Source organism: Bos indicus x Bos taurus, chromosome X, assembly GCF_003369695.1.
Source record: "Bos indicus x Bos taurus breed Angus x Brahman F1 hybrid chromosome X, Bos_hybrid_MaternalHap_v2.0, whole genome shotgun sequence".
Taxonomy (NCBI): domain Eukaryota; kingdom Metazoa; phylum Chordata; class Mammalia; order Artiodactyla; family Bovidae; genus Bos; species Bos indicus x Bos taurus.
In genome coordinates this window covers 56,723,384-56,794,833 of record NC_040105.1, presented here as the reverse complement: position 1 = coordinate 56,794,833, position 71,450 = coordinate 56,723,384, and the positions used below count along the sequence as shown (strand labels likewise).

The 71,450-nt window shown below is 41.5% G+C and overlaps 1 long non-coding RNA gene across 1 annotated transcript; it reads right to left on the bottom strand.

Moving 5' to 3' along the window:
- Positions 1-12,980: 12,980 nt before the first annotated feature.
- On the bottom strand, positions 12,981-68,149 carry LOC113887587. The gene is made up of 2 exons (XR_003509763.1): positions 67,419-68,149; positions 12,981-13,317 (listed from the first exon to the last, which is right to left on the bottom strand). It is a non-coding gene; the product is annotated as an uncharacterized LOC113887587 (long non-coding RNA).
- Positions 68,150-71,450: the final 3,301 nt, after the last annotated feature.

Genomic DNA, 71,450 nt, shown 5'->3' with positions numbered 1-71,450 from the left:
TTGCAGCCTGTGGGCTTGGTAGTTGTGGCGCGAGGGCTCAGGTGAGGGCTCAGTAGTTGTGGTACACGGGCTTAGTTGCTCCTCAGCTTGTGGGATTTCGGACCAGGGATGGAACCCATGTCTCCTTCATTGGCAGGTAGATTCCTATCCACTGTGCCACCAGGGAAGTCCCTCATTGATTTTTTCTCTCTTATTATTCTGTTTTCTTGATTCATTTTCTGTATTATTGCCTTACGTCAGCTTGGCTTAAGTTTGCCTATTTCTAATTTCATGAGGTGGAAGCTTAGATCATTGATGGGAGGCTTTATTGAGGTTCACGACATGCTACTTCCAAATATGGCATCTTGCCATATTGAATACTTTAAGCTGAAGGACTTTGAGAAAACAGCAGAAGTATGGAAGTAACCCTGACCTCCACACTGCCTTTCTTCATATACCCTCATATAAGAAGTTCGTTCCCTATACCCACAAGAAAGGAGCATCTGAACAAACAGGTCTTGCTAACTTTCCCCAGTTTACTACACTTACCACGTGCTCTCTGATCCTATCATATTTCTGTCTTCGTGTCATCAGACCTAGAATAAAACTACTCAGGTCTGTTTCCTCAGGTCTTCATTTCCTTATGAAGGCTCCCATGTATGTAAAATTCATATTAAATAAATTTGCATACTTTTCTCCTATGAATGTCTTTGTCATTTTAATTTTCAGACCCAGCCAGGGGAGTCTGAGAAGGGTTAGGGGAAGGTCAGGGTTACTTCCTTACTTCTGCTGTTTTCTCAGAGGCCTTCACCTTAAAGTATTCAAAATCCAAGGTGCCATATTTGGAAGTAGCATGTCTGGAACCTCATCAAAGCCTCCCATCAGTGATCTAATCTTCCCCTAAGTGGGTCAAGGGAAACTTTTTCCTCTCCTATAACTGTCTTTTCTAACATAAGCATTTAATGTCATAATTTTTCCTCTAAGCATTGCTTTAGGTGCATACCAAAAATTCTATTATGTTGTGTTTTAATTGTCATTTAATTAAAAATATTTTCTGATTTGCTTTGAGGTACCCATGGGTTATTTATGTGTCTTTAATTTTCAAACATTTGGAAATTTACCAGATATTTTTGTCATTGATTTCTAATATAGCTCCATTACAGCCAGAGAACATACTGTGCATTGTTTCAGTTCTTTTAAATTTGTTAAGATTTTGTTATGACTCAGAATTTGGTCATATGGACTTTGATTTTCCTGCCTCCTCCTTTCATTTATAAGGATCTGTGTGATTACATAGGGGTCATCCAGATAATCCAGGATAATCTTCCCCAGTTTAAGATTCTTAATCACAACTGCCAAGTCCCTTTTGCCATGTAAGGTGACACATTCATAGGTTCTGGGAATTAGAATGTGGACATCTTTGCGGGGGGCCATTGTTCTGTGTATCACACCCTCCTTTCCCATCCCCAAGCCCTTGTGGTGACTGTCACTGTCTCCAAATGGGTCCATAGAGGTAGAGAGATGGGGCTTACCTCTGAGAGTAGCCAGGTCCCCATCCCACAAAGGGGAAAAATACAGCAACAGTAGATGGCCCTAGGAATAATAATAGTGACAATGTTGATCTTAAGAGTCATTGTTTGCATTGGGCTTGCCGTGTGCCAGTGCTTTCCATGAATAATAGCTGCCATTGTCTCCATTTTACAAGTGAGAGTCTGAGGCCCAACAAAGTTCTATGATCTGCTCAGTGTCATGCAGACAGGAATAGTGGAGGAGCCAGGGTTAGAACACCAGCCTTCTCCATAGCCTGTGCCCTTAGCCACTGTCTCAAGTTATGACTATGACCACCAGAGGTCAGGGGAGGCCTCCTTAGAATGGATCGTTAATGGACCTAGAATTTTAGGATGAATTTTAGGGTTTGCTAGTGGCCAAATCAGGGCTTCCCAGGCGGCCCTAGTGGTAAAGAACCCACCTGCCAATGCAGGAGACTAAGAGATGTGGGTTCAATCTCTAGGTCCAGAAGACCCTCTGGAGGAGGGCATGCCAACCCATTCCAGTATTCTTGCCTGGAGAATGCCTTGGACAAAGAAGCCTTGCAGGCTACTGTCCATGAGGGTTCAAAAGAGTCAGATGCTACTGAAGCGATTTAGCATGCCTGCAGGCAGTGGCTAAATCACTACCTTTTATGAATCTCCAGAGAAGCTATTTGGTTCCACCTTTCTCTGTGTCTCTGACTCTGATTCTCTATGTCTTTGTCTGTCTGTCTCTTACACACACACACACACACACACACACACACACACACACACACTTGTGGCTTAATCTACAGAATTAAGGGGTTATGTATCTATAAAACTCAGGGGATGATGATCCTCAGCACACATGGGGCATGCCTTACACAAAGCTCTGCAGCCCCGTCCCCCATTAAAATGGCCTTGTTGAGAATGAGGGGGAGGCAGCCAGGGAGAGTGACAGTCTCCTGTGGGCATCTGGAGGGAGGTCAGTGCAGGGGTCTAGACCAGGACTTAAGGACACCTCAACACATCTGTTCCCAAACCTCCCTTTGCCTGCCACCAGGCCTCCCCTCCCAGCCAGGGCCTCTTTAGCCCCTCCCCCAGCCCTGCTCACAGGGCCTCAGTTACACCCTCAGCCCATTTGTGGCCTTTCACCCAGCACCTGTGCTGCCTCAGAGGATCCCCTCAGGACCCTGCCTGCTCCCTACATTCTACAGGACACCTCTCTCCTGCCCACACACAGGGTCTGTCATAAAGTCCTGGTGAGGGAGGAACTGAAAAATCTCTCCAGGATCCAGAGAAAATCCAGGCCCAGACCAGGCGTCCAAGGCACTTCCCTCAGGGCTGGGGGGAAAGGGAGGGGGTCTCTGAGAGGAGCTGGGCTCAGTGTCCCGTGGGAGGTGGGATGACACAGGGCAGGGCTGGGTCTGTGAGGACAGGGAACAGCCCTGGGAGGACCCGGGGCAGCGGGAATGCGAGGATGGCCCCAACTGCTGTCCTCATGGGCTTTGGCACCTGGCCAGGCTCTGTTCTACTGGAGCTGGACAACGGAGTTTGTTAAGTGCCTTCTCTGGGCCTGAGTGTCTTTGCTGACAGGGGCAACAGGGTTTTCTTCAAGGGCCTTGGTGAGGATGAAGTGAGGTGGCACTTAACAGATTCTTGGGATCAGCCATAAAAAAGAATGAGATTTTGCCATTTGCAACAACATGAATGACCTTGGAGTGCATTATGCTAAGTGAAATAAGTCAGACAGAGAAAGACAAAGACTGAGTAATCTCATTTATGAATAGGTGGAATCTAAAAAAGACACAAATTAATAGAAACACAGATCGGTGGTTGTCAGAGGTAGGGTGAGGGTAGAGTGGGTGGGGTGGGGGCTGGGGAATGGTTGAGTCAGAAGGTACAAACTACCAGTTATAAGATAAATAAACCCTGGGGATCCAGTGTACAGCATGGTGACTATAGTTAACAATACTGTATTGTGTATTTGAAGTCACTAAGAGAATAGATCTTAAAAGTTATGATCACAAGAAAACAAATTGTAACTATGTGAAGTGATGGATGTTAACTAAACTGATTGTGGTGATTATATATGGACATATCAAATCATTATGTTGTACACCTGAAACTTATACAATGGTATATAACAATTATATCTCACTAAAGTTGGGAAAAAGAAGTGCTTAGAACACTACAAATCAGACAGATCAGTGATTACCGAAAACAAAATTCTTATTTAAATTTAAAATTTAAAGTTTTGGAATTTTTTTTTTTTACCATAGCTCATTAACTCTCAGATGCTATAGACAGCGTGTCACATCATTATTTTAAATAATCAGTATTCTTGCCTGGAGAATTTCATGGATAGAGGAATCTGGTGGACTTACATGGGCTTGCAAAGGGTCGGACACGACTGAGCGACCAACACAGACTAACACACAAGAAAGAAGGTGTGGCGAATTAAACTGTGCCCCACAGCCTTCTCATCTCAGTGACTGTAAGATGCATTCTCTATTTCTGATATGTTGAAATATTTAAAAAAAGGCATTTAGAATGATAAGATATGGTATTTTTCATTGTTTATTTTTACAGTTACCTTCTGTGGTAATACATTGCTTCTGATTTTGTGTAGTGATATAGCCTTTTCTATTTCATTTAAAACAAAAAATGATTCAATCTTACAGAAAATTTGAGACAATTGTACTAGTCAGAATGGGCTCATGGCCCTTGAGCCACTCCCAGCTGCCCAGAAGGATCTTCCTGGGGTGAGGTGCACAGAAGCTCATTCCCCTAGATGCCCACACTGAGAGCACTCCGGATGCCTACTCCAGGGTGGAAGGGGGAGGAGTTAACCCATCAAGTCAGCATCTGCTGAGGGATGCCCACACAATGTCAAGGACATCCTGGCTGCTGGGAAGCCGGCAATCCCACAGGCATCATGCAAACCTTCAGGAGTCACATAGTCTGGTGAAGAAGGCTCACACATGCTCTCTCTCTCACACACACAAGCACAAAAAGAAAATGATAAGGCACTGCGGTATGTGGTTATAAGGATGGAACTCTGGATCCAATGGCCTTGGTTCAAATTCTGGCTCCTTGATTTCCCAGCTGTGTGACCTCTGGCAGGTTTCTAAACTTGTTTCCCAGGTGCTTCATTTGTAAAAAAAAAAAAAAGGGGGAAAACAAAACTTCCTACCTCATTAGGTTGTTGTGAGAAGTATTATGTGAGTTAATATTTCAGAAGAATTTGAAACACTTTCTGGTATATAGTAACTATTTCATAAGTGCTTGCTAATGAAACCCTTTTAAAACATTGAATTAGAAGTGCAGCCCATGGAAGTTCAAGAAGAGACACAGGGGAAGAAGGCATAAAGGTCTTTTCACATGTAAAGTGGAGGTGATAACAGCATTATCCTCCCAAATTTATTGTGCCTATTTTGTTACATCTTTCTTAAAGTGTTCATGTCACTTTAAGAAAGCCCTAGCCTTAGTCCTAGGACTAAGTCTCCATTCCTTAGCAGGATGGACCACACTCCTGTTACAGTGGCTCCAAGATTTCCGGGTGGGTCCCAAAGGTCCCTTCCCGAAGCAACACGGATCCCCCTTTCCCTGCAATGCAAGGGCCCAATTGGGTGTTAGGGCCTTATTCTGGGCCCTGTTGAAGGTCACTCCAGGGGCCTGACTACCCAGAGACAGCTAGAATCTGGGGATTCCTGTCCTTCCATTGTCAGTCTGGATAAGCTTCTTGCTTCATCCAAGTCCTAAAGATTACTGGCAGCCCACTGCATTTGTGAATAAACGAATGACATTCAGAATGGCTCACTCCCAGGCTCCTAAGCCAGCCCTCCCCAAGCTCCTCCTCTGAGAAAGCCCTGTGGTGAACAAAGCCTGGTCCCCGTTCCTCCTCCAGGGATCGGGCACTAGCCTCATGGGGTCAGACACTTTTCTCTGCAACACATGTATTCCACTTGCTGTTCTTTGTTAACTGCATGTTCTGGAGAATGCACTCCCCTTTGTTCCTGTAAGCACACACAGGTCCCACTCATTTTGTATCATACCCAGCAGGTGCTGTGTGGTATAACATGAACCCTAGTCATTAATTTTACTCTGTAAGCTATTGGCTATAAATGGTTATTTAGGGTCCACCCCACCTTCTCTGTTAGTTTCCTTTATCAGCCTTGTGCACACATCTGTGTGCACATGTGTGTGTTTCTTCAGCAGTCTTAGAAGTGAACTGCTTAGTCAAAGGGGTCAGTCAGTCAACAACCCAAGTGCCTACTCTGTGCCATATAGTGCTCAAGGCGTTGGGGTGACTCGAGGAACTAGAAAGCCACATGTTCTTACTTTCGTGGAGTTGACATTACAGTGGAGGATATTTCCAGTTTTTATTTTAAAATAGATGCTGCCACACTGCTATCCAAATTACTGACATCCTCAGCCTACTTCCAGGGCAGCAGCTTTAAGGAGGGAGGGTGTACTCCTTTGCCTTCGCTTTCTGCAGGGCCTTTAGGGTCAGGGCCTGGGACGGTCCATTTGGGGACATGGGTTAGAGACAGGGATGGAAGGGTCCAGGGAGTGGGTGGAAGGAGGCTAAGGAAGGAACAGTTCACAGGGCATCTGTATGGAAACCTCCTTCATCACACCACTAGAGGGCGTACGGGACTCAGGGATGAGAAGTTGGCAAGAGAACAATACCCTCAGGTAAGATAAAGTCGCTCAGTCGTGTCCGACTCTTTGCGACCCCATGGACTATATCGTCCATGGAATTTTCCAGGCCAGTACCAGAATACTGAAGTGGGTAGCCTTTCCCTTCTCCAGGGGATCTTCTCAACCTAAGGATCGAACCGAGGTTTCCTACATTGCCCGCGGATTCTTTACCAACTGAGCTATGAGGAAAGTGAGCCTCAGGTGAGGAATTTGCCTGCTAATGCAGGAGACTCAAAAGATGCGGGTTCCATCCAGGAGTTAGGAAGATCCCCTGGAGGAGGAAATGACGACCCACTCCAGTATTCTTGCCTGGGAAATTCCATGGGCAGAGGAGCCTGGCGGGCTGCGCAATGAGTCAGACACGACTGAGCACACACGCACGCACTCAGGTTATTCCACTGCGTGAGGCACAGATGGAATAGTCAGTTCTGAGAGGTACCACTGGGTAGGTGGCATCTATTTTGGAACAAACCACTGCGAAGGACACTAAGGGCCGCTACCACCCCCAGGTAGGGGGTTTCCACAGAAGCTCCGGATGGAGGCAGGAATGTACTTTGACCGTCCGCACACCGCACCCATCTTCCCTATTCCTATCCGAGTCCCTGGAAAGCACCCTCTATTGGACTGAGACTTTCACATTGCCGAGGCTTCCCTCGCAGCTTCTCGGTCTCCGCCCTTCAAGTGTTTTACCTTTGAATCAGTGGTTTGAACATGATGGAGAAAGAGATTGTATCAACGGAAAGGCATTTGAAAAGACCCTGATGCTGGGAAAGATTGAAGGCGCGAGAAGAAAGGGACGACAGAGGATGAGATGGTTGGATGGCATCATCGACTCAATGGACATGAGTTTGAGTAAACTCCAGGAGTTGGTGATGGACAGGGAGGACTGGCTTGCTGCAGTCCACGGGGTCGCAAAGAGTCGGACACGACTGAGCGATTGAACTGAACTGAGGGGCGGGGGCGGGTTTCAAAGCTCTTTTTGGGATCTGATTGGTCAATGTGGGGTTTTACCAATCCGGAGCTTTTTCTGAGTGCACAGGGCCCCCGCCCCCCGGCGAGCGCCAAACTCCAATTGCTTGCTGATTTGGCGCAGGCGCGGTGGTTGCTTGGGCAGAGTTCTGAGCTGTGGAGGCGGGGCTTTCCGGATTGAGGGCGCGTTCAAATGTCTGCTTGCCTGTTTCTTCACTTGTCAAAGGTGGTGAAGCTTCTCCTGTAGCACAATTTTAAACTATATCTTTGAGTGCAGGGTGATGGGGGTTGACCTCGAGTGAACAACTGCAGTCTCTTGTTCCCCATTCGTCCCTAAGCCAGTCACAAGTCCAGCTGCTGCTGCTGCTGCGTCGCTTCAGTCGTGTCTGACTCTGTGTGACCCCATAGACGGCAGCCCATCAGGCTCCCCCATCCCTGGGATTCTCCAGGCAAGAACACTGGAGTGGGTTGCCATTTCCTTCTCCAATGCATGAAAGTGAAGAGTGAAAGTGAAGTCGCTCAGTCGTGTCCGACTCTTAGCGACCCCATGGACTGCAGCCTACCAGGCTCCTCGGTCCATGGGATTTTCCAGGCAAGAACACTGGAGTGGGTTGCCATTTCCTTCTCCAATGCATGAAAGTGAAGAGTGAAAGTGAAGTCGCTCAGTCGTGTCCGACTCTTAGCGACCCCATGGACTGCAGCCTACCAGGCTCCTCGGTCCATGGGATTTTCCAGGCAAGAGTACTGGAGTGGGGTGCCACTGCCTTCTCCACACAAGTCCAGCGGGCACCTTTATTTTACCTCCTTGCATTCATCATTCATTCTCTCCATTGCTAAAATTGCATCGTCGGATTTGAGATTTAGGGAAATTTCACAAAATCCTGCCCTGGTGGAGGGCCCATGAACCCAGGACCACAGAGCAGGGCTGCTTGGAGAACCCACTTGCCAGCAGTTGGTGCTTTGGCAATGAAATATTTTCCCATGTGGGTTTTGTTTTTTGCTGTTAATTCCAGAAATACATTAAGCCTCAAACCAGGTTTATTTTGAAACCATACTGCAATTTAATTTTAAAACACAACAGAAATCTTTATCTAAAGGCAACAACACACACTTGTGTTAGCTGCATATATTTCCAAGATTTTCTCTTCTGATACATAGGAAAGTGGGGAAAGCTACATAGTCAAAAAGTAAAACTGTGATAGTATGGGAGGAAAAACAAGCTCTAAAAATGAATACAAGCATACAGAAATGAACCTCACTCTTTAAAAAAAAACTTAGCTATTTTTTTTTTAACTCTTATTTTGTATTGGGACTTCCAAGGTGGCTCATTGGTAAAGTATCTGCCTGCCAAGCAGGAGATGCAGGTTTGATCGCTAGGTCAGAAAGATCCCCTGGAGAAAGAAATGGCACGCACTTCAGTATTCTTGCCTGGGAAATCCCATGAATGGGGGAGTGTGATGGGTTACAGTCCCTGGGGTTGCAAAGAGTCAGACATGACTTAGCAACTAAACCACCACCACCATTGAATATAGTTCCCTGGGCTATACAGTGGGACCTTGTTATTGATTCATTTTATATATAATAGCTTACACCTAACTCCAAATTCTCACTCCATTCTTCCCCCAACCCCCTCTTGTCTTGGCAACCACAAGTATGTTCTCTGTGTTTGTGAGTCTGTTTCTGTTTTGTAGATTGGTTCATTAATGTCATATTTTAAAAAGGTTTTATGTATAAGTGATATCATATGGTATTTGTCTTTCTCTTTCTGACTGACTTCTAGTTGCATCCATGTTATTGCAAATGGCGTTATTTTGTTCTTTTTTTTGTGGCTGAGTAGTATTTCACTGTATATACGTACCACATCTTCTTTATCCATTCTTCTGTCGATGGACATTTAGGTTGTTTCCATATCTTGGCTATTGTGAATAGTGCTACTGTGAACATAGGGGTCTATGTATTTTTTTGAATTATAGTTTGGTCTGGATATATGCCCAGGAGCAGGATTAATGGATCATGTGGTAGTTCTATTTTTAGTTTTTTGAGGAACCTCCATACTGTTTTCCATAGTGGCTGCACCAATTTACATTCCCACCAATACTGTAGGAGGATAAATGAACTTCACACTTGATCTAATTGATAACCCATAGAGAAAAATAGTCTTCTAGATAACTTTTGCTGACTGTGTCAGTAGGGCTCTAGTATTCAATTCAAGACAGTCTTCAGTATTCAATTGATTGTCTTTTCTCTTTGTCAAGATTTGTGAATGATTTCTATTTGTTTTAATCAGAATGGTGTCATTTATCTGAAGCCCATTTCTCCAAGACAAAGGCAGACTGGATAAACAGCCTGTTTAAAAAATATTTATTTATTTATCAGTTATGTTGGGTCTTTGTTTCTGAGTGTGGGCTTTCTCTAGTTGCAGTGAGCAGGGGCTACTCTCTGTTGTGATGCATGATCTTCTCATTGCAGTGGCTTCTCTCTTGTTTTGGAGCACAGGGCTTCAGTAGTTGTGGTGCATGGGCTTAGTTGCTCCACTGCATGGGGATCTTCCTGGACCAGGGATTGAACCTGTGTCCTGCACATTGGCAGGCAGATTCTTAACCACTAGACCACTAGGGAAGTCCCAACAGTCTGTTTAAATCAGTTACTTGTCTGGAATTGCCTCGGAATACAAGACTCAGACTGGGTAAGCAGGTGACTTGAGTAGTCTCACTTTCCTCCCTGATCCCTTCACCATTTCTCCAGCCCCTGGAGTATCCCAGGTAACTCTAGCTGCTAAGGGCCATAACCCAGTGTGGTGCTTATTATTAACCCTCTCTTAGATCTCACTCTGATCTTTCTCTGTCTTTCCATGTCAAAGCAGCTGCTGAGAAGCCACAATTGGTGGTTGCCTCTACTTATGACAGTCTGCATTACTGGGCCCAACATGGCTTTAAAATCCCTGCATTATAATCCTCTTCTGGAAAAAGCAAGGAGGGGACTGTTTACATTGCTATTAGTACATATTAGTAGTCTGGTTGATCCAGATTAATGACTTCTTTACTTCACACTTGTATATCAGGATGTTGTTGTTGTTCAGTCACTTAGTCATGTCCGACTCTTTGCAACCCCATGGACTGTAGCATGCCAGGCCTCCCTGTCCTTCACCATCTCCCAGAGCTTACTCAAGCTCATGTCCAGGACTCGGTGATGCAATCCAACCATCTTGTCCTCTATCGTCCCCTTCTCCTCCTGCCTTCAATCTTTCCCAGCATCAGGGTCTTTTCCAATGAGTCAGTTCTTCACATCAGGTGGCCAAAGCGATTGGAGTTTCAGCTTCAGCATCAGTCCTTCCAATGAATACTCAGGGCTGATTTCCTTTAGAATCAAATGGTTTGATCTCTGTGCTGTCCAAGGACTCTCAAGAGTCTTCTCCAACACAGTTAGAAGGCATCACTTCCTCGGCACTCAGCTTTCTTTATGGTCCAACTCTCACATCCATACATGACTACTGGAAAAACCATAGCTTTGACTAAATGGACTTTTGCAGGCAAAGTAATGTCTTTGCTTTTTAATATGCTGTCTCTAGGGTTTGTCATAGTTTTTCTTCCAAGGAACAAGTGTCTTTTAATTTCATGGCTGTAGTCACCATCTGCAGTGATTTTGGAGCCCCCCAAAATAAAGCCTGTCACTGTTTCCATTGTTTCCCATCTATTTGCCATGATGTGATAGGACCAGATGCCATGATCCTAGGTTTTTGAATGTAGAGTTTTAAGCCAGCTTTTTGGCTTTCCTCTTTCACCTTCATCAAGAAGCTCTTTAGTTTCTCTTAGCTTTCTTCCACTAGGGTGGTTTCATCTGCATATCTGAGGTTATTGATATTTCTCCCAGCAATCTTGACTCCAGCTTGTGCTTTCCAGCCTGGCATTTCACATGATGTTCTCTGCATATAAGTTAAATAAGCAGGGTGACAATACACAGCCTCAATGCACTACTTTCCCAATTTGGAACTAGTCTGTTGTTCCATGTCCCATTCTAACTGTTGCTTCTTGACCTGCCTACAGATTTCTCAGGAGGCAGGTAAGGTGGTCTGATATTCCCATCTCTTTAAGAATTTTCCACAGTTTGTTGTGATCTACACAGTCAAAGGCTTTAGTGTAATCAATGAAGCAGAAGTAGATTTTTTTTTTCTGGAATTCTCTTGCTTTTTCTATGATCCAATGGATATTGGCAATTTGATCTCTGATTCTTCTGCCTTTTCTAAATCCACTTTGAACATCTGCAAGTTCTTGGTTCATGTACTGTTGAATCCTGGCTTGGAGAATTTTGAGCATTACTTTGCTAGCATGTGAAATGAGTGCAATTGTGTGGTAGTTTGAACATTCTTTGGCATTGCTCTTCTTTGGGATTGGAATGACAACTGACATTTTCCAGGCCTGTGGCCACTACTGAGTTTTCAAAATTTGCTGGCATATTGAGTGCAGCACTTTCACAGCATCATCTTTTAGGATTTGAAACAGCTCAGCTGAAATTCCATCACTTCCATTACCTTTGTTCGTAGTGATGCTTCCTAAGGCCCACTTGACTTCACACTCTAGGATGTGTGGCTCTAGGTGAGTGATCCACACCATTGTGGTTGTCTGAGTCATTAAGATCTTTTTTTGTATAGTTCTTCTGTGTATTCTTGCCACCTCTTCTTAATATCTTCTGCTTCTGTTAGGTCCATACTGTTTCTGTCCTTTATTGAGCCCATCTTTGCATGAAATGTTCCCTTGGTATCTCTAATGTTCTTGCTAGTCTTTCCCATTCTATTGTTTTCCTCTATTTCTTTGCATTGTTCACTTAGAAAGACTTTCTTATCGCTCCTTGCTATTCTCTGAAACTCTGCATTCAGATGGATATATCTTTTATTCTCTCCTTTGCCTTTCACTTTCCCACAGGGATGATGAAGAATGGGTCACAGTGGGCAGAAGAGTTTGATGAAGGACAAGTTCCTGGAGGTTTGCTTGGAACCCAGATAACAGTGATCATTCACATGATAAATGGGGGAGAATGAGGGATGCAGAGAGGGTTCTCAAAGAGAAAAGTGAAGACCGTGAAGGAACATAACATGTTTTACAATGCTATGAGAAGTGTTCCTTTCCCTTTCCTGTTTTAAAAAATGTATCTTAATTAATTAATTAATTAGTCTGTGCTGGGTCTTAGTTGTGGCATGCATACCCAGGTTCCCTGAATTAGGAGCATGGAGTCTTAACCACTGGGCAGCCAGGGAACTCCCTCCCTTTATTTTCTTTAGTGTAGCTCCCTCTCTATACCAGTCTCCATGTGTTCCCAAGGAGAGGAACCCAGAAAAAAAGTTTTGCTTGAGATGATATTAAAAACATTAATTGACCTCACACAGCTCTTAATAAAGAACTACTTCTTTGTTCCATCCAGGAGTTTGCACTTGTAACACTCCTATACTGCCTGTGAAATTTCTGTTAAAGTACAATTTTCAAAAAGTTACAAACATGCTGCTGCTGCTGCTAAGTCGCTTCAGTCGTGTCTGACTTTGTGCGACCCCATAGACAGCAGCCTACAAGGCTCCCTGGTCCCTGGGATTCTCCAGGCAAGAACACTGGAGTGGGTTGCCATTTCCTTCTCCAATGCATGAAAGTGAAAAGTGAAAGTGAAGTCGCTGAGTCATGTCCGACTCCTAGCGACCCCATGGACTGCAGCGCACCAGGCTCCTCCATCCATGGGATTTTCCAGGCAAGAGTACTGGAGTGGGATGCCATCGCATTCTCCGTACAAACATGACTCTGATACAAATAGAATGAACACAGATGTCACATGTTGTATTTTCCCCAGACAGTTGGGAGCAAGATATTTATTAAGGACCAACACCTGTAAAAGAGAGATAGAAGTGGAAATGGGCAGAGGGAGAAGTAGAACTATGACTGAGAGCCTGACAAAGCCTTGGCCAGGCAATCTGGGAGGGAACCCTGGAGTAAGTGTCTTCATCTATTTGGGCTGCTACAACAAATTACCATAGACCTGGGGGCTTCAGCAACGATGTTTGTTTCTCACAGTTCTGGAGGCTTAAAGTCTGAGATCAGGGTGCCGGAATGATCAGGTTCTCCTGAAAACCTCCTCTGGGTCACATGCTGCTGACTTCTCATTGTATCCTTACCTGGAAGAAAAAGAACCAATAGGTATCTGGTCTGTTTTACAAAAGCACTAATTCAGCTTGAGGGTTCCACCTTCATGACTATTTACCTCCCCCAGCTCATTTCCAAATACTATCACATTGGGATGTTTCAATACATGAATTTGTGTGTGGCAGAGGGGACACAAACATTCAATCCATTGCAGTAAGCATTGCTCATCAGAGTGTCCTGTGGTGGGCAGAGCTGGCGGGCCTTTATCCCTCCTGCCTCCCTCAGTCACTGCTTGTGCACAGTCCTGGCTGGTTTTCTGAAGCTGAGGCAGACACCAAAGGAGCTTGAAGCAGGCCTGGGAGGCTCATGTTTGTGTCTACACAGACCACCCCTTGTGTCACATGGATCTACTTCTGCACATATGATCAGGTGCTACTCCTCCAAAGTTCTGGTGGACCTATGTTCCTGAGGGGTAACTTAGAAAAAGGAGATTAGTGGGATGAACTAGAACCCCTGCAACTGCAACTGATCTTGGACAACTACACTGGGGAAGGGAAATATCCATATTTCTTAAGGACTGTTGGACATACGGTCTGAGTTGACATTGATATCTGGAAACTGTGTCATCATGGCCTCACTGTCAGAGGGAGGGTGTATAAGGACCAGGTAATAAACAGAGTCCTGACCCAAGTCCAGTGAGACTTTGTCTAGCGTACAGTGGGGGCACTGAGTCCATGGTCCCAACCTGTGGTCATTTTGCCAGACTTTGCATGTATAATTGAGATTGACACAGGCAGTTGGTGCAACTCCTAAATTGGTCCCTTGGCCTGTAGGGTAAGAGCTGTGATAGTATGGAAGGCTAACTGGAAACCTGTTAGCCTGTACCACAAACTGGCTGGTTTAAATAATAGGAATTTATCATCTCACAGTTCTGAAAGCCAGAATTTCAAAATCAAGGTGTTGGCAGGGTAGGTTCCTTCTAAGGTTGTGAGAGAGAATCTATTTGTGCCTCTTCCTAGCTTCTGGTGGTTTGCTGGCAATCTTTGGTGCCCTTTGGCTTCTGCAGCATCACCCTCATCTCTGCTTTCATCTTCACATCTCATTTTCCCTTTGTGTGTATGTCTCCAAATCTCCCCTTTCATAAGGGCACTGATTATATTGTATTAGGGGCCCCTCTTGCTCCAGTATGACATCATCTTACCCAATTACATCTGCAACAACCCCATTTCCAGATAAGGTCACATTCTGAGGTACTGAGGGTTAGGACTTCAATATATGAATTTTAAGTGGACTTAGCTCAACTCATAACACTTCCCTTCACTCATCAAAGATACTAAATCCAAAGAAATATTACATCCTGGGGGTATGGCTGAGATTAGTGCCACCTTTAAGGATCTAAAGGATGTAGAAATGGTGATCCTCATTGTCAGTTCAGTTTAGTCGCTCAGTCGTGTCTGACTCTTTGCAATCCCATGGACTGCAGCACACCAGGCTTCCCTGTCCATCACCAACTCTGGGAGCTTGCTCAAACTCATGTCCATCAAATCCTTGATGCCATCCAACCATCTCATCCTCTATAGTCTCCTTCTCCTCCTGCTGTCGATCTTTCCCAGCATCAGGGTCTTTTCCAGTGAGTCAGCTCTTTGCATCAGGTGGCCAAAGTATTGGAGCTTCAGTTCCAGCATCAGTCCTCCCAATGAATATTCAGGGTTTATTTCCTTTAGGACTGACTGGTTGGATCTCCTTGCAGTCCAAGGGACTCTCAAGAGTCTTCTCTAATACCACAGTTCAAAAGCATCAATTCTTTGGCGTTCAGCTTTCTTTATGGTCCAACTCTCACATTCATACGTGACCACTGGAAAAGCCATAGCTTTGACTAGACAGACCTTTGTCAGCAATGTCATGTCTCTGCTTTTTAATATGCTGTCTAGGTTTGTCATAGCTTTTCTTCCAAGGAGTAAGCGTCTTTTAATTTCATGGCTGCAGTCACCATCTGCAGTGATTTTGGAGCCCAAAAAAATAAAGTCTGTCACTGTTTCCACTGTTTCCCATCTATTTGCCATGAAGTGATGGGACCAGATGCCATGATCTTCTTTTTTTGAATGCTGAGTTTTAAGCCAGCTTTTTGGCTCTTTCACTTTCATCAAGAGCGTTCTTAGTTCCTCTTCACTTTCTGCCATAAGGGGGATGTCATCTGCATATCTGAGCTTACTGATATTTCTCCCGGCAATCTTGATTCCAGCTTATGCTTCAACCAGTGTGGCGTTTCACATGATGTATTCTGCATATAAGTTAAATAAGCAGGGTGACAATATACAGCCTTGACATACTCCTTTCCCAATTTGGAACCAGTCCGTTGTTCCATGTCTGGTTTTAACTGTTGCTTCTTGACCTGCATAAAGATTTCTCAGGAGGCAGGTAGGGTGGTCTGGTATTCCCATCTCTTTCAGAATTTTCCATAGTTTGTTGCGATCCACACAGTCAAAGGCTTTGGCACAGTCAATAAAACAGACGTAGATGTTTTTCTGGAACTCTCTTGCTTTTTCTATGATCCAACGGATGTTGGCAATTTGATCTCTGATTCCTCTGCCTTTTCTAAATCCAGCCTGAACATCTGGAAGTCCTCAGTTCACATACTGTTGAAATGTAGCTTGGAGAATTTTGCTTTGCTAGTGTGTGAGATGAGTGCAATTGTGCAGTAGTTTGAACATTCTTTGGCATTGCCTTTCTTTGGGATTGGAATGACAACTGATCTTTTCCAGTCCTGTGGCCACTGCTGAGTTTTCAAAATTTGCTGGCATATTGAGTGCAGCACTTTCACAGCATCATCTTTTAGGACTTGAAATAGCTCAGCTGGAATTCCATCATGTCCACTAACTTTCTTCATAGTGATGCTTCCTAAGGCCCACTTGACTTCGCACTCCAGGATGTCTGGCTCCAGGTGAGTGAGCACACCATCGTGGTTTTCTGGGTCATTAAGAACTTTTTTGTATGGTTCTTCTTTGTATTCTTGCCACCTCTTCTTCATATCTTCTGCTTCTGTTAGGTCCATGTCATTTCTGTCCTTTATTGTGCCCATCTTTGCATGAAATGTTCCCTCGGTATCTCTAATTTTCTTCAAGAGATCTCTAGTGTTTCCCATTCTGTTGTTTTCCTCTATTTGTTTGCATTGATCACTGATGAAGGCTTTCTTATCTCTCCTTGCTATTCTTTGGAATTCTGCATTCAGATGGGTATAGCTTTCCTTTTCTCCTTTTTGCTTCTCTTCTTTTCTCAGCTATTTGTAATGCCTCCTCAGACAACCATTTTGTCTTTTTGCCTTTCTTTTTCTTGGGGATGGTCTTGATCACTGCCTCCTATACAATGCCACGAATCTGTGTCCATAGATCTTCATTGTATATCCATTTAATTTGTCAGTCTGGCTCCTGCAGAAACTGGCTGTATTCTGAAGGCTGACAGTGGACTGTTCCAAGCTCAACTAAGGAACAGCAGTTCCAGTGGCAGCCAAATGTGGCATCATTGCTAGAGAAGATTAACATGGCCTCAGGTTCATGGTATGTGGCCCTCAATTTGTTGAATGCATCCTTTACTATCCCTATCAAAAATAATATAAAATAGAGTTTATTGCCGTACAGAATGAATAATAATATTAATTTACAGTTTTGCCTTAAAATTCTTTTTAACTCTCTTGCCTTCTGTCATAATTAGTACAAAATAGTCAGGACTGTCTGGCCATCCCACAGAACATCATATTGATTCATTACATCAGTTATCATTTAAGAGGTGGCAAGAACACTGGGTGACTGAAAAACAGGTGCTCCAGAGGGTGAGAGATGAACATTGTGAAAATTCAGGAATCTGTCACATGCCTAAAAATGTTTGGAGATCAGTGGTGGTCCAGAGTTCAGTTCCAGAACACCCCTTCCAAAATAAAAGATTAATTTTTGCATATTGCATCTCCTACCACAGAGGGAGATTTTGCAGGCAGGGTGTTTAGCACCTGGGATTATAGCTTTGGGCCACATGCTAGATGGCATAGAAGGTTTCTGCATTTGATTGGAACCCAGAGCAGGAAAGGGCCCTGTATCAGGTTCAAGATGCAGTTCAAGCAGCTCTAGTGCTTGGGCCATATGACCTGGCAGACATTAGTTCAGTTCAGATCAGTCACTCAGTCGTGTCTGACTCTTTGCAACCCTATGGACTGCAGCATGCCAGGCCTCCCTGTCCATCACCAACTGCCAGAGTTTACCCAAACTTATGTCCATTGAGTTGGTGATGCCATCCAACCATCTCATCCTCTGTCGTCCCCTTCTCCTCGTGCCCTCAATCTTTCCCAGCATCAGGGTCTTTTCCAATGAGTCAGCTCTTCACATCAGGTGGCCAAAGTATTGGAGTTTCAGCTTCAACATCAGTCCTTCCAATGAACACTCAGGACTGATCTCCTTTAGGATGGACTGCTTGGATTTCCTTGAAGTCCAAGGGACTCTCAAGAGTCTTCTCCAACACCACAGCTCAAAAGCATCAGTTCTTTGGTGCTAAGCTTTCTTTATAGTCCAACTCTCACATCCATACATGACCACTGGAAAAACCATAGCTTGACTAGATGAAACTTTGTTGACAAAATAATGTCTCTGCTTTTTAATATGCTGTCTAGATTGGTCATAATTTTCCTTCCAAAGAGTGTCTTTTAGTTTCATGGGTGCAGTCACCATCTGCAGTGATTCTGAAGGCCCCCAAAATAAAGTCAGCCACTGTTTACCCATCTATTTGCCATGAAGTGATGGGACTGGATGCCATGATCTTCGTTTTCTGAATGTTGAGCTTTAAGCCAACTCTTTCACTCTCCTCTTTCACCTTCATCAAGAGGCTCTTTAGTTCTTTTTTTTTTTAATTTTATTTAATTTTATTTATTTATTTATTTTTTTGTGAGAATTAAATATGTTAATACAAAAAAGCTCACACTACAGTGCCCAGTGCATGAGAACCTCTCATTAAATGTTAGCTATTATTATCTTTCCATGTCAGTCCATGTATTTTTTTTAAATTTTTTTAACTTTATTTTTAAACTTTACATAATTGTATTAGTTTTGCCAAATATCAAAATGGATCCATCACAGGTATACATGTGTTCCCCATCCTGAACCCTCTTCCCTCCTCCCTCCCCATACCATCCCTCTGGGTCGTCCCAGTGCACTAGCCCCAAGCATCCAGTATCATGCATCGAACCTGGACTGGCATCTCGTTTCATACATGATATTTTACATGTTTCAATGCCATTCTCCCAAATCTTCCCACCCTCTCCCTCTCCCACAGAGTCCATAAGACTGCTCTTTAGTTCTTTACTTTCTGCCATAAGGGTGGTGTCATCTTCATATCTGAGGTTATTGATATTTCTCCCAGCAATCTTGATTCCAGCCTGTGCTTCATCCTGCCCAGGGTTTCTCATGATGTACTCTGTGTATAAGCTAAATAAGCAGGGTGACAATACACAGCCTTGACATTCTCCTTTTCCTATTTGGAACCAGTCTGTTGTTCCATGTCCAGTTCTAACTGTTGCTTCCTGACCTGCATACAGGTTTCTCAAGAGGCAGGTCAGGTGGTCTGATATTCCCATCTCTTTTAGAATTTTCCACAGTTTATTGTGATCCACACAGTCAAAGGCTTTGGCATAGTCAATAAGCAGAAATAGATGTTTTTCTGGAACTGTCTTGCTTTTTGTATGATCCAGTGCATGCTGGCAATTTGATCTCTGGTTCCTCTGCCTTTTCTAAAACCAGCTTGAACATCTGGAAGTTCACGGTTCACATATTGTTGAAGCCTGGCTTGGAGAATTTTGAGCATTACTCTACTAGCGTGTGAGATGAGTGCCATTAGGATGAGTGATAGTAAAATGAGTGAGATGAGTGACATTAGGATGCTGGAAGTATCAGTGATGGGAAAAGATGGTGGAGAATTTATAGCAAGCCCCAGTGAGCGAATCCCAACTCAGACTCCAAGTGTTCTGAAGCAAGTCTGTAACATCTTCAGTGGAGACTTATACCTTAAAGAAATATAGATCCTGGAAATCCTGACACATGCTACCAATACAACATGAATAAAGCTCAAGGACAGTAAACTAAGTGAAATAAAGCAGTCACAAAAAGACAAATACTGCATGATTCTGCTTATATGAAGTAGAACAAGACCTACAGTGTTGCAGATTGCTGTTCAAATATTGCTCTTGCTGACAAATCCCACAGAAATGTGCACCCCCCAGCTCATATTCACAATAGGATGTATACTTCCAGGTGAAGACCTTGTCGGAATTTTTTTCTTGGAATTGATTTTGTTAGAAGTGTAATGGGGGTAAGGTTGAAAAAATAAGGCTTCTAACATATGAGAGCTGTTCCCGAGGGAAACCATTAAAGCAGGCAAGGGAGGCTCTGACACATGAAGATAGGTATTTCTGGTTTCTCACTGTTGTAGAGTTGCCCCTGTACAGAGTTTATCTCCATCAAGTTCAACTTGCCTGTCGCAAAATTTTTCCACAGGCACTTGCCTTCATAAGGGCTGCCCCCATAGCTCAGCGGTGAAGAATCCACCTGCGATGCAGGAGACACAGGTTTGATCCCTGGGTCAGGAAGATCCCCTGGAGTAGGAAATGGTAACTCACTCCAGTATTTTTGCCTGGGAAGTCTCATGGACAGAGGAGCCTGGTGGGCTACAGTCCATGGGGTCACAAAGAGTCCGACACAACTGAGCACACATCCATTTGCCTTCTTTTGGAGCTGGTCTATAAATAGTCTCACCAGATTCCCTAGCTTCATAATACACCTTTTGTATAAATAGTCCACTGATCCTTGAACAACAGGAGTTAGAACTGCCTGGGTCCATTACATTTATGCAATTTTGGGGGACAAATAACTATACACTACAATACTTCTGGAACTGAGGGTGTAGGGGAGAGTGGAGTTAAAGTTATATGCAGATTTTCAACTGTGCTTGGGGTGGTCAGAGCCTCTAATCCTCCACATTGTCCAGGGGTCAACTGTATACTGATAAATAAACTTACTGGCTTGTGTATGCACTTCATGTAAGGTCTCTTTTTAAAGCATAGATTTACATTTTATAGACTATAAAATATGGATGTTTCTTTACTTTCTATAATATAATGCTTTATTTAGAATGTTAAGATAGCCCCTGCCCATTTTGTAGAGCCATAGCTATCTTAAAAAATTGTTTGTTGCATAAATATTTTCAGTACCTCTGACTGTAATGCTAAAGTAGTTTCTAATCATTGTGAAAAGAGAGGAGCTGATCACTGCTATAAACACAGGAATTTATGCATCTCAGTGGCCACTTTAGCCTGAAAGGTTAGTTACAACAGATGTGAAACAACTCCAGAGTCTGATGGGCATATAGGCGGTGCAGGTGCAAATGTCATAAAACAGCAACAACAGGAAACTCTGATGAGAGTATTAGGGACAATCATCTTTATTTTTAAAGCCCTTATATCCTAGATCGGGGTCTCTCAGCTTCAGATCTACTGACATTTTGGACCAGATAATTCTTTGTTGTGGGGTCTGTTCTGTGCATTGTAGGATATTTAGCAGCATCACTGGCCTCTACCTACTAGATGCCAAAGGCACCTCCCTGCTTGTGACAAATTAAGAATTTTCTCTAGATATTGCCAAGTGTCTCCTGGGGGACAAAATCACCTCCTTGCTGCCCACTGCCCTAGAGTAAAAGGTTCTAAATTTTTTAAGTGAAAAAAAAAAACTCTATATATCTTTTAAAAAACTTTTTATTTTGTTTTGGGGTATAGTCGATTAGCTAACAATGTTGTGAGTTTCAGGTGAACAGCAAAGGGACTCAGCCATACATAATACATATACTTATTCTCCCCCAAACTCCCCTCCCATCCAGGCTGCCACAAAACATTGAGTAGAGTTCCCTGTGCTACACAGCAGGTCCTTGTTGGTTATCCATTTAAATATAACAGTGCACATATGTATATATGTCCATCCCAAACTCCCTAACTATCCCTTGCCCCATACTTCATCCCAGCAACCATAAATTCATTCTTGAAGTCTATGAGTCTCTATTTTGTAAGTTCATTTATATAATTTCTTTTTAGATCCCACATATGAGGGATGTAATACGGTATTTCTCCTTCTCTGTCTGATTTCACTCAGTATGACAGTCTCTAGGTCCATCCATGTTACCTCAAAGGGCATTATTGCATTCTTTTTAAAGGCTGAATCAAAGAGTCAGACACAACTTGGTGACTAAACAGCAACAACCACAAATATATGCACCATATCTTTACCCTGTCCTCTGTTGCACTTAGGTTGCTTCCATGTCTTGGCTATTGTAAACAATGCTGCAATGAACACTGGGGTATCCTTTGGGATCATGTTTTTCTCCAGATATATGCTCAGGAATGGGATTGAAGGGACATATGGTAGCTCTATTTTTAGTTTTCTGAGGAACCTCCATACTGTACTCCATAGTGGCTGTACCAATATATGTTCTCACCAACAGTGTAGGAGGGTCCCCTTCTCTCCATACCTGCTCCAGAATTAATTGTTGGTGGATTTTTTGATGATAGCCACTCTGGCTGGTGTGGTGATATCTCATTGTAGTTTTGATTTGCATTTCTCTAATAATTAGTGATATTGAACATCTTGGCCATCTGTTTGTCTTTGGAGAAACGTCTGTTTAGGTCTTCTGCCCATTTTTTTGAGTGGGTTGTTTGTTTTGATGTTGTTAAGCAACATAATCTGTTTGTATATTTTGGAGACTAATCCTTTGTTGGCCACATCATTTGCAGATATTTTCCAATTTGTGGGTTGTCTTTTTGTTTTGTTCATAATTTCCTTTTCTGTGCAAAGGCTTTTGAGTTTAAGGAGATACCATTTATTTTTATTTTTATTTCCATTATCCTGGGAGACAGATGGAAGAAGATACTGCTGTGATTTATGGCAGAGAGTATTCTGTCTCTAGGAGTTTTATAGTGTCTGGTCTTACATTAAGGTATTTAATCCATTTTGAGCTAATTTTTGTGTGTGGTTTTAAAGAAAGAATGATCTAATTTCATTTTTTACATTGTAGTTGTCCAGTTTTCCCAACACCATTTGTTGAAGAGACTGTCTTTGCAACATTGTGTAGTCTTGCCTCCTTGCCTATGGTCATAGATTAATTGACCATAGGTGCATAGGTTTATTCCTGGGTTTTCTATCCTGTTCCATTGATTTATATTTCTATTTTTGTGCCAGTACCATACTGTTTTAATGACTGTAGCTTTATAGTATAGTCTGAAGTCAGGGAACCTGATTTCTCCAGCTCCATTTTTCTTTCTCAAGAATGCTTTGGCTACTTGGGGTCTTTTGTGTCTCCACAGAAATGTTAAGATTTTGTTGTTCTGGTTCTGGGAAAAATGCCATTGGTAATTTGATAGGGATTGCATTGAATCTGAAGATTGTCTTGGGTAGTATAGTCATTTTGGCAATATTGATTCTTCCAATCTGCAAACATGGTATGTAGTTCCATCTATGTTTTCTTTGATTTCTTTCATCAGCATCTTATAGTTTTTGGAGTACAGGTCTTTTGTCTCCTTGCTGCTACTGCTGCTAAGTTGCTTCATTTGTGTCCGACTCTGTGTGACCCCATAGACGGCAGCCCAACAAGCTCCCCCGTCCCTGGAATTCTCCAGGCAAGAACACTGGAGTGAGTTGCAATTTCCTTCTCCAATGCATGAAAGTGAAAAGTGAAAGTGAAGTCGCTCAGTCATGTCCGACTCTTAGCCACCCCATGGACCACAGCCTACCAGGCTCCTCCATCCATGGGACTTTCCAGGCAAGAGTACTGGAGTGGGGTGCCATTGCCTTCTCTGTTTGTCTCCTTAGGTGGCTTATTTCTAGGTATTTTATTCTTTTTGATGTGATGGTAAATGGAATTATTTCTTGAATGTCTCTTTCTGATCTTTCATTGTTAGTGTATAGAAGAAATGCAACAGATTTCTGACTATTAATTTTGTAACCTGAAACGTTACCAAGTTCATTGATGAATTCTAGTAGTTTTTTGGTAGTATCTTTAGGACCTTCTATGTATGGTATCATGCCATCTGCAACAGTGACAATTTAACTTCTTTTCCAATTTGAATTCCCTTTACTTCTTTTTCTTCACTGACTGCTATAGCTAGGACTTCCCAAATCTATGTTGAATAAAAGTGGCGAGAGTGGACACACTTGTCTTGTTCCTGATCTTAGAGGAAATGCTTTTAGCTTTTCACAACTGAGTATGATTTTAGCTGTAGGTTTGTCATGTATAGGCTTTATTATGTTGAGGTATGTTCCTTTTATGCCTACTTTCTGGAGAGTTTTTATCATAAATGGGTGCTGAATTTTGTCAAAAGCTTTTCCTGCATCTATTGAGATGATCATATAGTTTTTATCTTTCAGTTGGTCAATGTGGTGTATCACATTGATTGATTTGTGGATATTGAAAAATTCCTGTATCTCTGGGGTGAATCCCACTTGATCATGGTGTATGATCTTTTTACTGTATTGTTGGGTTCAGATTGCTAGTATTTTGTTGAGGATTTTTGCATTCATGTTCATCAGTGATACTGCCCTGTAATTTTCTTTTTTTGGTGGTATCTTTGTCTGGTTTTGGTATCAGGGTGATGGTGGCCTCATAGAATGTGTTTGGAAGTTTTCTTTCCTCTGTAGTTTTTTGGGAACAGTTTCAGAAGAATAGGTGTTAAGTACTTTTTTCCTTCAATATATATATTTTATTGAAGTATAGTTGACTTACAGTGTTTCAGGTGCACAGAAAGGTGATTCACTTAGGTGTTAACTCTTATCTAAGTGTTTGATAGAATTTTCCTGTGAAGTCATCAGGTCCTAGACTTTTGTTTATTGGGAGTTTTTTAAAATCTCAGTTTCAATTTCAGTGCTTATGATGTGTTTGTTTATATTTTCTCTTTATTCCTGGTTCAGTCTTGGGAGACTGTACCTTTCTAAGAATTTGTCCATTTCTTCCTGGTTGTCCATTTTATTGGCACAGTTGCTCATAGTAGTCTCTTATGATCCTTTGTATTTTTGTGGAGTTAGTCATAACTTCTCCTTTCTCATTTCTAATTTCATTGGTTTGAGTAGTCCTCTCCCTTTTTTTTCTTGATGAGTCTAACGAAAGGTTTGTCAATTATTTTTTTAAATCTTTTTAAAGAACCAGCTTTAGTTTCATTGATCTTTGCAATTGTTTTCTTTGTCTCTATTTACTTCTGCTCTGGTCTTTCTATTTCTTTCCTTCTACTAACTTTAGGTTTTGTTTGTTCTTATTTCTCTAGTTGTTTTAGGTATAAGGTTAGGCTTTTTATTTGAGATTTTTCTTTTTTCTTGAGGTAAGACAGTAATCCTATAAACTTATTGGAACTGCTTTTGCTGCATCCCATAGGTTTTAGACCACTGTACTTTCATTTTCGTTTGTCTCTAGGTAGTTTTTGATTTTCTCTTTGATTTCTTCAGTGATCAGTTGGTTGTTTAGTAGCATATTGCTTTGTCTCCACGAGTTTGTATTTTTTGTAGGTTCTTTCTAATCTCATAACATTGTGATCAGACAAGATGCTTGATATGATTTCAATTTTCATAAATTTACCAAGGCTCACCTTGTGGCCCAGCATATGGTCAATCCTGGAGAATGTTTCATGTGCAGTTGAGAAGAATGTGTAGTCTGCTGCTTTTGGATGGAATGCTCTATAAATCAGTTAAGACTATCTGATCTAACGTGTCATTTAAGGCCTGCATTTCCTTATTAATTTTTTGTCTAGATAATCAGTCCACTGGTGAAAGTGGGGATGTTAAAGTACCCCACTCTTAGTGTTGCTGTTGATTTCTCCCTTTATGGTTGTTAGTAGTTGCCTTACGTATTGAGGGTGTTGGGTGCATATATATGTGCATATATAATTGTTATATCTTCTTGGACTGAACCCTTGATCATTATGTAGCATCCTTCTTTGTCTCTTATAACAGTCTTTGTTTTAAAGTCTATTTTGTCTGATGAGTATGGCTACTCCAGCCTTCTTTTGATTTCAATTTGTGCAGAATACCTTTTCCTATCCCTTTACTTTCAGTCTGTAAGTGTCTGTAGGTCTGAAGTGGGTCTCTTGTAGACAGCATATATATGGGTCTTGTTTTTGTATCCTCCCAGCCAGTCTATGTCTTTTAGTTGATGCATTTAATTCATTTACATTTAAGGTATTTATCAATATGTATGATGTAATTATTTCTTAATTGTTTTGGGTTTATTTTTGGAGGTCTTTTCCTTCTCTTGTATTTCTTTCCTAGAGAATTTCCTTTAGCATTTTTTGTAAAGCTGGTTTGGTGGTGCTGAATTCTCTTAACTTTTGCTTGTTTGTAAAGCTTTTGATATCTCCATTAAATCTAAACAAGAGTCTTACTGGGTAGAGTATTCTTGGTTGTAGGTTCTTCCTTTTCATCACTTTAAATATATGGTGCCAATCCCTTCTGGCTTGAAGTGTTTCTGTTGAGAAGTCAACTGATATCCTTATGGGAGTTTCCTTGTATGTTATTTGTCATTTTTCCTTTTTTGCTTTTAATATTTTATCTTTGTATTTAATTTTTGTCAGTTTGACTACTATGTGTCTCAGTGTGTTCCTCCTTGGGTTTATCCTGCCTGGGACTTGGTTTACTATTTCCTTTCCCATGTTAGGGAAGTTTACAGCTATTATCTCATCAAATATTTTCTCTGGTCCTTTTCTTCTCCTTCTGGGACCCCTATAATGTGAATGTTAGTGCATTTAATGTTGTCCCAGAGGTCTCTTAGGTTGTCTTCATTTTTTTTTTCATTCTTTTTTTTATATTCTGTTTTGTGGCAATGATTTCCACCATTTTGTCTTCCAGGTCACTTACCCATTCCTCTGCCTCAGTTATTCTGCTATTGATTCCTTCTAGTGTTTTGTTCATCTCTTTTTGTTCTTTAGTTCTTCTAGGTCTTTGGTAAACATTTATTGCATCTTCTTCATTCTTCTTCCAAAATTCTGGATCATCTTCACTACCATTATCTTGAATCCTTTTTCTGGAAGGTTGTCTATCTCCACTTCATTTAGTTATTTTTCAGGGGTTTTATCTTTTGCCTTCATCTGAGACATGATCCTTTGCATTTTCATATTAATTAACTTTCTGTGATTGTGACTTTTGTTCTGGAGGTTGCAGGACTATAGTTGTTCTTGCTCCTTCTGTCTGCCCTCTGGTGGATGAGGCTAAGAGGCTGTGTAAGCTTCCTGATGGGAGGGGCTGGTGATGGGAAAAACTGGGTCTTGCTCTGGTGGGCAGGGCTGTGCTCAGTAAAACTTTAATCCAATTGTCTGCTAATGGGTGGAGCTGTGGTTCCCTCCTGTTAGTTGTTTGGCCCGAGGCAACCCAGCCCTGGAATCTACAGGCTCTATGGTAGGGCTAATGGTGACCTTCAAGAGGGCACACACCAAGGGGCAACTCCCAGGACTGCTGCTGACAGTGCCCCCACCCCTGCTAGGAGCCACTGTGAACACACACCTCTGCAGGAGACCCTCCCACACTAGCAGGTCTGGTTCAGTCTCCTGTGGGGTCACTCCTCCTTTCCCCTGGGTCCTGGTGCACACAAGATTTTGTTTGTGCCCTTCAAGAGTGGAGTCTGTTTTCCCCAGTCCTGTGGAAGTCCTGCACTCAAATCCCATTGGTTTTCAAAGTCAGAGTCCCTGGGAATTCCTAGTCTGTTTGCTGGAGCCCCAGGCTGGGAAGCCTGATGTGAGGTTCAGAACCTTCACAATAGTAGGATAACTTCTCCAGTATTATTGTTCTCAAGTTTTTGGGTCATCCACCTGGTGGGTATGGGATTTGATTTTATCATGATTGTGCCCCCTCTACCATCTTGCTGTGGCTTCTCCTTTATTGTTAGACATGGGGTATCTTTTTCCCTAGGAAACAGAATTCTTTTATTCTTGTTACTTATATTATTATAATTTGTCCTGTATTTTGGAGGAGAGAGGACAATTTTTCTCATTCTTCCTCCTTGAGTACCAATTTGATCATTTGCACAACCTTACTCAGAAAATCAGGACAGGATGCAGATCTGATTTTGGTGGGTTCCAGTGTCCTTCCTGTCAATGGTTGTGCAACAGCTAGTTGTGATTTCAGTGCTCTCACAGGAGGAGATGAGCACATGCTCTTCTACTCTGCCATCTTGAACCAATCCTCTACAATTCATCTTTAAAAGTGGTTTTAAAAATGTATTAATAAGGTCAACCAAACATCATCACAATCCAAGTTTAGAACAATTTTGTCCTCCCCCAAAGAAACTTCATGCCTGTTAGAAGTCAGTCTCTGTTCCCACCCCCCACCCCACCATCTCCACTGCACCAAGGTAACTAATCAACTATTTCTATGGATTTGCCTATTCTGGACATTTTATGTGAATGGAATTGTACAATATGCGCCTTTTGTGACTGAATTCTCTCATGTAGCATAATGTTTTCAAAGTTCACTCATTTTTAGCAGGGACCAGTTTTTCATTCCCCCCTGCTCCACCTTTTTTTCACCTTGCCATGCAGCTTGCAGGATCTTAGTTCCCTGACCAGTGATTGAACCTGGGCTACTGCAGTGAAAGCACTGAGTCCTAATCACTGGACTGCCAGTCCAGGGAATTCTCAATAGTGCATTACTTTTTAAGGCTGAATAATATTCCATTGTATGGATAGATTACATTTTGTTTATTTATTCATCTGTTGATGGACATTGGGCTTGCATCTACTCTTTGGCTATTATTGACAGTGCTGCTGTGAACATTCACATACAAGACATGGACATATATTTTTGTTTCCTTGTAAAAGGAATGGAATTTCTGGGTACTATGAAACACTTTTTAAATAGCAGATCTTCTTTTCAAGACACATTTTATGGGAAACTCCAAAATGGAAGATAAACCAAAATTCAGTACCAAGTGAGGTTATTTGGAGTTCCAGAACCCTGCCTGTACTGACACTTGATAGCCCAGTGGCCTAGAGATGTCTACACAGAGCATGGATGGGAAGAGAGGACATTGGGGGCAGAGTTACCAGGAACATAGCTTCCATATCTATGCCTTAAAGGTTTCCCAGACCTTTCAACAACATTTCTTTAAAAATGAGTGATTATAAAATAAGTTTAGACCTTGAATCAAGAAGGGAAAAAAGGCACAGACAGTTTGGCAATTGTTCTCTGCTTAATATGTCCAGGGTACCTCCATGTTTAATCACCCAAGATGAAACCCTATCCTTCATCTCCTACATGCCTCACATTTTGCCTTGAAATGCCTTTCTAGTTTGTTCTTTCCTATTCAGGTCCATTTCTACTGTCTGGATCTCTACTTTTGTCTCCTCACCCCATGATACTCACAGGTTACTTATTTGGCTCCTTTTCAGCCTTCTTCCGGTTTCTCTTTCTCTGGCCTATTTGCCTGCTTCCGCCAGGCTAAGCTTTGGAATTGCTTTGATTTGGACTTCACCTTTATGCCAATGACATGAATTCAAATTAATTCATTCATTAGATTTAAAAAAATGTTATTTGACTGCAGTAGGTCTTAGTTGTGGCATGTGGGACTCGTTTCCTGACCAGGGATCAAATCCACGCCCCCTGTTTTGGGAGATGGAGTCTTAGCCACTGGACCAACAGGGTAGTCCCTCATCAGATATTTATGATGTTCAGAATGTACTGTGCTAGGAGTGCTGGAAGAGTTCTCTAATACACATTAGAGTCCCTGTCTTTCATTAGGATAGATAAGACAGTTACAAAACACTCATCTGAGAAGGTGGTATGTGGTAAAAACCATTGGAATGGTAGAAGCACAAAAATAGCTAGTGATCTTTTCTGGAAGGTGAAATTGGGGAGTAAATGAGTCAGTGCCACAGAACTGAGAGAAATACTTTATATAGAGATGGTGCCAATGGGATATCTAGTAGAGAGGATGGCATGAGCAAGAGCATGGAAATAGGAAAGTACAGATTCTATCCAAATAATTGAAGTAGATGAGCAATGCAAGATCAAGTAGTACAGTTACAAAGACCAAAGAGAATGGAAGGCTTTGAAAGCCAGAAGAGGGGTTTGAATTTCATGTTGTGTGCATTGAAGAACAAGTGACCTGGGGTTTCTCAGTTATTGTAGCCCCACCCCCTGCCTATTGTTAGGAGATACTGTGGTAGAGTGAAAAGGTTTTGTTGAGAAGTTTGGAGAAACCCATGAACTTTTGTCATGAACTCCCATCATGTTTTCTTCCAGTTGCTTTATCTCTCTATTCTTGGTATTCCTTGTGAGACCATTTTCCTTGGACAAAATGATCTTCCTAGCATCTCTATTTCTGACTGCAAGCATGGGTCGAGAAGCCCTGATGTTATTTGAAGAGTTAAGGCTAACGGCTAAGGAAAGAAGTGAGGACATTTCCATGGAGAAATGAGTCATTTGGAAACACTAGAAAATAAGAAAATATTTCTCTATAATCTATCCAGGTTCCCTGTTGCACATCTTTTTCCTTTTAGTGGCTTCCTTCCCATCTTGAATCTAGAAGGTTGTAAATTCTTCAGGGATGAAGCACATGTGCTTTGTTTAATCTTTTTACCTCTGGGGCATAGCACAGTGCCTGGCCCTTAGCCTCTCATGCTATATGAATAATTTTTTCCAACCTCCGTCAAAACCTGCTCTCAAGAAGGAAATATGTAAACAAATGTATACTAAGGTATAAATGGCTAATAACCATTTAAATGATGGTCCAATACAAATAGGAATTTTTCTTACAAGGAATGAAATAGCCCTTTGCTAAAAACAAAACCCGGTTCTAATAGTGGCATATATAAACTGAAGGAGGTTTCAGGATGGTAGAAGTGACATTTCCAGCTGGATTTCTAGTCACTATTAGTTTTTTCTCCTAAAAAGACCCCTCAGTTCCCATCTCAAGGTTAAATCTTGCCTCATTCTCTGTAACAAACACTGTCTGTTTGCAGTGAAAACTTCTGGAGCCCTGCTTTAATATTCTGGGCTTAGTATTGGACTCTGCTTGCTTATAAATTGGTTCTGGGTCTCTCTAGTCCATTTCACAAAACTAGACTTGTGTCTTGTTTCATCAGCCTGGATACCTGCCATGGTGATATGTCTTCTCCTCTGGATGCTCTCAGATTGGAACTCTGTGTTTGTCTCTTTCTAGTATATCCTAACATCTTTCCCTAATCTGATTACCCACAGGGCCAAGTTTTGGCTTCCATAACTAGTCCAGTATCCATGGTCTTGCTCCTCTTTTGCCCTTGCTTCATCCAAGCACTATGTCTCAGAGGAAGGTGGATGCTGGCCTGCTTAGGTCACAGGAGGCCCCAGCCCTATGACCAGGAGGAGCAGATGGTTTCAGCTCCAACCAAACAGCAAGGATGATGAGTTCCCTGCAGGATAAGGGAGTTCTCTTACCAGAGCAAGGAAAAGAGGTTCGGAGCTACAACAATCACAGTCAGATGTCCATTTTAGAGATTAGGTAAATAAAGGGGCTATATTAAGAGATTAAGAAGAGGTGGCAAGAATACACAGAAGAACTATACAAAAAAGGTCTTAATGACTCAGATAACCATGATGGTGTAGTCATTCACCTAGAGCCAGACATCCTGGAGTATGAAGTCAAGTGGGTCTTAGGAAGCATCACTACAAACACAGCTAGTGGATGTGATGGAATTCTAGCTGAGCTATTTCAAATCCTAAAAGATGATACTGTTAAAGTGCTGCACTCAATATGCCAGCAAATTTAGAAAATTCAGCAGTGGCCACAGGAGTGGATCACATTCCAATCCCAAAGAAGGGCAGTGATAAATAATGTTCAAACTACTGCACAATTACTCTCGTTTCACATGCTAGCAAGGTAGTGCTCAAAATCCTTCAAGCTAGGCTTCACTAGTATGTGAACCAAGAAATTCCAGATGTATAAACTGGATTTAGAAAAGGCAGAGGAACCAGAGATCAAATTGCCAACATCTGTTGGATCATAGAGAAAACAAGACAATTCCAGAAAAACATCTACTTCTGCTTTACTGATTATGCCAAAGCCTTTGACTGTGTGGATCACCATAAACTGTGGAAAATTCTTAAAGAGATGAGAATATCAGACCACCTTACCTGCCTCCTGAGAAACCTGTATTCAGGTCAAGAAGCAACAGTTAGAACCAGATGTGGAACAACGGGCTGGTTCCAAATTGGGAAAGGAGTACGACAAGGCTGTATATTTCACCCTGCTTATTTAACTTCTATGCAGAATACATTATGTGAAATGCCAGGCTGGATGAAGCTGGACTGAAGATTTCTGGGACAAATAGCAACAACTAGGATATGCAGATGATACCACCCTAATGAAGGAAAGCAAAGAGGAACTAACGAGCCTCTTGATGAAGGTGAAAGAGGAGAGTGAAAAAGCTGGCTTAAAATGCAACATTCAAAAAACTATGATCATGGCATCTAGTCCCATCACTTCATGGCAAATGGCTGGGGGAAAAAATGGAAACAGTGGAAGACTTTATTTTCTTGGGCTTCAAAATCAATGGTGACAGTGACTGCAGCCATGAAATTAAAAGATGCTTGCTCCTTGGAAGAAAATCTGTGACAAAACTAGACAGCTTATTGAAAAAGCTGATATCTCTTACTGAGATATCACTTTACCAACAAAAGTCCATATAGTCAAAGCTATGATTTTTCCAGTAGTCATGTATGGATGTGAGAATTGGACCATAAAGAAGGCTGAGCCCTGAACTGGCGCTTTTGAGCTGTGGTGTTGGAGAAGACTCTTGAGAGTCCCTTGGACAGCAATGAGATGAAACCAGTCAATCCTAAAGGAAATCAACCCTGAATATTCATTGGAAGGACTGATGCTGAAGCTGAAGCTCCAATACTTTGGCCGCCTTATGGGAAAAGCCGACTCAATGGAAAAGACCCTGACGCTGGGAAAGATGGAGGGCAAGAGGAGAAGGGGGTGACAGAGGATGAGATGGTTGGATGGCATCACTGAATCAATGGACATAAGTTTGAGCAAACTCCAGGAGATAGTGAAGGACAGGGAAGCCTGGTTTGCTGCAGTCCATGGGATTGCAAATAATTGAACAGGACTGAGTGACTGAACAACAGCAAGAGGTGCATGAGTTTATCTCTGGTCTCTCAGAACTTATTTTTTTTTCTCTTTTAAATTTATTTAGAACAAATTTTAATTGGAGGATAATTGCCTTACAGTGTTGTGTTGGTTTCTGCTCTACAGCAATGTGAATCGCTGTAAGTATGCACATATCCCCTCCCTCTTGAGCCTCTTTCCCACCCTTATAGGTCATCACAGAGCATCAGGCTGGGCTCCCTGTGTTATATAGCAGCTTCCCACTAGCTATCTATTTTACACATGGTGGTGTATGTATGTCAGTGCTACTTTCTCAATTCATGCCACTCTCTCCTTCCCCCAAGGTGTCCATAAGTCCGTTCTCTATGTCTGCATCTCTATTCCTATCCTGCAAATACGTTCCTCAGTACCACTTTTCTAGATTCCAGATCTTGCTTTTACAGGTGCTTCTCTGCTTTTTCATGCACTAGTTCCATCCATGGCCAGGCTCCATAACACAGAGCAATTTGAGTGTAAGAAATACTGCTCACCAGAAAGTTTTTCCTGGTCACAAAGCACATATTTCCTTTCCTCAGCCTGTCACCCTCAATCTTCCCAAGCTCTTGTTCCCTCCTCAAGCTCTGTGTGGCCTGGTTTTAGATACCAGCAGCTGAGACTGTGTCAGCAGTTAGACTGACCCCCATCTGGCATTCAGTTGTTACAGTGATCTCTGTCTCCATATTAATGGCCTGCTGTTGTCAGAACCAGAATTCCTCTGAACAGTGAGGTTTCTTCTCCCTTGATGTTGGGCCATTCACATGAACCTCTCAAGAAAAATGGGATGATGTTTGCTATGTGTTTCTGTCTGTTTGGCAAGGGGACAGCTTTTCAGTGACTCCTAAAGCCTGGTGTCTTTGGAGAAAAAATCTAGACTGATAGGAGGAGCCTGTTGAGTGCTGAAGATTTTGGAGATCCCTGTCTCCAATTCAGATGCTTTTCTGTCAGAAGTTCAGACCCCAGGGGAATATTACTCAGCCATAAAAAAGAATAAATAATGCCATTTTCAGCGACATGGATACAACAAGCATTTATCATACTTACTGAAGTAAGTTAGAAAGAGAAAGACAAATACCATATGATATCACTTATACATGCAATTTAAAATATGACACAAATTAACTTATCTATGAGACAGAAACAGACTCATGAACTTAGAGAACATACTTGTGGTTGCCAAGGAGGAGAGTGATAGGGGAGGGAAGGATTGGGAGTTTGGGATTAGCAGATGCAAGTTATCATACATGGAATGGATAAACAACAAGGTTCCATTGTATAGCACAGGGAAGGATATTCAATATCCTGTGATAACCCATAATGAAAAAGAACATGAAAAACTATATATATATATATATATATGTATATGTATAACTGAATTGCTTTGTTGTACAGCAGAAATTCACACAACATAGTAAATCAATTATACTTCAATAAAAATTGAAAAAGAAGCTCAGACCCTAAACTTGTCAGAAATCCCAAGCTGCTCTAATCATCCAAGTTGTAATTATGATACTTTTATTTTTTTGTTTTTGTGAATTCATTGTACAAATTAAACACGGATAAATATTTGCAAAACAAGGACTCACAAATAGTATTTTATCCTCTTAATTCTAGTTTATTATAATTTTACAACCATACTTTTATTTTTAGGCTCCATGGGATAGTATAACAAAAATAAATTCTGGCAATAAAAATGATCTGTGTTTCAAACCTCCATATGCCAACTATCATATCTTCCTCCAACTGTGAATAAGGAATATTATATTATGCATGAAGCATTTTATATAATGTTTTGGTATAGTTACAATTCAGGTATTAGGAAATCAACCCTGAATAGTCATTGGAAGGACTGATGCTGAAGCTGAAGCTCCTAGACTTTGGTCACCTGATGTGAAGAGCCAACTCATTGGAAAAGGCCCTGATGCTGGGAAAGATTGAGGGCAAAAGAAGAGGGCAGCAGAGAATGAGATGGTTGGATGGCATCACCAACTCAATGGACATGAACTTGAGCAAACTCTGTGAGATAGTAAAGGACAGGAAAGCCTGGTGTACTGCAGTCCATGGGATCGCAAAGAGTCAAACATGACTTTGCAACTGAACAACAACAGTTACAATTCAAGTATTAGTAACTATGTAAAGTACTTGCTAAAATTGTGAGTCTCCTAGGAACTGAATCTGGGAAAGGTTAGGACAGGGGGACACACACAGTGAGAAAATATCCTTTTGGCATCACTACAATTATGATACTTTAAAATTCTTCTTTGCTGTGCTGTGCTATGCTAAGTCACTTCAATTGTGTCTGACTCTTTGCAACCCCATGGACTGTAGCCCACCAGGCTCCTCTGTCCATGGGATTCTTCAGGGAAGAATACTAGAATGGGTTGCCATTCCCTTCTCCAGAGGATCTTTCCAATCCAGGGATCGAACCTGAGTCTCTTATGTTTCCTGCACTGGCAGGTAGGTTCTTTACCACTAGCACCATCTGGGGAGCCCCAAATTCTTCTTTAGTCATTTATTTCAAGCTACCACAGGACAATGGCATGTCTCCTATTCTTCATAGGAGAAATCTAGGCACATAGCAAGCATAAGGCAGATGTGAGAGCAAAGCAAACTTTGAGTTGCAGGCTCATTTTTTTTTTTATTTTTAAAAAACTTTTTATTTTGAACTGGGGTATAGCCTAATTAAGAATGTTGTGAACAGGTGAACAGCAAAGGGACACAGCCATACATATACATGTATCCATTCTTCCCCAAACTCCCCTCCCATCCAGGTGCAGGCTAACTTCTCTCTTGCTGCTTCTGTGTGTAGATGAGGCCAATGGGCTTTGGCAGAGATACTGAGACAGGGCTGGCTAATGTTGGACAAACATTGTGGTGGTTGGCACACGCAACCCTCCTTGTGAGGTCCTTCCCCATTCTCCTGGGCTTGCTCCTTCTGTTTCCTAAAGTATCCCACCCAATACAATCCAACATGCCCTCGGGGCAGGAAATGACCTAACAAGCTGAGCTGGATAAAACTATCAGTTCAGTTCAGTTCAGTCACTCAGTCGTGTCGGACTCTCTGCGACCCCATGAATTGCAGCACACCAGACCTCCCTGTCCATCACCAACTCCTGGAGTTCACCAAAACTCATGTGTATCGAGTTGGTGATGCCATCCAGCCATCTCATCCTCTGTCGTCCCCTTCTGCTCCTGCTCCCAATCCCTCCCAGCATCAAGGTCTTTTCCAATGAGTCAACTCTTCACATGAGGTGGCAAAAGTATTGGAGTTTCAGCCTCAGCATCAGTCCTTCCAATGAACACCCAGGACTGGTCTCCTTTAGGATGGAATGGTTGGATCTTCTTGCAGTCGAAGGGACTCGGAAGAGTCTTCTCCAGCACCACAGTTCAAAAGCATCAATTCTTCAGCGCTCAGCTTTCTTCACAGTCCAACTCTTATATCCACACATGACCACTGGGAAAACCATAGCCTTGACTAGACGGACCTTTGTGGTCAAAGTAATATCTCTGCTTTTTAATATGCTATCTAGGTTGGTCATAACTTTCCTTCCAAGGAGTAAGCGTCTTTTAATTTCATGGCTGCAGTCACCATCTGCAGTGATTTTGGAGCCCAGAAAAATAAAGTTAGCCATTGTTTCCACTGTTTCCCCATCTATTTCCCATGAATTGATGGGACCAGATGCCATGATCTTAGTTTTCTGAATGTTGAGCTTTAAGCCAATGTTTTCACTCTCCTCTTTCACTTTCATCAAGAGGCTTTTTAGTTCCTCTTCACTTTCTGCCATAAGGGTGGTGTCATCTGCATATCTGAGGTTATTGATATTTCTCCCTGCAATCTTGATTCCAGCTTGTGCTTCTTCTAGCCCAGCGTTTCTCAAGATGTACTCTGCATGTAAGTTAAATAAGCAGGGTGACAATATACAGCTTTGACGTACTCCTTTTCCTATTTGGAACCAGTCTGTTGTTCCATGTCCAGTTCTAACTGTTGCTTCCTGACCTGCTGGAAAGAAATTGCTTAAGGATTTTTCCCACTCAGGGGTATTTGCATTTTAACAGTAGACTCTAGAAGATCAAAAAGACTTTGGGGGGATATATTTCTCAAAGTTAAAAAAATTATTTTTAAATAATTACATACTTAGAGGAAATTGCAAAAACAGTAAATTCATCCTTCATTCAGCTTCTCCCAGTGGTTGACATCTTATATAGTTGTATAACATCAAAACTAGGAAACTGACATTGGTCCATTATTCTTAGACTACAGGCTACATTCAGTTTTTACTATTAAAATCACCTCGCATCTCTCTCTCTCTTTGGATATGTGTATTCTAAGCCACTACCACAACCAAGATATAGAACTGATTCCCATCACCACAAAACCATCCCTTCATATTACTTCTTTGTACATATCCACTCTACCCCCAACTTGTCTCCAGCCTGGCTGCACTATTTTGTATTCCCACCAGCAACGTATAGAGATCCAATTTCTCTGCGTCCTCACCAGAATTTGATATTTACCACTATTTTAAAAAAATTTCGACTGTTCTAATAGGTGCCTACTGAGATCTCATTGTGATCTTAATTTACATTTTCCTAAAGGCTAGTGATGTTGAGTATCTTTACAGATACTTATTTGCCATCCATATCTCCACTTTGGTGAAATGAATGGTCATGTCTTTTGCCCAGTTTCTAGTTGGATTGTTTGTTTTTTTTATTGTTGAGTTCTGAGAGTTCTTTATATATTCTAGATATAAGGCCTTTACTGGGTATGTGGCTGGCAAATATTTTCTCTGTCTGTAATTTGTCATTTCATCTTCTTAACAGGGTCTTTCAATGAAACAAATGTGCTTAATTTTGATAAAGTCCAATTCATCATTTTTTTAAGGATTGTGCTTTTGGTGTCAAGTCTAAGAACTTTTCACCTAGTCCTCCTAGGTCCCAAAGATTTTTTCCTATATTTTGTTTCTAAAAGTTTTAGAGTTTTACATTAACTTCAAGATCCATTTTGAGTTAATTTTTGTAAGGTCTGAAGTTTGGGTCAAGGTTTATTTTTTGTTTCTTGGCAACGTGGCACATGGGATCTTAGTTTCCTGATTGGGGATAGAACCTGAACCCCCTCCAGTGGAAGCATGGAGTCCTAGCCATTGGACCACCAGGGAAGTTCCAAGGTTCATATTTTTGCTTATGAATATCCAATTGTTCCAGCACAATTTGTTGAAAAGGCTATCCTTCCTCTGTTGGATTGCCTTTACATCTTTGACAAAAATCAGTTGGGCGTATTTGTGTGAGTCTGTATGAGTTTTTAATTCTGTTTCATTAATCTATGTCCATCTCTCTGCTAAGACAATAACTACCTTGGTTACTGTAGCTATGTGGGGCTTTCTTGGTGGCTGAGCTGGTAAAGAACTCGCCTGCCAATGCAGGAGATGCATGAGACATGGGTTCAATCCCTGGGTCGGGAAGGTCTCCTGGAGAAGGAAATGGCAACCTGCTCCAGTATTCTTGCCCGGAAATTTCCATGGACAGAGGAGCCTGGCAGGCTACAGTCCATGGGGTTGCAAAGAGTTGGACACGACTGAGCAAATAGATTCAGTCTTTCACAATTAAGTATGATATTTAACTGTAAATTTTTGTAAATACTCTTTATCAAGTTGAGGAAATTTCCCTCTATTTCTAGTTTTCTGAGAGGTTTTTTCTTTTTTAAATCATGAATGAGTGTTGGATTGCATATGCTTCTTCTGCCTGAATGTCTCTTCTTGGTGAACTGATCCTTTTATTATTATGTAATGGTCCACTGGAGAAGGGAATGGCAAACCACTTCAGTGTTCTTGCCTTGAGAACCCCATGAACAGTATGAAAAGGCAAAAAAATAGGACACTGAAAGATGAACTCCCCAGGTCGGTGGTGCCCTATATGCTACTGGAGATAAGTGAAGAAATAACTCCAGAAAGAATGAAGGGATGGAGCCAAAGCAAAAGCAACACCCAGTTGTGGATGGGACTGGTGATAGAAGCAAGGTTCGATGCTGTAAAGAGCAATATTGCATAGGAACCTGGAATGTTAGGTCCATGAATCAAGGCAAATTGGAAGTGGTCAAACAGGAGATGGCAAGAGTCAACATCAACATTTTAGGAATCAGTGAACTAAGATGGACTGGAACGGGTGAATTTAACTCAGATGACCATTATATCTATTACCATGGGCAGGAATCCCTTAGAAGAAATGGAGTAGCCATCATAGTCAACAAAAGAGTCCAACGTGCAGTACTTGGATGCAATCTCAAAACCGACAGAATGATCTCTGTTCGTTTCCAAGGCAAACCATTCAATATCATGGCAATCCAAGTCTATGCCCCGACCAGTATCACTGAAGAAGCTGAAGTTGAACAGTTCTATGAAGATCTACAAGACCTTCTAGAGTTAACACCCCAAAATGATGTCCTTTTCATTATAGGGGAATGGAATGCAAAAGTAGGAAGTCAAGAAACACCCGGAGTAACAAGCAAATTTGGCCTTGGAGTACGGAATGAAGCAGGGCAAAGGCTAATAGAGTTCTGACAAGAGACCGCACTGGTCATAGCAAACACCCTCTTTCAACAACACAGGAGAAGACTCTACACATGGACATCACCAGATGGCCAACACCAAAATCAGATTGATTACATTCTTTGCAGCTAAAGATGGAGAAGCTCTATACAATCAGCAAAAACAAGACCGGGAGCTGACTGTGGCTCAGATCATGAACTCCTTATTGCCAAATTTAGACTTAAATTTAAGAAAGTAGGGAAAACCACTAGACCATTCAGGTATGACCTAAATCAAATCCCTTATGATTATACAGTAGAAGTGAGAAATAGATTTAAGGGCCTAGATCTGATAGATAGAGTGCCTGATGAACTATGGATGGAGGTTCGTGACACTGTACAGGAAGCAGGGAGCAAGACCATCCCCCAAAAAAAGAAATGCAAAAAAGCAAAATGGCTGTCTGAGGAGGCCTTACAAATAGGTGTGAAAAGAAGGGAAGTGAAAAGCAAAGGAGAAAAGGAAAGATATGCCCATTTGAATGCAGAGTTCCAAAGAATAGCAAGGAGAAATAAGAAAGCCTTCCTCAGTGATCAGTGCAAAGACATAGAGGAAAACAATAGAATGGGAAAGACTAGAGATCTCTTCAAGAAAATTAGAGATACCAAGGGAACATTTCATGCAAAGATGGGCTCGATAAAGGACAGAAATGGTATGGACCTAACAGAAGCAGAAGATATTAAGAAGAGGTGACAAGAATACACAGAAGTACTGTACAGAAAAAATCTTCACGACCCAGATAATCACGATGGTGTGATCACTCACCTAGAGCCAGACATCCTGGAATGTGAAGTCAAGTGGGCCTTAGGAAGCATCACTGTGAACAAAGCTAGTGGACATGATGGAATTCCAGTGGAGCTATTTCAAATCCTGAAAGATGATGCTGTGAAACTGCTGCACTCAATATGCCAGCAAATTTGGGAAACTCAGCAGTGGCCACAGGACTGGAAAAGGTCAGTTTTCATTCCAATCCCTAAGAAATGCAATGCCAAAGAATGCTCAAACTACCACACAATTGCACTCATCTCACATGCTAGCAAAGTAATGTTCAAAATTCTCTAAGCCAGGCTTCCACAATACTTGAACCGTGAACTTCCAGATGTTCAAGCTGGATTTAGAAAAGGCAGAGGAACCAGAGATCAAATTGTCAACATCTGCTGAATCATACAAAAAGCAAGAGAGTTCCAGAAAAACATCTATTTCTGCTTTATTGACTATGCCAAAGCCTTTGACTGTGTGCATCACAACAACTGTGGAAAATTCTGATACCAGACCACCTGACCTGCCTCTTGAGAATTTTGTATGCAGGTCAGGAAGCAACAGTTAGAACTGGACATGGAACAACAGACTGGTTCCAAATAGGAAAAGGAGTACGTCAAGGCTGTATATTGTCATCCTGCTTATTTAATTTTTATGCAGAGTACCTCATGAGAAATGCCAGGCTGGAAGAAGCACAAGCTGGAATCAAGATTGCAGGGAGAAATATCAATAACCTCAGATATGTAGATGACACCACCCTTATGGCAGAAAGTGAAGAGGAACTAAAAAGCCTCTTGAAAGTGAAAGAGGAGAGTGAAAACATTGGCTTAAAGCTCAACATTCAGAAAACTAAGATCATGGCATCTGGTCCCATCACTTCATGGGAAATAGATGGGGAAACAGTGGAAACAGTGACTGACTTTATTTTTCTGGGCTCCAAAATCACTGCAGATGGTGACTGCAGCCATGAAATTAAAAGACGCTTACTCCTCGGAAGAAACGTTATGACCAACCTAGATAGCATATTAAAAAGCAGAGACATTACTTTGCCCACACAGGTCCGTCTAGTCAAGGCTATGGTTTTTCCTGTGGTCATGTGTGGATGTAAGAGTTGGACTGTGAAGAAAGCTGAGCGCCGAAGAATTGATGCTTTTGAACTGTGGTGTTGGAGAAGACTCTTGAGAGTCCCTTGGACTTCAAGGAAATCCAACCAGTCCATCCTAAAGGAGATCAGTCCTGGGTGTTCATTGGTAGGACTGATGCTGAGGCTGAAATTCCAATACTTTGGCCACCTGATGTGAAGAGTTGACTCATTTGAAAAGACCCTGATGCTGGGTAAGATTGAGGGCAGGAGCAGAAGGGAATGACAGAGGATGAGATGGTTGGATGGCATCACCGACTCAATGGACATGGGTTTGGGTGGACTCTGGGAGTTGGTGATGGACAGGGAGGCCTGATGTGCTCTGGTCATGGGGTCACAGAGTCGGACATGACTGAGCAACTGAACTGATCTGAATGTTCTTTTTCATTTCTAATAATTTTCTTTGCTCTGGAATCTACTTAAATATTAATATAGTCACTTCTGCTTTTGAAAAACACAGTATATATTGTATATATTTTTCTATTCTTTTACTTTCCACCTACCTATGTGGTTGTGTTTAAAGTGACTTTCTTACAGACAGGATATGGTTTGATTAATTATTTAAAACCTACTTTGCTAACCTTTTATTCGATGAATTTAAACTATTTATATTTAAGGTAATTATTTATCCGTTAGGGCTTAAGTCTACCATCTTACTATATTTACATAGTCATAAATATGTTAACACTGAATAGTGCTTTAATCCCAAGCTATGATATAAGTATGCTGGGAAGATGAAAGAGAAACTTTTGCATGCAGAATGCTAGAAGAAGAGAGGTAGACTGGCATCTTCCATAGTAGGAAGTCAACTCACAATAAATAAAATTGAAAATAAAAAAAAATGAGTATAGTAATATCACTGATAAAAGATGTAGGTAATTTAAGGGAATAGTTCAAAGGGTTGAATGTGATTGCCTCTGGGAAATGAGAATCAGGGATGGGGAGGGATAGAGCAAGAATGTACGTTTTTAAAAATAATTTTTAAGCTCAGGTCCTCTTTTTTTTTTTTTTTTTAAAGTCTTGATTGAATTTGTTACAATATTGCTTTTGTTTTTTGTGTTTTGGTTTCTTGGCAGTGAGGCATGTGGGACCTTAGCTCCCCAACCAGGAATCAAACCTGCACCTGCTGCATTCAGAGGGGAATTCTTGACCCCTGGACTGCCAGGGAAGTCCCGAAATTGCTTTTATAAAAAGCTTTTTAGTAAGTACCATTTGACTTTTAAAACTTTATATCTAATTGCTTGATAAAAATGTAACTGGTACTATTTACAAGAGCTAGGACATGGAAGCAACCTAGATGTCCATTGGCAGACGAATGGATAAGAGAATTGTGGTACATATACACAATGGAATATTACTCAGCTATTAAAAAGAACACATTTGAATCAGTTCTAATGAGGTGGATGAACCTGGAGCCTATTATACAGAGTGAAGTAAGTCAGAAAGAAAAATACCAATACAGTTTATTAACACATATATATGGAATTTAGAAAGATGGTAATAACAACCTTATATGTGAGACAACAAAAGAGACACAAATATAAAGAACAGGCATTTGGACTCTGTGGGAGAAGGCAAGGGTGGGATGATTTGAGAGAATAGCATTGAAAAATGTATATTACCTTATGTGAAATAGATCACCAGTCCAAGTTCCATGCATGAAACAGGGCACTCAATGCTGCTGCACTGGGACAACCCTGAGGGATGGGATGGGGAGGGAGGTGGGAGAGGGTTTGGGATGGTGGACACACATACACACGTGGCTGATTCATGTCAATTAAAAAAATGTAATTGTTGTTTAGTCGCTGTTGTGTCTGACTCTTTGTGACTCCACAGACAGTAGCCCACCAGGCTCCTCTGTCCACGGGATTCTCCAGGCAAGAATACTGGAGTGGGTTACCATTTTCCTTCTCCAGGAGATCTTACCAATCCAGGGATTGAACCTACATCTCCTGTATTGGCAGCCAGGTTCTTTACTACTGAGCCACCAAGGAAACCCAAAAATGTAATTAGTAAATCTAAATTTTAAAAATAATCAAGCCTTTTTTAGTGCAGTTTTCATCAATCCTGGCTGCCTGTTGGAGTTGCCTAGGGGAGTTTTTTTTTCCTTCATTTTAATATATTTAATACTAGAACTTAGAAAAGTACACATACATACATGTATACATGTAAGAGAGGTCCTGCCTAGGGGAACTTTAAAAAAAAATCAATTTCAGGCCCTACCCAATACTAATTAATTGGACCTGGAGTTGAGACATCAGTAGTCAAAAATCATTTCCCAATTTATTTAAATGCATATTTAGGGTTCAAGAGAGCTGATTTAGAACATATATTACCAGTATACCTTTGGTAAAATGCTAATGGCAGTGAGAAAGGTAAAACATGAGGCTTTTACCATCTTCAGGTCAGCCCGTTTATTGGGTATTGGTAGATCAGACATTTTGGGGAAGCCTTACTTGAGAGAAATTAAACACAAGCTGTGGTGGTTTAGTCATAAGTTCTGTCCAACAATTCTAGCTGAGCTATTTCAAATCTTAAAAGGTGATGCTGTGAAAGTGCTGCACTCAGTATGCCAGCAAATTTGGAAAACTCAGTAGTGGCCACAGGACTGGATAAGGTCAGTTGTCATTCCAATCCCAAAGAAAGGCAATATGCCAAAGAATGCTCAAACTACCACACAACTGCACTCATTTCACCTGCTAGCAAGGTCATCATCCTCAAAATCCTCCAAGCTAGGCTTCAACAGTATGTGAACTGAGAACTTCCAGATTTTAAAAAGGCAGAGGAACCAGAGATCAAACTGTCAACATCCACTGGATCATAGAGAAAGCAAGAGAATTCCAGAAAAACATCTACTTCTGCTTCACTGACTATGCTAAAGGCTTTGACTATGTGGATCACAACAAACTGTGGAAAATTCTGAAAGATATGGGGATACCAGACCACCCTACCTGCCTCTTGAGAAACCTGTATGTAGGTCAAGAAGCAACAGTTAGAACCAAACATGGAACAGACTGGTTCAAAATTGGGAAAGGAGTGCATCAAGCTGTATATTGTCACCTTGCTTATTTAACTTCTATGCAGAGTACATCATGAGAAATTTCAGGCTGGATGAATCACAAACTGGAATCAAGATTGCTGGGAGAAATATCAATAACCTCAGATATGCAGATGACACCACCCTTAGAGCAGAAAGTGAAGAGGAACTAAAGAGCCTCTTGATGAAGGTGAAAGAGGAGACTGAAAAAAGCTGGCTTAAAACTCAGCATTCACAAAACTAAGATCATGGCATCCGGTCCCATCATTTCGTGGCATATAGATGGGGAAACCAGGGAAACAGTGACAGATTTTATTTTCTTGGGCTCCAAAATCACTGTAGATGTTGACTGCAGCCATGCAATTAAAAGATGGTTTCTCCTGGGAAGAAAAGCTATGACAAACCTAGACAGCATATTAAAAAGCAGAGACATCATTGTACTGACAGAGGTCCATTTAGTCAAAGCTGTGTTTTTTCCAGTAGTCATGTATGGATGTGAGTGTTGGGCCGTAAAGAAGGCTGAGCACCAAAGAATTTATGCTTTTGAACTGTGGTGTTAGAGAAGACTCTTGAGAATCCCTTGGACTGCGTGGAGATCAAACCAGTCAATTCTAATGGAAATCAGTCCTGAATATTCATTGGAAGGACTGATGCTGAAGCTCCAATACTTTGGTTACCTAATGGGAAGAGCTGACTCATTGGAAAGACCCTGATGCTGGGATAAGTTGAAGGCAGGAGGAGAAGGGGACGATACAGGATGAGATGGTTGGATGTCATCACCAATGGCCATGAGTTTGGGCAAGCTCCGGGAGATGGTGAAGGACAGGGAAGCCTGGCATGCTTCAGTCCTTGGGGTTGCAAACAGTGGGACACAACTGAGTGTTTGAACAACAAATGAGTCATCAATAAACATCATATCAGGATTGTCTAGGGAAGTGGTTCTCAACCTTTAGTTTGCCTCAGAATAATTTGGACGACTTAGTAAACTACGGGTTGGTTAATGGCACTCCTAGAGTTTCTGATTCAGAAGATCTGGAGTGGAGCCCAAGAATCTGCATTTATAAATAGTGCTGGATGATACTGGGGACCACACTTTGAGAGACAGTGCTGTGAAGGACCACTAGTCAGGTCAGGATGAAGAAGACTTCGAGTTTAAATGGATTCTAGACAGTCATGAGATTCAGTCATTCTGAAGAAGAAGTAGGACACCACCATTTAGATTAGAGCAACATTGTACAGTTTTGTGTGAAACACAAAATTTTTAGAAGAATTTCATAGGAGCCAATGTGACTAGCTGCCAAATACTTTCTACCCCTAGGGGATCCATAGGGTCAGGGAGAGGCTAAGAAGATGTCTGCTGTAGCTTCCAGAGGTCTAGCTGCTGCTCTACAGCATGGATACAAGGCAGATGAGCCTTGGCCACAGGGGCAGAGATGTACATGATGGTCTTAATGATAGCCCCTCATTTTTGATGAAGTTTGCTTTCATGGGAAGAGCTTAGCACAGTTAGGAATGCCCAAAGTTGCGCTTGCTTTAGGGGAAGAAAAGGCCTGATGTCATCTTGAATTCCCAAAGCAGGGGCTCTGGGACATTGGTCTTGGACAACTCATCAATAGTTGAGATCTAGCAATAGTTCCTGACTAAAAGTTATGTCTTCAGCAGCTGTTTTCTTTTTTTTCTGAAGACCAGTATTTCTTCTAGTAATTCTTAGAATCTAATACAAGTATATTAGCTAGTACCGATTCATGATTTATTTTTGTTGTTCAGTGCTAAGTGGTGTCTGACTTTGCAACCCCATGGACTGCAGCACACCAAGCTTCCTTGTCCTTCAGTACCTCCTGGAGTTTGCTCAAAGTCATGTCCATTGGGTTGATGATGCCATCCAACCATCTCATCCTCTGTTGCCCTCTTTTCCTCCTGCCCACAATCTTTCCCAGCATCAGGGTCTTTTCCAATGAGTCGGCTCTTAGCGTCAGGTGGCCAAAGTATTGGAGCTTTAGTTTCAGTGTTGTAGCCATGCGTTCCGGGAAACAAACTCACTCAGAAGGACAATGCAGATAGTCGAGTGCAGTTTATTACACGGCAGGCCCAAGGCAGAGTCTCCTCTTAGCCAAGGACCCTGACCAGTTTTTGAGAAAACCTTATATACCCTAAGTGTACGTGTCCAAACCCACCTCCCCAAATTCTCTGAAACTAGTCTGAACAAAGGAAGAGATACAATCAAAGTTAACCCCTGATTCATATGCCTTAAGCCTAGGTAGTTAACAGTGGACAATTATCAATACGTCTGTGGTCATACCCCAATAAGCATAATATAATTTATGATTCTATTTGGTTACACAGATAATTAGGGTATTTTGTTAGTCAATGGAGAGATTAGGTATGAGCACTGGGGTTCTTCCATCTGGGGGGGTCTGGTTTTCCAGTTGGTATGTCGTTTCCATAGATACTGGGCATATAGCTCAAAGTCCACAGTCCAGCCCAAGATGGAGTCCTGCTTTCAAGATGGAGCCTGTTCTGTCTGTTTCCTTCTTCATCAGCATCAGTCCTTCATGATAATATAACCAAATAGTAATATGGATGTATTCTCTATCTTTCAGTAATACCAAACCTATCTGATGAAGAGAGGAGATGCCATATATATGAATACTTCATATATGTGAGGTACATTTATGACAATATATTATACTTTGCCTTACATTTAGCAGAGGATATTATACATAGTTCCAAACTCTTCTATAGACTTCTATTTTTTGAAACTGGCCAGCAACATAGGCGTTCATTTTATTTGATTTACTTCTTTTAAAAATCTCTTTCCTGAGTTCCACACAGCTGTCCCTTACCCTTCTGTTATCATGCCTATTTTTAAGAGGACACTTTGAGGTCATTGCTTCTAATCTGCCATAGGAAGGAATTAAACAAACAGGTTAATTAGTAAGTGCTGTGTGTGGGAAAGAATTCCAAGACCGAATGAGGGCCCAGGGCAATGAAACAGTTCAGCTTGAGAGCATGGGCTGTGTTAATGGCTGTTTCTGGGCTCAATGGCCTTGCTCAGATGATTCCTGCCTCCAGCCTTCATGGGACGTGACTGTCAGACCGACACCCCTGGAGGCCATCTCTGTGAACATAAATTCCACCAGAGTCTTGAGTAAGGTCCTTATCTGGGAATATCAAAGAAACACATGATTCTCTGGATTCTTGGGAACTCAGTCTTTAATGTGGGATGATGGTAAATCTTCCTAAGAACAAAGCAACATATCACACATTCATCACATATGCACTGGTTCAGCACTGAAGGAACACATCATAAAGATTTCCTGAAAGAGATATGAATGGAATCCATTTTCCTTTGAAGAAATGACAGATAAGCTTTGGTGATATCAGGAAAAGTAAAATCATGACTCTCATACAGATGAAACAATAAACACATGCTAAAGAATTAATTTTATCCCTATTAAAGAGAACCAGAGCCTGATAGTAGTTAAAGCATACTTAATTCAGGAACTATTGCATTAGGGGAAAAGAGGCCTCAGTGTAGATCTGGCTCAGTTGCGAATACATCAAAGACAGCTGGGGATTTGAATTAGAGGAGTCCGTGGATGGAAAATTACCAAGAAGAAAAACATCATCAAGGAGATTCTTGCTAAACCGAGCTCACAGGATTCTTGCTGGAGGCAGGTCAGGGCCATGGAATCTCGAGGGTGGGAGGATTCACTCTAAATGACTTAGCAGGATTCTTGCTATCACCAGGCTATGCAGGCCCTTCAAGAACGCAGGGCCAACATCAAGGCCTAGTAGAGAAGAGGACTCAGGGAAGCCTGACTAAAGTTTGTTCAAAGAAAGAGTCTTTGTCACTTCTACAATATAAGAGAACCAGATAGATGTTAGAACCAGTTCAAAGGAAAAGTCAAACCAGCACAGATTTATATGAAGCAAAAGATTGTTGAGATGAATTGCAAATGTCCCCCCAAATGGAAAAGTCATGATTTTTGCACTTTGGGGGAAGGAAGCTAGTTAGAATTACTACCCAACAGGACAGAATTTACATATCTATCAGATATCTACAGCTTGCAAAGAATTGCAAAGTAGCTCAAAGACAATGAACTGGGCTAGAATCTTGTAAGGATAACCCTGGATGGGCATGCTGTAAATGCTGCAGTTTCCCATTGAAACACAAATATTTCTCTACAAGGTTTCTGGCAAGGTGAACGGTGGGGTGAAAAGCAGAGACGGTAAGAACAGGAATGCTGAAAAGGTAAGAAGTCACAAAAGGTTAACTAAACCCTTGTGTTGGACTTGCCATGTGATCAACAGGAGACAGGATTTTTTCCAGGTGAAAGAGAAGGTCTGATTTCAGGTTCTCTAACTCTTTGTTTAAAAGCTGAGGTATAATTGAGTTCCAATGTTATATTAGTTTTAGGTGTACAACATAGTGATTAACAATTTTTAAAGGTTATACTCTGTTTATAGTTATTGTAAAATATTGGCTGTGTTTCCTGTGTTCTACAGTATATCCTTGTAGCTTATTTATCTTATACATAGTGGTTTTTAGAGTCTCTAAATCTTTAGTGCATAGAGCTCCAAAGTGTGCATATTTGATCATAATGGCTTTAGGATTCCTATCAGCTTGATTCTGAAAGTGCTAGTCACTCAGTCATGTCAGACTCTTTGCGGCCCCATGGACTATAGCCCACCAGGCTCCTCTGTCCATGGAATTCTCCAGGCAAGAATACTGGAGTGGGTAGCCATTCCCTTCTCCAGGAGATCTTCCTGACCCAGGGATCGAACCCGAGTCTCGTTGCATTGCAGGCAGATTCTTTACTGTCTGAGATGATTCTAGCTGCTTCTAGTTCCTGTGACTACAATTTTTTTCACCAAGCTGGGGCTTCTCTGACGTTGTTCATTATGAGGTTTGGTGAAAATTTTTGATAGCTTTGAACTGTATGGGGGATGGAGAAAAAAAGGAGATGAGTAATTTGATATATTTAATCTTTCTGTATTAGCTTTTATTTTTAAAAGAACTCTGTATTCCTTTTCAGTTCCCCCCTCAGGACAATTTTTCCTCTGCATACTCTTTCAAACTGAGTGGCCAAAATTTCATGACCTGCCTACTGGAACTGAGGGACCAAGTTACGGAGGAGGGGCCGCCACTAGGGGGCGCGGATAATGAGACAGGAATGGGGATACAGGTTAGCAAGGTGGGAGTCAAGGGGGCACGAGGGAAGACATAAAAGGAAAGAGAGCTAGGAAAGCTCATCACGACAAATGGTTTAGCACAGCTGGAAACAGCTTGTTGTTTTATCAAACTTTTTCAGCTAAAATATTCAATATGCTAAGGGTAGCACCTCCTGATCTCCATCACAGTTAAGAATCCTCGTTACTCTTTTTATTTTTTTGGCCATACCATAAGGCTTGTGGGATCTTAGCTCCTCAACCAGGGATCAAACTCTGGCCCATAGCAATGAAAGCACTTAATCACTGGACCACCAGGGAATTCCCCCTTCCTCTTTTTATTAAGAAATATTTTTATTAAAAATAATCTTAATATTTTCTACTATAGAATCCCCACAGAAACCTTAGGTTTTATAGGATTCCAGGGGATATTTATGAACACTCTTTGGGTCATTTTTAAAAACTGAGATATAACTGACATACAATAGTGTGTATGATTAGGATGTACAATGTGTTGATTTGATACATTAATATATTGTGAGTACCACCATAGCACTGGTTGATACCTCTCTCACATCACATAATTATCATTTCTTTTTTTGTGATGAGAACATTTAAGATCAGTCTCCCAGCAATTTGAAGTATATATAATGCAGTATTGTTGACTGTAATCACTATGCTGTACACTGTGAGTGGTAAGTCCCTTCAGTTGTTTCCGACTCTTTGAGACCCTATGGACTGTAGCCCTCCAGGCTCTTCTGTCCATGGGATTCTTCAGGCAAGAATACTGGAGTTGGTTGCCATGCCCTCCTCTAGGGAATCTTCCTCACCCAGGGATCGAACCTGCAGCTACTGCATTGCAGATTCTTTAGTGTTGAGCCACCAAGGAAGCCCATGCTGTACATTAGGCCTCCAGAATTTATTCATCTTATAGTTGCAACTTTATACCCTTTGATCAACTTTTAATTCCTCACCCGCTGGTAACCACCATTCTACTCTCTGTTTCCACAAGTTTGGCTTTTTTAGAGTCTACATATAAATGATATCACACAGTATCTGTCCTCTGTCTGATTTACTTCATTTAGCATAGTGTCTTCAAAGTCCACCCATGTTGTCACAAATGGCATGATTTCTTTCATTCTTATGGCTGAATAATATAATATTCCATTACATTGAAGGGGAGCATAATATGCCACCTCCAAATGTGCCATGTTGTGGATTATTTTGAGCTGAAGGTAATCACGACCCAGCAGGCTCAAGAAAGTCTTCTGCCTCTCTCTTAACAGCCTAAAAGGATTTAGACAGAAGATCTGGTCTGGAAAGAGAGCTACTATCAGAGATAAGTTTTTATAGGTAAGACTTACCTACATGGCAGGGCAAACATTTGCTCTTTCTATTGTCTTGTGAATTGCCCTCTTCCCTTATGAAGCCCTTTTGAGCCACTATACCATTCCTTAGCTCAGAATGGCATATAAGCCTCATATATTTGTCTGCCTTTAGGTCTCATTTTTCACAGGGTTCCTGTGTATATGAGATTAAATTTGCTTTTTCCAAGATAATCTGTCTTGTGTCAATTTAATTATTAGACCAGCCAAAGATTCTAGAAGGGTAGAAGGAAAAAATATTTTCCATCCTGGTCCATCCTGGCAGTATATATATATCGGAGAAGGCAATGGCACCCCACTCCAGTACTCTTGCCTGGAAAATCCCATGGGCGGAGGAGCCTGGTGGGCTATATACATATCACATCTTTATCCATTCATCTATTGATGGACACTTAGGTTGTTTCCAATATATTGGCTGTTACAATAAACATGGCACTGTAGCTATCTTTTCAATATCCTGTTTTCATTTTCTTCAGGCATATACCCAGGAGTGGGACTGCTAAGTCATAGAGTAGCTCTATTTTTAATTTTTTGAGGGACCTTCATACTATTTTCTATTGTGGAATGGTGGCTGTCCCATCAATAGTGCCTAAGAATTCCCTTTTTGCTGCCTTCTCACCAATACTGTTCTCTCTTGTCTTCTTGATGATAGCCATCCTAACAGGAATGAGGTGATATCTTATTGTGATTTTGATTTGTATTTCCCTGATGATTAGGTGTTGAGCATCTTTTATGTGCCTATTGGCTATCTGGATGACTTCTTTGGAAAAATGTCTATTCTCTTCTGCCCATTTTTAAATTGGATTGTTTTGTTGTTTTTGGTATTGAGTTGTGTGAGTTCTTTATGTATTTTGGATATTAACCCCTTAGATACATGGCTTGCAAGTATTTTCTCCCATCCCATAATGTTCCTGGGTCAGTTTTGGTTAGATGACATTTCTCCTTTCTTTTTTGTGAGCAGAGCAGGAAAAGCAACATGCTACAATTGTCTCTGACTCCATTTGGGCCATGGTCATAGAGTGCCCTTGGAGTTCAGAAAACATGTGATAAATACTGAGGTCAGCTTCAGTTTGAGCTCAGAAGTGACAGACTTTTCCTGTGATCAAACTTTAGCAGGCTCCTCTGAGACCTCTTCTCAAGTAGGCCTTGTACCTGGGCCCTGTCTTCTGTCTGCCTAGTCCAACTGTAGCAAGAATCTTACTAAATCAGCTTAAAGAGAATCCCCTATCCTTGATATCTGATCACCTTAGCTTGCCTTCAGTAAGAATCCTGTAGAGTTGGTTTAGCAAGAATCTTTCTACTCTTGATGTCTCCTTAGTAATTTTCCATCTACTGACCCTTCATTCTGCCCATTGGCTATAAATCCCCACTTGACCTCATTGTATTCAGAGTTGAGCCCAAACTCTCTCCCCTATTGTGAAAGTCTTGATACTTGACACTTGATGGAGTCCAGAATATGCCACTGTGGCATTAAAATTATTTGGAGAAGAAGGTATTTGAGTTCCTGAAATCTCTTATCTGCCTAAAAGCAGAGTTTCTGCAAATAACTAAATTGTCATAAATCCTCTTTCTGGGAGCAACAAGGGAAGATTAACTTTTATCATCAGAGATGAGAAGCTTCTGGATCACATATAAACATATTTTGCAAAGCTACCATATCTCCCATCTGTTCTCCTAAGGGCCTATTTATCATTCCAAAAAGTTATTTGTTTTCCCTTAAGCTCTCTTCTTCCTTTCCTTTCCCCTAATAAGATGGTACAAAAACCCCAATTCTAAATGCCTCCTTGAATCACATTTTTCTGTAAATTCCTGTACATACATACATGAATAAAAATCTGTCTTTTCTCTAGCTAATCTGTTGTAGGGGAGGAAAAAAATGTTTCTTCTACTGATCCTAGGTTTATTGGCTAGAGTCCTAAAGACTGACAAAATACAGATTAACAAGAGAAAATCAAACAGGTTTATTAATGCCTGCTAGGGGATTCCTTGGTAGCTCAAATGGTAAAGAGTCTGCCTGCAATGCGGGAGACCTGGGTTCAATTCCTGGGTTGGGACGATCCCCTGGAGAAGGAAATGGCAATCCCCTCCAGTATTTTTGCCTGGAAAATCCCATGGACAGAGGAGCCTGGCTGGCTATAGTCCATGGGGTCGCAGAGTTGGACAAGGCTGAGAGACTTCACTTTCATTAATGCCTGCATTGTGCGTATACATGGGAACACTCAGTGATGAGGAGTTCAAACAGGTGTTTAGAACTTGGCTTACACAGTATCTTAACAAGAGAACAATACATTTTATTTAGTTTTTTGCCTGTACTGCATGGTTTTCAGGATCTTTGTTCCCCAACCAGGGATTGAACCTGGCCCAAGCAGTTAAAGTGCCAGGGAATTCCTGAGAACAATACATTTTAGAGAAGTGACAAGACAAAAGAAAAGGACCTTGAGTTTCTAAGAGTGGCAAATTGTTAGAAGTTAAATGTATGGGGCATTAATGACTTTGTTAGTAAAATTTGTTATGTAGATCCCTCTGGGGCGACCTCTGGGATGATAAGTGTTTAGTTATCTCCAGCGATCCTTCCTAGTAGAGAGATGGGGGCATGGGTCTTCAGTTGCCTTGAGCTAAAAGAATTCTTATGCCAAAGTGGCATATTCTGGGCTTTTACATATTCTGCTACCATTTAGTGTCTTGTGTCACTTTAATTTGTAGGTTCCCAATCAAACTAAGATGATAGAGGAAAAGCTTTTCCTCCCCAATATAATTATTGCAATAGTACCTAATAAAGTCTTCCTTGCCATTTTAATAAGTGTCAGAATCATTCTTTTCCCCTTCACCAGAAGGGATTTTAAGAGTCTGCAAGTTACTTTCTGCCTTAGCCTCTTCATTTTCCTAAAAATTTCCTTTGTTATAAAGGCTTACTGTCCTATCTCTGCCACTATGCTCCTGAGGGCATTCAACAGGGTCCATTGCACTGGCTAGCTCATTTTATTGATTTAAATTTTTGTAATTTTTAAGCTATCATTTTTGGTGCCTTTGTTTACTGGGTCTTCCCAAACCTGAGATACTAGAGTATAAAAATAACACTTTTCACTCATTTTCCTTGCTTTTTTGAGTCAATAAAAATGATTCAGAACATGTTTCACCTTCCAAACAAGTCATATTTACTAAGAAATTAAGTGCAGGGTTGTTGCCATGCTGGCTTCTTGGGGATTCAATTTTATGCATTCAGTCAAGGGGGATTTTTGAGTATCTGTTTGCCAATCTTATGTTAAGCATTGGGATTACAGTTGAGAATGAGACCAACATGGTCCCTGCCCTTCACAGTGCTTACTATGAAGTCTAGTTTAGATAAATAAAAGCCTGGGCCTCTGCTCAGGCCATGTCTATGGGCAGAACCTCTGTGCTGGGATAATAAAGGCTGAATAAAGGCTACTCCCCACCTCTCAGCCTTGCCCACCAGAGTGAGACCCAGCTTTCCCTACAGCCAGTCCCTTCCATCAGGAACCTTCCACAAGCCTCTTATCCTTATCCACCAGAGGGAAGAAACAATGAAAATCACAATCACAGAAAACTAACCAAACTGATCACGATGGTGTGATCACTCACCTAGAGCCAGACATTTTGGAGTGCAAAGTCAAGAGGGCCTTAGGAAGCATCACTATAAAAAAGCTAGAGGAGGTGACAGAATTCCAGTTGAGCTATTTGAAATCCTAAAAGGTGATGCTGTTAAAGTATATTCAGTATGCCAGCAAATTTGGAAATCTCAGCAGTGGCCACAGTGGAAAAGGTCGGTTTTCATTCCAATTCCAAAGACAGGCAATGCCAAAAATGTTCAAACTACTGCACAATTGCACTTATTTCACACACTAGCAAAGTAATGCTCAAAATTCTCCAGGCTAGGCTTCAACAGTACATGAACTGAGAACTTTCAGATATAGAAGCTGTGTTTCAAAAAGGAGGAGGATCAAATTGCCAACATCCATTGGATCATAGAAAAAGCAAGAGAATTCCAGAAAACCATCTATTTCTGCTTCTTTGACTACACTAAAGCCTTTAAGTGTGTGGATCACAACAAACGGTGGAAAATTCTGAAAGAGATGGGAATACCAGACCACCTTATCTGCCTCTTGAGAAGTCTGTATGCAGGTCAGGAAGCAACAGTTAGAACTGGACATGGAACAACAGACTGGTTCCAAATAGGGAAAGGAGTACATCAAGGCTGTATATTGTCACCCTGCTTATTTAACTTGTATGCAGAGTACATCATGCGAAACACTGGGCTGGATGAAGCACAAGCTGGAATCAAGATTGCCGGGAGAAATATCAATAACCTCAGATATGCAGATGAAACTACCCTTATGGCAGAAAGCAAAGAAGAACTAAAGAGCCTCTTGTTGAAAGTGAAAGAGGAGAGTGAAAATGTTGGCTTAACTGGGACGGCCCAGAGGGATGGTATGGGGAGGGAGGAGGGAGGAGGGTTCGGGATGGGGAACACATGTATACCTGTGGCGGATTCATTTTGATATTTGGCAAAACTAATACAATTATGTAAAGTTTAAAAATAAAATAAAATTAGAAAAAAAAAAAAAGAAAAAGAAAAAAAAAAAAAAAACTCAACATTCAGAAAACTAAGATCATGGCATCCAGTCCCATCACTTCATGGCAAATAGATGGGGAAATGATGGAAACAATGACAGACTTTATTTTTGGGGGCTCCAAAATCACTGCAGATGGTGACTGCAGCCATGAAATTAAAAGATGCTTACTCCTTGGAAGAAAAGTTATGACCAACCTAGACAGTATATTAAAAAGCAGAGACATTACTTTGCCAACAAAGGTCCATCTTAGTCAAGGCTATGGTTTTTCCAGTAGTCATGTACAGATGTGAGAGTTGGACTATAAAGAAAGCTGAGCACCAAAGAATTGATGCTTTTGAACTGTGGTGTTGGAGAAGACTCTTGAGAGTCCCTTGGACTGCAAGGAGATCCAACCAGTCCATCCTAAAGGAGATCAGTCCTGAATATTCATTGGAAGGACTGATGCTGAAGCTGAAACTCCAATACTTTGGCCACCTGATGCGAAGAACTGACTCATTTGAAAAGACCCTGATGCTGGGAAGGATTGAGGGTGGGAAGAGAAGGGGACTACAGAGGATGAGATGGTTGGATGGCATCACCGACTCAATGGACATCAGTTTGAGTAAACTCTGGGAGTCGGTGATGGACAGGGAGGCCTGGCATGCTGCAGTCCATGGGGTCGCAAAGAGTTGGACATGACTGACTGTCTGAATTGAACTGAACTGAGCATAAGGATGCATGTATCTTTTTGAATTATAGTTTTGTCTGGATATATGCCCAGGAGTGGGATTGCTAGGTCTATTTTTAGTTTTCTGAAGAATCTCCATTCTGTTCTCCATGGTACTGCATCAAGTTACATTCCCATCAACAATGTAGGAGGGTTCTAAAAGACATATTTGTAATCTTATTTTAATGATGTTGCTTTCATTATTATGTCACTGTTCAATATATGAAGTTTCTTGACAAACTTTTCTTTAAAAAAATGAAAGGATATTCTAGAAGGAAAGTCATAAATAGTCTTGGAGGAAAGAAGCAGCATGATGTATATGGAGAATTACAAAGAATCTAGTACAGCCATTAAAATAAATCACAGATGGACTTCCCTGGCAGTCCAGTGGTTAAGATTCCTTGCTTCCACTACAGGGTTCTTGTTCAGTTGCTAAGTCGTGTCCAGCTCTTTGTGACCCCATGGACTGCAGCCTGCCAGGCTTCCCTGTTCTTCACTATCTCCTTGAGTTTGCTCAAACTCATTTGCATTGAGTTGGTGATGCCATCCAACCATCTCATCCTCTGTTGCCCCCTTCTCCTACCTTCTATCTTTCCCAGCATCAGGGTCTTTTCTAATGAGTTGGCTCTTAGCATCAAGTGGCCAAAGAACTGGAGCATCAGCATCAGTTCTTCCAATGAATATTCAGGACTGATTTCCTTAAGAATTGACTAGTTTGATCTCCTTCCTGTCTAAAGACTCTCGAGAGTCTTCTCCAGCACCACAGTTGAAGGTATCACTTCTTCAGTGCTCAGCCTTCTTTATGGTCCAATTCTCACATCTACACATGACTAATGGAAAAATCACAGCTTTGACTACATGGACCTTTGTCAGCAAAGTAATGTCTCTGCATTTTAATATGCTTGGTCATATTAAAGCAAGCATCTTTTAAATTTCATGGCTGCAGTTACCATCTACAGTGATTTTGGAGCCCAAGAAAATAAAAATCTGCCATTGTTTCCACTTTCCCCCCATCTATTTGCCATGAACTGATGGAACTAGATGCCATGATCATAGTTTTTTGAATGTTGAGTTTTAAGCCAGCTTTTTCATTCCCCTTTCACTTTCATCAAGAGGCTCTTCACTTTCTGCCATTAGTGTGGTATCATCTGTTTATCTTAGTCTGAGGTTGTTGATAGTTCTCCTGGCAATCTTAATTCCAGCTTGTGATTCATCTAGCCTGGCATTTCCCATGATGTACTCTGCACAGAAGTTAAATAAGCAGAGTGACAATATACAGCCCTGTCATACTTCTTTCCCAACTTTGAACCAGTCCCTTGTTCATATCCAGTTCTAACTGTTGCTTCTTGACCTGCATACAGGTTTCTCAGGAGGCAGGTAATGTGGTATGGTATTCCCATCTCTTGAAGAATTTTCCACAGTTTGTTGTGATCCACACAGTCAAAGGCTTTGGCATAGTCAATGAGGCAGAAGTAGATGGTTTTCAGGAATTCCCTTGCTTTCTTTATGATCCATTGGATGTTGGCAATTTGATCTCTGGTTCCTCTGCATTTTATAAACCCAGCTTCTACATCTGGAAGTTCTTGGTTCACATACTGCTGAAGCCTAGCTTGAAGGATTTTAAGCATGACCTTGCTAGCATGTGAAATGAGTGCAATTGTACAGTAGTTTGAACATTTTTGGCATTGCCTGTCTTTGGGATTGGAATGAAAACTGACCTTTTCTAGTCCTGTGGCCACTGGTGAATTTTCCAAATTTGCTGACATATTGAGTGAAGCACTTTAACAGCATCATCTTTTAGGATATGAAATAACTCAGCTGGAACTGTGTCACCTCCACTAGTTTTGTTCATGGTTATGCTTCCTAAGGCCCACTTAATTTCACACTCCAAGATGTCTGGCTCTAGGTGAGTTACTATAAAGGGTCATTAATTGACTATATTAGGTGAGTGCTTATCTGGGTCATTAAGATCTTTTTTGTACAGTTCTTCTGTGTACTCTTGCCATCTCTTCTTAATCTCTTCTGCTTCTTTTAAGTCCTTGCCATTGCTGTCCTTTATCATGCCCATCTTTGCATGAAATGTTCCCTTGGTGTCTCCAATTTTCTTGAAGAGATCTCTACTCTTTCCCCTGCTATTGTTTTCCTCTATTTCTTTGCATTGTTCATTTAAGAAGGCCTTCTTATTTCTCCTTGCTATTCTCTGGAACTCAGTTGGGTTCAGCCCCTGGTGGGGAACAAAGATCACACATGCCTCACAGTGGGGCCAGAAAAAAATTATAATCAGTCAATCACAGAGTTTTGAGTTCCTGAAGATGGTATTGAAAGGTTTTCTGTCTATACTGTGGTGGAGTGTTTTAAGGGGGCCATGCTGATTATCTTCCATGTATTACCCTCCACCTACTTTCTTCTATTTCTCTACCTTGCTGGGTTCTCTAAAGGCTGAGCCCTCATAGACTGCATCCCCTTGACTCTCACATCCCCTAGACTCTCAGAATTTCAGTTTTATATAACTGCATAGCTAACCATCCCAAACTTAGTGACATGACATAATCACAATCATTTATCATCTTTCACAGATCTGGGGGTTGACTGGGCTTGGCTAGGCAGTTCTCAGTTGGGGATCTCTCATGTGGTTCCCGACAGACAGCTGTCTGTTTCTGGAGTCATTTTGAAGTCTTCTTCACTCACTTATCTGGTTGTTGTGCTGGGTGTCAGCTGGGACCTCTGCAGGGGAGCTTTGCCTAAAGAAAGCACACATGTGGGGCCTCTAGGTGGCTTGGGCTTTTTCAGAGCATGGCTGTGTCCCAAGAGTAAGCATCCCAAGAGAGAGCCAGGCGGAGGCTGTATTGCCTTTTATGGCCTAGTCTTAGAAGTTATGTGGCATTATTTCCACCACATTCTGTTTATTCAGTTCAGTTCAGTCGCTCAGTCGTGTCCGACTCTTTGCGACCCCATGAATCGCAGCACGCCAGGCCTCCCTGTCCATCACCATCTCCTGGAGTTCACTCAAACTCACGTCCATCGAGTCGGTGATGCCATCCAGCCATCTCATCCTCTGTCGTCCCCTTCTCCTCCTGCCCCCAATTCCTCCCAGCATCAGAGTCTTTTCCAATGAGTCAACTCTTCACATGAGGTGGCCAAAGTATTGGAGTTTCAGCTTCAGTATCAGTCCTTCCAATGAACACCCAGGACTGATCTTTAGGATGGACTGGTTGGATCTCCTTGCAGTCCAAGGGACTCTCAAGAGTCTTCTCCAACACCACAGTTCAAAAGCATCAATTCTTCGGCACTCAGCTTTCTTCACAGTCCAACTCTCACATCCATACATTACCACTGGAAAAAAGGCAAGTAAATCTTTAAGGCCAGCCTACATTTAAGTGGAGGAGAATTAGATTTCACCCTTTGATGAGAGGATTGTAAAAGAATTTTAAACAGTTTTTCAAGCCGCTATGTCCTTTGACTTCTGCTTGGTTTTGGACAATGTATGTGTGTGTTGGTGGGGGTGGGTTGGTGGGAAGAAATGGGCACTGGCAGACCAGCGTGTGGTTTAGAGAGAGTTTATGTGCATTTATCTTCCCTCCCATCACAACTTGCTCCATGTCTGGCTGTGAATCCATCCGTGGTTGTGGTTCTCTACCTATAGCCACAGCTCCTATTTGCTGGCCATTCTTTGTATCACTCTAGTTCTCACTGGGTTCCAGTAATAACTCTTCCTCCCCTTGCTATTTTACATCTAGGGATGGTAATTGAGTCTTCTTATTGCTATTCCCCAGATATCTCATCACCCTTGATTGGCTCCTTTAACTCTGCAAAAATGCCTGTGAGTGGCCCATCCATTCATGTTTTTATATTTAAACACTTTGAATGAACCATCTTTTTTACTGCCATGAAGTTGACTAAATCAGGGTGAATGATCATGTTGATGTATGGCAGAAACCAGAACAATGCTATAAAGCAATTATCCTTCAATTAAAAACTATTACAATACCCCCCACTAAAAAAGGGATCCAGATTGGAAAAGAAGAAGTAAAACTGTCACTATTTGCAGATGACATGATACTGTACATAGAAAACCCTATATGTGTCACCAGAAAATTACTAGAGCTAATCAATGAATTTAGTAAAGTCATAGGATATAAAAATTAATATACAGACATCCCTTGCATCCTTATACACTAACAAAAAATCAGAAAGGGAAATTAAGGAAACAATCCCATTCACCATTGTAACAAAAAGAATCCCTATACTTTTAATCATGGTAAAATATATACAACATAAAATTTACTACCTCAAGTATTTTTAAGTGTACATTTCATTTAGTACATTCACATTGTTCTGCTACAGATACCCAGGAGTTTTTCCTCCTCTCAAACTGAAACTCTGTATCCATTGAACACTAATTCCCCATTCACCTTCTCCCAGTCCCTGGCAATCCCCATTCTACTCTATCTATGAATTTGACTAAGTACCTCATATAAGTGGAATCTTACTATATTTGTCTTTTTGTGTCCTCAAGATTCATCCATGTTGTAGTATGTGTTAGAATTTCTCCTTTCTTTTCAAGGCTGAATAGTATTCCATTTTATGTATATGTTGCATTTTGTTTCTCTATTCATTCTCAATGGACACTTGGGTAGCTTCTACCTTTTGGTTGCTGTGAATAATGCTGATCTCAGTATTTTATAGGGCCTCTGTCCCAAGGTTTGTTTGTGATATATTTTTGGTCTGTCTTCAGGTATGAAGTCTCTGAAATCTTTGAGGGCCTGTATCCCAAGGTATGACTCTGTGGTATTTAAAATCTTTTTCAGGGTACAGGTTTTAAAATGCTTTGATTGTCTGTGTTCCAAGATTTGAGTCTGAGTTAAATTATGTTCCATATTCAGTGTATGTGGTCACTGAAATCCTTCAGAGTCAGTATTTCACATGATTTAGGTCTGACTTATTTGGGAGGTCTGGGTTTAGGATCCAAAACCTTAGAACTTTTAGAGAATCTGTTCAAATTTGGTTTTGAGATATTTGGTATAGGAAATCAGAGTGTGAGGTCCTTGAACTCTCTGAGTACCTGTGCTCCAGAGTTTGAATGTGCACTCTCTGAAACCACTTCAGTATCTGTGTTTCAAAATATGAGTCTGAAGTATTTGGGAGTCTGTGTTCAGGGCCTCCTGAGGCTCTATGCCATTGAAGGGGTCCAAGTATTTAAACATTAGTGTTCGTAGTGTGAAGTCTGAAAATTTGAGGGTTTGTGTCATAAGGTTTGAGTCTGAGCTGTTTGTGGGTTCCTCTTAAAGGTGTCAAAGATGGAGAAGCTCTATAGGATCAGCAAAAACAAGACCTGGACCTGACTGGCTGAGATCATCAGCTCCTTATTGCAAAATTTGGACTTAAATTGAAGAAAGTAGGGAAAACCACTAGACCATTTAGGTATGACCTAAATCAAATCCCTTATGATTATACAGTGGAAGTGACAAATAGATTCAAGGGATTAGATCTGGTAGAAGCCTGAAGAACTATGGAGAGAGGTTCATAACACCTGTATAGGAGGTGGTGACCAAAACGACTCCCAAGAAAAAGAAATTCAAGAAGGCAAAGACGTTGTGAGGAGACCTTACAAATAGCTGAGAAAAGAAGAAAAGTAAAAGGCAAAGGAGAAAGGGAAAGATATACCTAACTGAAAGCAGATGTCCAAAGAACAGCAAGGAAAGATAAGAAAGCCTACTTAAGTGAACAATGCAAAGAAGTAGAGGAAAACAATAGATTGGGAAAGACTAGAGATCTCTTCCAGAAAATCAGAGATACCAAGGGAACATTTCATGCAAAGATACACAGTAAAAGACAAAAATGGCAAGGACCTAATGGAAGCAGAAAAGATTAAGCAAAGGTGGCAAGAATACACAGAAAGTGAAAGTGAAAGTCGCTCAGTCCTGTCCAACTCTTTGCAACCCGATGGACTATACAGTCCATGGAATTCTCCAGGCCTGAATACTGGAGCGGGTAGCCTTTCCATTCTCCAGGGGATCTTCTTGACCCAGGGATTGAACCCAGGTCTCCCGCATTGCAGGTGGATTCTTTACCAACAAGGGAAGCCCAAGAATACTGGAATGGGTTGCCTATCCCTTCTCCAGTGGATCTTCCTGACCCAGGAATTGAACCAGGGTCTCCTGCATTGCAGGCAGATTCTTTACCAATTGAGCTATGAGGGAAGCCCAAGAATGCACAGAAGAACTGTACAAAAAAGGTGTTAATAACCCAGATAACCACGATGGTGTGGTCACTCACCTAGAGCCAGACATCCTGGAATGTGAAGTAAAGTGGGCCTTAGGAAGCATTGCTATGAACAAAGCTAGTGGAGGTGATGGAATTCCAGGTGAGCTAATTTAAAATCCTAAAAGATGGTGCTGTTAAAGTGCTGCACTCAATATGCCAGCAAATTCGGAAAACTCAGCAGTGGCCACAGGACTGGAAAAGGTCAGTTTTCATTCCAATCTCAAAGAAAGGCAATGCCAACGAATGTTCAAATTACTGTACAATTGCACACATTTCACATGCTAGCAAGATTATGCTCAAAATCCTTCAAGCTAGGCTTCAACAGTATGTGAACCAAAAACTATCTAATCATCTCACCCCCTGCCATCCCCTTCTCCTTTTGCCTTTAATCTTTCCAAGCATCAGGGTCTTTTCCAACCTTCAAATCAGGTGGCCAAAGTACTGGAGCTTCAGCTTCAGCATCAGTCCTTCCAATGAATATTTAGGACTGATTTCCTTTAGGAGTCACTGGTTTGACCTCCTTGCAGTCTGAGGGACTCTGAAGAGTCTCCTACAACACCACAGTTCAAAAGGATCAATTCTTCAGTGCTCAGCTTTCTTTATGTTCCAATTCTCACATCCATATATGACTAATGGAAAAACCATAGCTTTGACTAGACAGACCTTTGTCGGTGAAGTAATGTCTCAGGTTTTTAATATGCTGTCTATGTTTGTCATATCTTTTCTTCTAAGAAGCAAGCGTCTTTTAATTTCATGACTGCAGTCACCATCTGCAGTGATTTTAGAGCCCAAGAAAATAGTCTGTCACTGTTTCCATTGTTTCCCCATCTATTTACCATGAAGTGATGGGACTGGATGCCATGATCTTCATTTTCTGAATGTTTAAGCCAGCTTTTTCATTCTCCTCTTTCACCTTCGTCAAGAGGCTCTTCAGTTCCTCTTCGCTTTTTGCCATAAGGGTGGTGTCATCTACATATCTGAGGTTATTGATATTCTCCTGGCAATCTTGATTCCAGCTTGTGCTTCATCCAGTCTGGCATTTCATATGATGTACTCTGCATAGAAGTTAAATAAGCAGGGTGAGAATATACAGCCTTTATGTACTCCTTTCCCAATTTAGAACCAGTCCGTTGTTCCATGTCTGGTTCTAACTGTTGCTCCTTCACCTGAATACAGATTTCTAAGGAGGCAGGTAAGATGTTCTGGTATTCTCATCTCTTTAAGAATTTTGGACAGTTTGTTGTGATCAATACAGTCAAAGGCTTTAGTGTAGTCAATGAAGCAGAAATAGATGCTTTTCTGGAATTCTCTTGCTTTTTTTTTCATGATCCAATTAATGTTGACAATTTGAGCTCTGGTTCCTCTGCCTTTTCTAAATCCAGCTTTGACAGCTGGAAGTTCTCGGTTCACATGCTGTCGAAGCCTCGCTTGGAGAATTTTGAGCATTAATTTGCCAGCATGTGAAATGAATGCAATTGTTTGATCGTTTGAACATTCTTTGGCATTGCCTTTTTTGGGCGATTGGAATGAAAACTGACCTTTTCCAGTCCTGGCCACTGCTGAGTTTTCCAAATTTGCTGGCGTACTGACTGCAGCACTTTCACAGCATCATCTTTTAGGATTTAAAACATCTCAGCTGGAATTCCATCACCTTCACTAGCTTTGTTCATAGTGATGCTTCCTAAGGCCCACTTGACTTCACACTCCAGGATGTCTGGCTCTAGGTGAGTGATCACACCATTGTGGTTATCTGGGTCATTAAGACCTTTTTTCTATAGTTCTGTGTATTCTTGCCACCTCTTATTAATATCTTCTGCTTCTGTCCTTCATTTTGCCCATCTTTGCATGAAATATTCCCTTGAAGAGATTTTCTTGAAGAGATCTCTAGTCTTTCCCATTTTATTGTTTTCCTCTATTTGTTTGCATGGATCACTTAGGAAGGCTTTCTTATATCTTCTTGCTATTCTTTAGAACTTTGCATTCAGATGGGTATATCTTTCCTTTTCTCCTTTGCCTTTCATTTCTCTTCTTTTCTCAGCTATTTGCCTCCTCAGACAACACTTTTCCCTTTTTGCATTTCTTCTTCTTGGGGATGGTTTTAATCACCACCTCCTGTACAATGTTACTAATCTCTGTCCATAGTTCTTCAGGCACCCTATCTATCAGATCTAATCCCATGAATCTACTTGTCACTTCTACTGTATAATCGTAAGGGATTTGATTTAGTTTATACCTGAATGGTCTAGTGGTTTTCCCTACTTTCTTCAATTTAAGTCTGAATTTGGCAATAAGAAGTTCATGATCTGAGCCATAGTCAGCTCCTGGTCTTGTTTTTGCTGACTGTACAGAGCTTCTCCATCTTTGGCTGCAAAGAATATAAATCTGATTTCAGCATTGACCGTCTAGTGATGTCCATGTGTAGAGTCGTCGTTTGTGTTGTTACAAGAGGATGTTTGTGTTGGAAGAGGAAAGGTATGTGTGGTGGGGTCTGGCTGTCTGCTGCTCAAAAGCCAATAAGCAGGCCAGGTTGGTGGAAGGGAAAGTTTGCTTTGTTTCAGATGCTGGCAACTGAGGGGAGAGGGTGGTGGACATCTGTCCAAAGGCTGACTTACCTCGTCCCCCAACAAGCAGTGGATGAGAGCATTTACAGACAGAGTGGGGGAGGAGGTTACATGCAGAAACAGCACAGTCATCTCTAACGGTCATCTTTAATTGGTCATCAGTGGTCTGACTAGCATCATCTTGGTTGTTTTAGGTACAACTAATCTTTAGTTCTGGGGTGCACTTGTTCTCATTTCTTTGAGGTCAGTTCTTGGAATTGTGGCAGCTCATGTCCTGGTTATCATATAGTTAACTTTTCCAACTGGGGTTTTAGTATCTGTAAGACAGTGCACAGGATATGGCTCAGAATACTATCTATAGCCCTTGAGAAAGAACTAAAGGTCCTTGACTATGTTTAATGACTACATTATTATTATTTAGTCTCTTTTGACTGTTTTCCTTTGTTTCAGCTTTTCTCACTTCTCTGATTAAACTTCTTTGAAGCTTTCCACAGGCAAAAGGCAGGCAGAGGACATGGTGGGGGGGCAAGGACTCTATGGTCCTGCTCCGTTTCAATCCCCCTTTTTCTTTTATATTCCTCAATCTTGAGGAGGGACAGGTACAGAACAAGAAAGGCAATAAGCTTTCATAGTACCTGGACAAACATTTGAAAATTGCTAGACATATTACAGTGAGTGTAATAATCAAAATCCACCTTTGTGCTATTTTTTATCTTAATGATTCAAGCAGATGTACAATGTATGTTTAATAGGTGGCAAACAGGCTGTTTGGGTTAGCCTAAAATTCAAATTAAATCATGTATTGGCCAGAATGGACTTTCCCATACCTCAAAATATGAATATTTTTTCCATCATTTTCTCCTTTTAAGTTGCAGCTCTTTCCATAGAGAGCATTGATCCAACATTGCTAAAGTCGTTTATTTGCTTGCTCTGGGTCCATCCATGTCCCTCGGTGCTAGGCCTCCTTTTTAGTTATATATTTGCCTAGTTGTCCATGTTGGGGAAAAACTAACCAGATATCATAAGCAGGCTCAGAGGTGCCTTAATAGGGGAATGCTTTATAGGCCATACATTTTATCTTTCATACCCAATTGTCACACAGACGTTGTTCATGTGCTTTAAGTAGTACACGTAAAGCCAGCAGTGTTGCACATCAAGAGCAGTTATACTCTGTGACGACTTTACTGGACAATTTTTCAACTCTGAACATTGGGGTCAAAGTATGATTAGAAACAAAACAATTACTTTCCATTAGAAGTCTCTGTTGCCAAATCAGATCAATATTCCAGGAGAACTTTTCTTTCTTAGCAGAAAAACCAACTTCAGTCTTGCATTAGTTTACTGTTAATAAAATTCGTATACCTAATTACATTTAGTCTAATCTTATTCCTGGCAATGTACACAATTCTTTTTTTTCAAAATTCCTTTTTCACAAACCTTTTGTCACTTTCTAGATCCAAACAAATTTATCCTGTGTTTCTTTATCCAGAAACAAAAAACTATAGGACAAAATTATTATCATCATTTTTCCTCAACAAAAATATCTCCATTCTTTATACCTTCTCTTTGTCAACAACATATACCCTACTTGCTTTACATACCAAAATGCTTCGCTTATCATTTTTACATATCACAATTTTTAACCCCTCAAAGTTTTAACAAAAACAAGTGATTGAAATGTTACACCAACATTTCGTGATTGGCAAACTTAAGAACATATTTCATAACCTCAGAAAATAGACTTTTTTACATAGTGTAATTTTTCTTCAGTGGTACAACACATATGTTTAATAAACCCAAACATCTTTAATTTCCCTCTTGGTCTTGCAAGAATACAAAAGTAGGTAATCAGTTTATGGATTATAGCCAGAATAGCCTAATTATACATTCAATTTTAAAGCCTTTTTTCTTTTGCCTCATTAACCTAAAGCTGAAGATCTAGGCAAAGTGGACTGTGTTTGTATTTTAATGACATGATAAGCAGCAACCTCAAGCTTTTTCCCAGGCATATTTTTGTTTTCTCAGGGTCTAAAAAAAGTGTTTTATCAAGCTAGCTTTCCCTAACTGCATATGCAAAAAGAAACAGTTTTTTTGAATTTGATGTGTTTAATCTTAACCAGTCTTCTCTGAAGTCTGAAGAATACTGTAGCCACACATTGTCTCCCCCCAAAATCATCTTTCTTTTTAGTCATAAATTCACAGCTAAAATTTTTCTTAATGAATTGAACCTAAATTTCCCATTTTACATAAGGCAACAAGAATACCAATCATGCATATGGAATACATGCTTACACACCAAACGACAGATCTGTCATAAACCCTCTCCCAGGGTGCCGGTACAGTCCCAAACAAATACTTCCCCAGCACAAACAGTCCTCAGTGGTAGTTAGATGTCAGAACCAGCTGGCAAAATACCCAAATGACACTCGGTGCTCACAAATGGTCCTCAACGGTAGTCAGGTGTCAGAACCAATTGGCAAGAATACCCAAATAGCACATCATGCTCACAAACGGTCCCCAATGGCAGACAGACATCAGAACCAATTGGTAAAAATGCACATATAGCAGTCAGTGCTCATGAAGGATCGTCAACATCAGACGCATGTCAGAACCAACTGGCAAAATGCCCAAATAGCACTAGCGCTCACAAACAGCCTAAATAGCAGCCCTCAACAGCAGTCAGAACCAATTGGCAAGAATGCCCAAATAGCACTAGCACTCACAAATGGAAAGGTTGACCCTGTGCACACCGGTGGACTTACCCAGCCTTGGAGCTTGTCGGCTAGTGCCAAATGCAAGTTTCCATTCCACCAAGAAAAAGCACAAGTTGGCAGCCAGTGCCGAGCAGGGGAGAAACAGGGAGGATCCTCAAAACAAATGGTTTTGGCAGCTGCTAAGAACGTCCCCCAAATCCCCTACCCGGGGCTAGCTAGCCACGAGCAGCAGGCTAATACATTGTCATGGCCATAGCTCTCTCCTGGAAGACCCAGGAGAGCCAGATGCCATGAAAGTTCAGGAGCCAGCAGTAGCCAGTCATAGCCAGCCCCACTTTAGGTGCCAAAATCTGTTACCGAAAGGTATGCGTGGGGGTGGGGGGTCCAGCTGCTCGCTGCTCAGAAACCAATAAGCAGGCCAGGTTGGTGGAAGGAAGGTTTGCTTTATTTCAGGTGCTGGCAACTGTGGGAGAGGGTGGCAGACATCTGTCCAAAGGCTGACTTGCCCCACTTCCTCCCAACAAGCAGGGGATGAGACCACTTACAGACAGAGTGGCAGGGGGAGGTTACATGCAGAAACAGCATAGTCATCTCTAATAGTCATCTTCAATTGGTCATCAGTGGTCTGACTAGCATCATCTTGGTTGTTTTAGGTACAATTAATCTTTAGTTCTGGGGTGCACTTGTTCTCATTTCTTTGAGGTCAATTCTTGGAATTGTGGCAGTTCATGTCCTGGTTATTATGTAGTTAACTTTTCCAACTGGGGTTTTAGTATCTGTAAGACAGTGCACAGGATATGGCTCAGAATACTATCTATAGCCCTTGAGAAAGAACTAAAGGTCCTTGACTATGTTTAATGACTACATTATTATTTAGTCTCCTTTGACTGTTTTCCTTTGTTTCAGCATTTCTCACTTCTCTGATTAAACTTATTCCTTGACCGAAGTTTTCCACAGGCAAAAGGCAGGCAGAGGACATGGTGGGGCGGGGTGGGGGGGCAAGGACCATAGAGTCCTGCTCCATTTCATCTGCTATGACCAGTATGTTCACTTGGCAAAACTCTGTTAGCCTTTGCCCTGCTTCATTTTGTACTCCAAGGCCAAACTTGCCTATTACTCCAGGTATCTCTTGACTTCCTTCTTTTTTCTATAGTTCTTCTGTGTATTCTTGCCACCTCTTCTTCATATCTTCTGCTTCTGTTAGGTCCATACCATTTCTGTCCTTTATTGTGCCCATCTTTACATGAAATATTCCCTTGGTATCTCTAATTTTCTTGAAGAGATCTCTAGTCTTTCCCATTCTATTGTTTTCCTCATTTGTTTGCATTGATCACTTAAGAAGGCTTTCTTATCTCTCCTTGCTATTCTTTGGAACTTTGCACTCAAATGGGTATATCTTTCCTTTTCTCCTTTCCCTTTCCCTTCTCTTCTTTTCTCAGCTATTTGTGAGGCCTCCTCAGACAACCATTTTGCCCTTTTGCATTTTTTTTTCTTGGGGATGATCTTGATCACTGCCTCCTGTACAGTGTCATGAACCTCTGTCCATAGTTCTTCAGGCACTTTGTCTATCAGATCTAATCCCTTAAATCTATTTCTCACCTCTACTGTATAACCATAACGGATTTGATTTAGGTCATACTTGAATGTTCTAGTGGTTTTCCCTACTTTCTCTTTAAGTGTGAATTTTGCAATAAGGAGCTCATGATCTGAGCCACTGCTGCTGCTGCTGCTGCTAAAGTCGCTTCCGTTGTGTCTGACTCTGTGCAACCCCATAGATGGCAGCCCACCAGGCTCCACCGTCCCTGGGATTCTCCAGGCAAGAACACTGGAGTGGGTTTCCATTTCCTTCTCCAATGCATGAAAGTGAAAAGTGAAAGTGAAGTCACTCAGTCATGTCTGACTCTTAGCGACGCCATGGACTGCAGCCCACCAGGCCCCTCCATGGGATTTTCCAGGCAAGAGTACTGGAGTGGGTTGCCATTGCCTTCTCCGATCTGAGCCACAGTCAATTCCAATTCTTGTTTTAGCTAACTGTATAGAGCTTCTCCATCTTTGGCTGCAAAGAATATAATCAATCTGATTTCAGTATTGATCATCTGGTGATGTCCATGTCTAGAGTCTTCTCTTGTTTTGTAGGAAGAGGATGTTTGCTATGACCAGTGTGTTCTATTGGCAAAACTCTGTTAGCCTGTGCCCTGCTTCATTGCGTACTCCAAGGCCAAATTTGTCTGCTACTCCAGGTATCTCTTGACTTCCTACTTTTGCATTCCAGTCCCCTATGATGAAAAGGACATGTTTTTTGGCTGTTAGTTCTAGAAGGTCTTGTAGGTCTTCATAGAACCACTCAACTTCAGCTTCTTCAGCATTAGTGGTTGGGGCATAGACTTGGATTACTGTGATACTGAAATGTTTGCCTTGGTAATGAACAGATATCATTCTGTCATTTTTGTGATTGCACCCAAGTACTGCATTTCAGACTCTTTTGTTGACTATGAGTGCTACTCCATTTCTTCTTAGGGATGCTTGCCCACAGTAGTAGATATAATGGTCATCAGAATTAAATTTGCCCATTCCAGTCTATTTTAGTTCACTGATCCCTGAAATGTTGATGTTCACTCTTCCCATCTCCTGTTTGACCACTTCCAATTTACCTTGATTCATGGACCTAACATTCCAGGTTCCTATGCAATATTGTTCTTTATAGCACTGGACTTTACTTCCATCACCAGTGACATTCAAAACTGGGTGCTGTTTTCGCTTTGGCTCAGTCTCTTCATTCTTTCTGGAGCTATTTCTCCACTCTTCTCCAGTAGCATATGGGGCACCTACTGACCTGGGGAGTTCATCTTTCAGTGTCATATCTTTTTGCCTTTTCACACTGTTCATGGGGTTGTCAAGGCAAGAATACTGAAGTGGTTTGCCACTCCCTTCTCCAGTGGACCATGTTTTGTCAGAACTCTCCACCATGACCCGTCCTGTCTTAGGTGCCCCTACATGGCATAGCTCATAGTTTCATGGAATTAGACAATGCTGTGAAACAAGTGACCAATTTGGTTAAGTTTTCTTAACTGTGGTTTCCATTCTGTCTGCCCTCTGATGGATAAGGATAAGAGGCTTGTGGACACTTCCTGATGGGAGGGACTGGCTGTGGGGGAATCTGGGTCTGTTCTGATGGGCGGGGCACACTCAGTAAATCTTTCATCCAATTTTCTGTTGATGGATGGGGCTGTGTTCTGTCTCTGAGGCCGAACTATGGTAGGGGTAATGGCAAACTCCTTCAAAAGAACTTGTGCCAGGACTGTTGTATTCAGTGCCCCTAACCCCACGTCAGGCCACTGTCAACCCATGCCTCCGCTGGAGACTCCTGGACACTCACAGGCAAGTCTGGCTGAGTCTCTTGTGGGGTCACTGCTCCTTTCTCCTGGGTCCTGGTGCACACAAGGTTTTGTTTGTGCCCTCCAAGAGTCTGTTTCCCAGTCCTGTGGAATATGATTGATCTATCATATTTCTCCACAACTGTCCACTCTTCATCAAACCTAGCATAAAAATCCTCAGGTATGTTTCTTTGGGTTTTCATTTTCTTATGAAGGCTTCTGTGTCATGTACAACTTAATATTGAATAAATAAATTTGTATGCTTTTCTCCTCTTAATCTGTTTTTGTCAGTTTAATTAACAGGCCCAGTCAGGAGCTCTAAGAGGGTCAAGGAAAACTTTTCCCTCTCCTACACCAGTGAAGGTTCAGGCCTTTGCTGATGGATCTATGATTGGTGTGGGGAAATGCATCACGTTCTACCACATGTTTTAGTGGAGGCCAGTAGCTCGCATGTGCCTGATTCCATTGTTTTTTAGTGAGTGCAGCCTGGAACATATGCACAGCCTCCATGGCCCCCAGGGAGAAGTATGATCTTAATAGGGAACTTTTGAGCTGTCTATTTCCCCATTAAACTTCTGACTTATTTGTGGTTTTATCCTTTGGTATTGGTTTCATGACACTATTAGCCTTTTCTTGTCTGACAGTAAGACATTATTGTTTTTAGCTACACCTTAAGACATGATTTCCTCCTGCAGGAGAGAAAAAT